This window comes from Myxocyprinus asiaticus, chromosome 41 (genome assembly GCF_019703515.2).
Source record: "Myxocyprinus asiaticus isolate MX2 ecotype Aquarium Trade chromosome 41, UBuf_Myxa_2, whole genome shotgun sequence".
Taxonomy (NCBI): domain Eukaryota; kingdom Metazoa; phylum Chordata; class Actinopteri; order Cypriniformes; family Catostomidae; genus Myxocyprinus; species Myxocyprinus asiaticus.
In genome coordinates, this window is record NC_059384.1 from 15,031,994 (window position 1) to 15,104,082 (window position 72,089).

The 72,089-nt window shown below is 37.2% G+C and overlaps 1 protein-coding gene across 1 annotated transcript; it reads left to right on the top strand.

Moving 5' to 3' along the window:
- The first annotated feature begins 23,112 nt into the window (after nt 1-23,112).
- On the top strand, nt 23,113-54,273 carry LOC127432098 (zinc finger C2HC domain-containing protein 1A-like). Its single transcript, XM_051682901.1, has 10 exons — nt 23,113-23,209; nt 24,719-24,786; nt 31,711-31,827; nt 39,233-39,265; nt 46,417-46,558; nt 46,668-46,816; nt 49,611-49,713; nt 51,779-51,884; nt 51,976-52,086; nt 52,384-54,273. The coding sequence occupies exons 1-10, from the start codon at nt 23,194-23,196 to the stop codon at nt 52,517-52,519; spliced, it is 981 nt and encodes a 326-aa protein (XP_051538861.1). The 5' UTR covers nt 23,113-23,193; the 3' UTR covers nt 52,520-54,273.
- Nucleotides 54,274-72,089: the final 17,816 nt, after the last annotated feature.

Genomic DNA, 72,089 nt, shown 5'->3' on the forward strand with positions numbered 1-72,089 from the left:
AATTCCGTAAACATTAACTAAACTACATCAAATATAACACAGAACACCCCAGTGTATGTAACTGATATTAAAAATAAGAAGTAACAGAACTATTCCCATAAAATATATTGAAATATGATGGATCATGCAGGGAATTGTGGGAACGCCCGATTATTGTTTTTTACTGTAATTTTAACAATAATTTACTGTAAAAAGTGCATGTACTCTCGTTAAACATAATGTACATTTTTACCATTAATTATACAGGAAAATCATACTTTTTACATCTAAAAAAAGTAATTTTTACATTTTAAAATACTGTATTATCTTTTAAAATATATTTAGAAAATGTTGCTGTATATTTTACAGTTAATATTCTTTAATCATTTAACGTTTTATTTCTGTAGTATTTTTACAGTCTTTTACTGTTAAAATTACAGACATTTTAGACAGTGAAAGAACCATTTTATTACGAATCACTGCATCACAAATCATTTTCAGTGTGAATCTGACATCACTAATATTTATTTTATAACTTTAAAATAATGAGGAAAGGCATATTTTTCTGAAATGTAGTGGAGTAAAAAGTAAGATATTATACATTGCAATGTAGTGGAGTAAAAGTAAAAGTTTCCCAAAGTGAAAATACTCTGAAGTACAGATACAGGAATAAATGTACTTAAGTACATTAAAAATACTTAGTTACTGTCCACCATTGCACATGACAACCTCAGTCACCATTCACTTTCACAGCATGGAAAAAAAATAAAAAATATGCAATGAAAGTGAATGGTAACAGGAACTATCATTCTGCCTTACATCTCATGTGTTCCTGAGAAGAAGAAAAAAGTAATGTAGGTTTGAAACAACATGAGGGTGAGCAAATGACAGAATTGTCTGTGTAAGAGTGTTAATGAAGGTGGTAGTACTTAGATTTCACACAGTGCCCATTTAAGATTACTGTAAGCAACAGTATATTGTGTTTGAGGGTATATGTGTGTAAAAGAGAAAGGAGAGAGAGAGAGAGAGAGAGAGAGAGAGAGATTAGAAATGATGGTATGACACTCTCCCATCAGGAAAAAATCTATCACTGTCAGAGGCAGCAGGGTAAAAGCAAGAAAGCTCCCAGACCACAGATTCAGTTTCAGTCCCTTGAGCCATTCAGCCATGCCCACACATACAGACACCTTCCTTCTGAATAATAGCTCTCCTTCTGCATACATTTGAATTTTCTCTCAGCCAGGCCGCTGTCCAAGTATATCTTTAAGAATTTTGTTCTTACACATCCTCCTTTTTTAACAGCCCAACAGCAATATATGAAAATGCAAACAGGTAATTTTCTACAAGGTGTTTGTGATGTTGTGAATGCTGTATTTCTATGTTTTCACAATTGTACAGATTGTTTGGGCACGATGGTTCCAAAAAGTATCTGGACACTTAAGCTACACTTCAAAATTAATGTAATTGCTAGTGGTCGACTGACATAGGGTTTTTTTAAATGGTTGATATAATAAAAAATGTATCTCTAATACTATTTTATGACAGTAAATGAAATGTATGCAAATCTAAAAACTAAAATCTAAAAACAGTAAATTGTTTATATGCAGTTGACAAGTCTGTCAGTAAATTTTGAAAGTTATGCAAGGGATAACTAACATTTCTGTTTATAGGCCACACAGACACTGTTATTGACCAGTGCTGATAATCTCAAATATTGGCCAAATATCGGCCAAATAAATACCCTGACCTAATATATTAGTCTATCATTACTCATTGTATTAGTTAGGTTCAGTCCATCTGTAGTGGTCCAATAATTGTAAAGCTGGTTGCTTGACCATTATTAATTTTCCATATTATTATTATTATTATTTTTATTATTATTATTGGGTGATTATCTCTATGTATTGATATTGCAAAACCACCAGTTTTTAATTTTTTTTTTACTTTGTTTAACCACGGCGGCTATCTTTGTGTCATGGCACATGACAAATTTTGGTTATACAGATGTTTACGGAAACCTCAATATCTCAGCTCAGGTTGGTCCTAACTTCTTGGAATAAAAACTGATCTCTAGAGCACATTGCAAGGTACATGTACATATATAAACATGTTGCACAGTCTTGTAACCAGTGGAATCTCAAACTAAATTTTTATAGCAGAATGCTACCATAGAGGACTTATATCCGTGAAAATTTCAAGTTCCCATCTGGTCCCCCACCAGAGATAATCAACCCAAAAGTGAGAGGAAATGTTCAAAAATTGCAATTTCTCGGCCCCATTAAAAAAAAAAAAAAAAAAAGACCAGCCAAACGGGACGATCCTCTATTTTATGGGATGGGTGGCAACCCTACTTGGGACTGCCACTCTGAAATGATGATGTCCAGAGATTGGATTGCATTAAGACTAGCACGGTAATGCATGGAGCTAGTGCATGCAAAGCTATGTAAAGAGACCTTTTGCAGCATTGATGGATTATTGTAATTGGACAGCTAATAATTCATGTCAGAGAAATGCAGCCTCTAAATTACGGTCGTTTATGTAAACCTGGAGATATTAACAAGATTCGACAATAGAGGTCACTGTTGCCTCAAATATTGCAAATGTACAGTTCTATCCTTGGTAATTTGTACTCATGACAGAAAAGGTACAATGACCCAGGTCGTGACCCAGTGGTTGAGAAACCCTGCTCTAGAGATCAATTTTTATTCCAAGGAGCTAGGACCATCCTGAACTGAGATATTGAGGTTTCTGCAAACATCTGTTTAACCAAAATTTGTTGTGCACCATGACACAAAGATGGCCGCCGTGGTTAAACCAAGTAAAATAACATTAAAAAACTGGTGGTTTTGCAATACCAATACAAAGAGGTAATCACTCCAAAACAAAAATAAGAAAATTAAAAATGCTCAAGCAACCTATGATGGATCACTTGAGATGGATTAACCCATTAGCAATGGGTTAAGTGGCATTTATTTTCAAGAAAGAATTCAACAAAAAGTATTCAGACAATTTCTGGTTGTCAAACGTAGTTGACCCTTTAAAGGGCAAAAACAAAGATATTTAATAAATAAAAATAAAAAATCTTGCTATTTTCCAACACATTAGGGCCCAAATAATGCATTGTCATGTTTTTATTTAAAATGTTGCTTTTATTTTGAATTTTACAGCTTGTATTACTCATGAAAATAACATTGAAAATATACATAGGAACTTTTGCCTCGAGGTCAGTTAACTTTTCATGAAATGCTGCCTACCATGTTTATTTAAGATCAAGATTGTGAGTTGATACAACACTTCAAAACAAGTTTCCAAAAGGGAGGTTTTGCAGCGATGTCATAAAAGAACCATTTTTGAAGAACCTTTCTATAGTCTGATGAACCACTACAAATAACCTTTTTCGCAATGGTAGGTTACATTGATGTTAAAGGTTCTTCATGGAACCATAAAGCCTTTTGCCAACTATAGTCCCGGTACTTTTCCCTTAGTAACTTTCTAGATGAGAACTTTTACAAGGAAACGAACAGGTGACTTTTCCTCTTTTGCATTTGCATTCACAAAAGTAACCCCCCTAGTGACGTCATCTAGTATTGACCATTTTTCTTCTGACGTTGTTTGCACACACGATTCAATAGCAACAGCAACAAAGAAATCAATAACACCGACGGAGGACACCAGGATCGGATCTACACGTTTGTTAACTTTGGCTATACCTGAAAACGTAGGCAGCTGCCTTGCTGCCTAATCAGTTAATGGTTTAAACAACAGCATTTTTGGATGAATGGAACTCTTAAGGAAACTGGTCTCAGAACAGTTTGAAAAGCTCATTTCATTATTATTTCATTATCCTTATTCCATTTTCAGACACAGCCTGTGTCTTCAGGTTACAGTTTACATTAGGCATGTGCAGTGCTGCAGCTGGAATGAGAGGAGAGATGCCTCGTCTTGCTACCATGCAGCACACGCTGAACTCAGCGACAACATGTTATAAATGCACTATAAACCATTTTATCAACACAGTTTTTTACAATAAAGGCTTTTATGTCTCAACATAAATTACTGTACTGAAATACTCAACTTAAAAAAGACGTCTTGATGCAAGTTAACCACGCAGTAACAGGCACACAATACTTCCCTCATGTAAACTAGATTTCATGATGGTTTAGTGTATTATACAGTTCAATTAACCACACTCGATAAACATTTGATTATTTATATTCGTCATCCCAGGAAAAATTTGATGTAGTAATCCAGAAATCACTTTCTTTTCAGAACAGTCACACAGTACAAACAGTATAGTTGCGATGAAAACTCAAAGCGTGTCCCCCGATGAAATCACCCACACATACTGTACACATTTGTGAAACGGGTGATCCTCTTTGGATACTTTGTTTGTTATATGTTATTATGTTAAGGGAATTGTAAAATTAGCACAATCCTCTGAGAAGCAGGCTAGCAGCTAAATGTTTGTTTACAAATGGCAGATGTGGAATCCTTGCATTTCTTAAACGTATTTGTGCATTATAGGTTTTTGATCACAGGATACAGCACCTCCCACAGTCCCTCTATGCCCCAAAAGTACCTACCCTGGAGCAGGAGCTAAAAATGTCCCTCAATAGTTCCTCAGGTGCAAAAGCAACGAAAAGTACCCAAAACAGGCTTTAGTCCCTGCAGTGGGAAAGGACCTATACATGCCGATAAATAACTTTTTTTTTTCTTTTTGGAGTGAAAGTCAGACAACCAAGATTCATGTTTGTAAATATCGCAAACCAATTACAATTTCTAAGTTGTCTGTCTTTAAATACAAACAGATCGCTTTATCGTTCTATGAGAACCATATCCTACTACCATATATAATATAATTAATGCAGGCCCACAACTATGTCCTTTGACCCTGATCCTTGCATGCACCTCTGCTGTTCTGTTTCTAATCAAACACCAACTGCGGCTGGCACCAGATGCCACCTCTATGCAATGTGATTGAGTGGACAGATACACTTGACAGATTTGGAATTACAACTAGAGTGTGCGATAAAAGTTTTCACAACATAATCACATCTAAGTTTAAACCGCCTGAAGTCTCCATTGCTCATGCACAGGGGTCAAAATTACATAAGTGATCTCTCAGAAAAGCCACATGTATTCATTGGTTGTGAAAATTGGCTGAGAAATGTGTGGTGTAAGCTGATTAATGATTAATGTGTGGCTCAGCCACTTAAAAGGCAGAAAAGGTCAGCGGTTCTGGCAGAGGGTTCAGGGTTGAAAATACTTAGTGAGGAATTAAATGGCAAATGACATTCAGAAGGAAAGTGTTGTATTTCAAAAGCAGTTTTGCCACTTGTAATTCATTTCTTTCTGTTATGTTATTTGAATAAGTGAATTTTCATTACATACACATGTCATGAACAGAAATAGAATATTTTAAATCATAATGCGAATATATTGTAGCTATAGAGGTCTAAATAAATAATAGAATTCAATATAACTGACATTTGAAAAGGAAAGAATGTAATAGTCAACCAAAATGGAGGATGTGCATTTGCTTCAATCAATCATAGGTGGAGCAACGCTATATATATGACATTTGTGTGTGAACAGCGCCACCCAGTGGAATATTACAGCAATTATCAATGTCTATGTGTATGCTTTTGGCAGACGTTTTTGTCCAAACAATTCCATGATTTTGGCGTTGCAGAGCAGCAATATCTTTGGTTGTAGGCAAATAATAAATAAAAGCACTAAGTTTTACTTTCTAAACATTGTTAAATGTATTCAAATATTGATGTAACCACAGTATTGAAGAAAATATCATCATTTAAAATGTTCAAATTGAGGAAACACAGCCAAAGACAAAATATGAACAGAGGTTTGGAAAGCAAGCTCTATTGGACACATTTTTGAGCACAGTTTCAAAAGGGTCAAAAGGCAGTGTCAGTAAGGCGTGGAATATAAATCAAGCTAAATTTAATAATACAGCAAGAGTTTTTGTTTTCATAAAACACTCAAAAACTTTGCATCACACACAGCAAATGTTTGAAACAATATTTAGTCCTTTGCCGAGGGATGTGAACATTTACACACATATATTCTGTCAGGAGTAGTGCCATGCAATACCATTCCAGACAGTTTTATCTTTATTAATTTTTTATGTTATTGTTAGTGTTTATCGATTAACAACAGTCCAGCACTTATGCTATGTGAATATCGATTGCTCTCATGTGCACCCGACATAAACATCACAGCACACAATAACCAGCAACTTAAAGTGAAAATTCTCCCATCATTTACTCACCTTCATGTAATCCTAGATGTGCATGACTTTCTTTCTTCTACAGAACACAAACGAAGATTTTTAGAAGAATATCTCAGCTCTGTAAGTCCATACAATGCAAGTTAATGGTGACCAGAACTTTGAGTCTCCAAAAATCACATAAGTCAGCATAAAAGTAATCCATGACTCCAGTGGTTAAATCCATATCTTCAGAAGCGATGTGATAGGTGTGAGTGAGAAACAGATCAATATTTAAATCCTTTTCCAATATAAATCTCCACTTTCCCTTCCACATTCTTCTTCTTTTGTTTTTGCCGATTCGCACTCTTCATGCATATCGCCACCTGCTGGTCAAAGGAGGAGATTTATTGAGAAAAAAAAAAGGACTTAAATATTGATCTGTTTCTCACCCACATCGATCATATCGCTTCTGAAGATATGGATTTAACCAATGGAATCATATGGATTACATTTATTCTGCCTTTATGTGATTTTTGAAGATTCAAAGTTCTAGTCCCCATTCCAAAAGAGCTGAGATATTCTTCTAAAAAGAAAGAAAGAAGAAAGTCATACACATCTGTGATGGCATGATGGTGAGTAAATTATGAGAGAATTGTCTTTTTTTTGGATGAACTATCCCTTTAATATCAAAATGTCTGATAGTACTATTACAGCACTACACCAATAAAATTACTTAATAGTAAGAGTGCACTACTTTGGCAATTCTCTGTCTGTGGATTCAAAACAAAATATGTAGATCCAAGTAATCTCTCTGTTGTCACTTGTAATTATAGAAGACAAGCAGTCCAGTGTCCTCCCCTCTCTAGATTCAAACTTCATTAGCTCTGACCCAAATTCTTACCAGTCGCTCTAAGTAGCTTTTCACAGCTAGAGTGAATTTCTAAGAGATAGTGGTACTTATCGGCTACAGTAGTAAAGTGACAAACCACTGTAGAAAAACAGCAGTTACATAGTTTAGACACTGTTACTTAAGGCCCAGCCTTACACAATAACTTGTACGTGCTGTTTCGTCAAAGCAAAGTCTTCTCTGTGTCTAGATCCTAAGGGAGAGGGATGCTCCAGTGTTTTCAGTGTCAACCCCTCCATACGTGGTTCTAAAATCAGCCACTAGAAGGGGTGTTTCCGGTTCCTCTCATTGAAGTCTGTTATGTGCCTTCCTCTTTGCCCTGTTCCTGCTGCGGTTCATAGTCTGCCAGGCTCTGACTTTTCTCTCCATCATTCCCGTCCTCTGAGAATAAAAAAATTTTTTTTTTTTTTTTTTTGGTGAAAGAAAAGGATAGTTCACCCACAAATGAAAATTCTGTTATCATTTACTCACCTTTGTGTCATTCCAAACCTATTAGTTCTTACATGGAACACAAAAGGAGATTTTAGGCAGAATGACAGCCTCCGTCACCATTCACTTTCATTGTATGGAAAAAATATACAATGAAAGTGAATGGTGACTGAGAGTAACATTCCGCCTAACATCTCCTTTGGTGTTCCACTTAAAGGAATAGTTCACCCAAAAATGAAAATTCTCTCATCATTTACCCACCCTCCTGCCATCTCAGATGTGTTTGTGTTCAGCAGAAGAAAGAAATACTTCTTTTGCTGAACACAAACGAAGATTTTTAGAAGAATATCTCAACTCTTTAGGTCATCATAATGCAAGTAAATGGGTATCATAATTCTGAAGCTCCAAAAGCACATAAAGGCAGCATAAAAGTAATCCATAAGACTCCAGTGGTTTAATCCATATCTTCACATCTTCAAGTGATAAGATAAGTGTGGGTGAGAAACAAATCAATATTTAAGTCCTTTTTTACTATCAATCTCCACTTTCACATTCTTCATGTAGAAGAAAGTCATACACATTGTATGAGGGTGAGTAATTAATGAGAATTTTCATTTCTGGGTGAACTATGTCTTTAAGTATTCTATCAAATTTTACTCACCCGCATGTTGTTCCAAACCCCTATGCCTTTTTGTCTAATACAGAACACAAAAGGACATGTTATGATGTAGTGAATATCTTGGTTTGTCATCTTTTTAACATAATGGCAGCGCAAAGTGCCTCACTTTAAAGCTTAAAAAAGGACCCAAAAATATTATAAGTTATTTTTTTAACAAAGGTTAGTTCTATCAGGAAGACTCGCAGACTTGAGTGAAATTTAAGATGACATTTATTTAATATAAAACAGAAATGTAATGTCGCTCTTTGGCATAAGCCCCGTCTGGCGGTCCGAAGAAGTTGTACTCGGAACCGTCATATCCTGTTGGAGACAGGAGGAAGGGGCGAGAAGCCTACCCCCGTGCAGGACGGGACTCAACTTGTGGTGGTGGGGTGGTGGAGGTTGCCATGTTAGCACACTGAAACAGCTATGTGATAGATTGTGAGCAGACTTATAAAGCATTGGCTTCCATGTGATTGGCTAGGAGTTACTTAGCTAATGGTGCGATGATGTACAGCTGCTAGTCTTCCTGCTAGAGCTATGCTGCGCTTACATATCCTGCCGGAGATAAGAGGCAGGGGCGAGGAGCCTACCCCCGTGCAGGACGGGACTCAACTGGTGGTGGTGGGGTGGTGGAGATTGCCTTGTTAGCACACTGAAACAGCAATGTGATAGATTGTGAGCAGACTTATAAAGCATTGGCTTCCATGTGATTGGCTAGGAGTTACCTAGCTAATGGTGCAATGATGTACAGCTGCTAGTCTTCCCGCTAGAACTACGCTGCGCTTACATTTATGGGTTTTTTTTAGCGCTAAACATCGCTCTCGCGTTCATGAAATTCTAAAAATTGCTGGTTTCTCACCAAAAACCTGTCGTATCCTTTCAAATATGCTGCAGGAGGGGCGTGGACGTCTTTTAGGATACTTTTCAGACTTTTGGGGTTTTTGTAAGCTTTAAGCGTGGCACTATCCACTGCCATTGTCTTGAAAAGCCTGTGATATTCATTAAAACATCTCCACCTGTGTTTCTCATAAGAAAGAAAGTCATACGGATTTGGAACAACATGACGGTGAGTTAATTAGACATCATTTTTATTTTTGGGTGAACTATTCCTTTAGGAAAGAAAATTATAAGGATTTTGAGCTACTAGTGGGTGAGTAAATGATGATAGAATTTTCAAATTTGTGTGAACTACCTTTAAAGAAAATAAAGAACCTGTTGTCCAATGAGAGTAAATACTCAACAGCCTATGGCACAGCATGCTATTTAGTCACCTCTGCTACACATTTTTACAGGGATGCCCTCAGCAAACAGGCTGAGTTTACTTGATAAACCACAACTGTGTCTGTCTTGAGCTAAAAGCTGGTTTGGGAAGCCAAGGACATACCCCTTAAACTCTCTACTTTGCCCAAAGCAGAGTCATCTTGATACATTATTCATGAACAGGCTGCCACATTACATTACAGTACATTACATTACATTACATTACATTACAGTGTTTTGCTGACACTCCATGTTCTATCTGAAAAGGCTCTTTTAGTTCTTTAATTATGTAGAGCTGTCTGTAATGGGGTATTTCACCAAAAAATTACAATTCTGTCCTCATTTGCTTACCCTCATTTTGTTCCAAACCCGTAAAACTAAATTTTTTCCATGGAACACAAAAATAAATATTAGATGACAGCCTAAGTCACCATTCAATTTCATTGCATAATTTTTTCTATACAATTAAAGTGAATGCTGACTGAGACTGTCATTCTGCTTAACACCTCCTTTCGTGTTCCATGGAAGACAGGAAGTCATACAGGTTTGGAACAAAATGAGGTTGAGTAAGTGAATGATGACAGAATTTTAATTTCTGCGTGAACTAGTTTAGTACAAGTTTGAGTTCTTTAAAGGAATAGTTCACCCAAAAATGAAAATTCTCTCATCATTTACTCACCCTAATGCCATCCCAGATGTGTATGACTTTCTTTCTTCTGCAGAACACAAATTAAGATTTTTAGAAGAATATTTCAGCTCTGTAGGTCCTTACAATGCAAGTGAATCGGTGCCAAAAATTTTGACGTTCCAAAAATCACATGGGTCAGCATAAAAGTAGATCATATGACTCCAGTGGTTAAAACAATGTCTTCAGAAGTTACATGCTAGGTGTGGGTGAGAAACAGATAAATATGTATTTCTCCCTGCCCAGTAGTGGAAGTATGCATGAATAATGTGAATTACCAAAAGCATAAGAAGAAGAATGTGAAAGTTAAAGTGGAGACTGACTGAGCAGGGAGGAGAATAATGTAAAAATGTACTAAAATATTGATCTGTTTCTCACCCATACCTATCATATCACTTCTGAAGACATTGATTAAACCACTGGAGTAATATGGATTACTTTTATGCTGACCTATTTGATTTGTGGAGCATCAAAATTTTGGAACCCATTCACTTGCATTGTATGCTGAGAAATTCTTCTCAAAATCTTAATTTGTGTTCTGCTGAAGAAAGAAGTCATACACATCCGGGATGGCATAAGGGTGAGTAAATGATGAGAGAATTTTCATTTTTGGGTGAACTACTCCTTTAAGTTCCCATTTACACCAGGTATTATGATGTGTCTTGGGTGATCCAATCACATGTGATCAGGTGAGACACATCGCTGTTTACACCTGGTCACATAAATGCATCTTCTGTGACAACTTGTATTCAGATTTGGAGGCGAGGGTCTTTGTTTCATGATGGCATACATCAATCACTCTGTCAATGTGTTACTGCATGATATTAAAGTGCAACAAAGTCAGAAAAGACAAAGAAAGCATGAAAAATAACCAATGCACTGTTTCTCCCAGATGCGGTTGAATTTAATATAAGCACAAACTCAACATGTCAAGCAGAATTATCCATTATTTTAGTGCTTTACTTGTATTACAGGAGCTTCAGGTGTTCGTGCTTCTCATCAGGGTTGATATCAGATCTCGTGATTATTTCCTTTTAAAGCCACTCGAAACCGGCAAAGTGTAAACTCTTGTTTTAGTGCAGCGGTTGATTGACAGGTGAAGGGTAGCACTTCACTGCTGCCGGGATGCATACAGGAGAGATTAGCATTTACACCTCAAATGTGATATGGTCACATGCGTTTTTGACCACATTTGTATTTGGTTTTTGTTATCCAATCACAAAGCGTTTTAGACCCTGTTTAGACCTGTATTTAGGGTTGACCACATATGATCGGATCACCTGAAACGCACCTTAATACCAGGTGGAAACGGGGTCTAAGATTAATTCTGTGGGAGGAGAAGGTGACTTTACTTACCTGTTTTGCTGATATTGAGCTCAGACAGAGTTTGGGAGAGTCCGCTTGCAACCAGCCCGCCAGAGGCTCCCAGTATGTCGTGTATAGCATTCCGTCGGCCAGTCCTTCCAGAGGCAATGAAGTCTTCATATGTCACCTCGACATCAGTCATAACTAACGCATTTCAACATAGCAATGCCTATGACAGACAGGGATATACAGTATATTTATTCAGTGAAACACAGTCGTGAATAAACCCACTGTGACATGCAGGTGCCTTGTATGTAATTAAAGCTGATGTACTGTAATACTTTCTCCTATACCAGCTTAATATGCAGAGAGAACTATAAGTTAACCATTTGTAACCAAAAAGGGTAAAGTCTGTGGCTCTGAGGTGCTTTTGAACATTGAACTGTTTGTTGGAGCTACTCATCCAGCCAGACACAACAACACTGACTCACTGACAATGGCATGAGTTGGGGCGGGACTTTCTATTTGTACGACCAATGTATGACCAAGACTGTGGGTGTATTCAAAAAAAAGTTTGAAAACAATTGTTGTGTAACAAATGAGGCTGGTATCCCTTCAGCCGACCACCAGAGGGAGCCCTCTCCCGAATACTGACACTATATCGTTTCTTCTATGGTTACTTCCTGTTTGAATATAAATAGCCATGCTCTTCCATTGTGACTTTGCGAAGTATTGTCAGTTTCACTGCCTTACCAAGCCTTATTTTCATTGCCTGTTTATTTGCCTACTTGTTATGGCCATTGTGCCTGTTTCACTGGATTACCATTACTGGATTACTGTTTTGCTCTGTTTGCCTGGTTGGACTGATTACCTGTGTAACGACTACATTGCCTGCTTCAACGATTACGTCTCTGCCTAGTGTCTTGGATTTGTTTGCTGATTATAATAAACTTCTTGCATATGGATTCTACCTTCGCCTCCATGTCGAGTCCCTTACAGAATACTTTGCCACCAATGAATCCAGCGGAAGTTTCTCAGCTCCAGGCTGCATTTGCTCACCAGAGCGAACTGCTCCAAAGTTTCCAGGAACAATTGGACCACCTAAAAGCTGCACATGAGAACCTCACCCGCTATATCCGCTCTCTTCCATCTCCACAAGCTACACCGGTAAGTTTCGCTCTTCCTGATAAATTTGATGGCTCGCCAGAGAAATGTAAGGGATTTTTACGTCAATGTAAAGTCTATTTCTCCAATCAACAAGAGTCTTTCAGTCAGGAGTCCAAGAAATGTGCATTTATGATGACGTTACTTACCGGTAAAGCGCTAGACTGGGCCTCAGCTGTTTGGGAGGGTGATAATCAGCTTCAAAGTCATTTGATTACTTTGCTTCCCAGATCTGTGAAGTGTTTGAATACCCAGAGGGAGGTAAAGATGTCTCTGTTCAGCTGCTTCATGTATGCCAGCATTCACTTTCTGCAGCTGGCTTTGCCATACACTTCAGGACATTAGCAGCCCAAAGTGGATGTAATGAAATTGCACTCAAGATTGTTTTCAGAGAGGGACTGAACTACAATCTGCAGGCCGAACTCGCATGTAAGTGTGAGGATTCAACTCTTACTGAATTCATTTAATTGGCAGTAAGAATTGATAATTTACTGTGCGATTCACCATGCTCAAAAATTAGCTCCAAGTCATGACCATCAGACCATAGTCAAGTCCAGGCATGCCCCGAAGCTCCTGAACTGATGCAGATCACCTATACCAAAGTTTCTGATGAAGAACGTGATCGTTGTCATTGGGAGCGACTGTGTTATTACTGTGTTGAAGGGAATCATCGAAACTCCATATGCCCTCAAAAAGGCAAGAAATATCAAGACTCCAGAACTATTGTGAGCACCATGAACATTTCATCTCCCACAAACCACAGTTTCTCTCTTATCACTGAGCTCTCCTTTGATGATAAACTGAAATCTGTTTCTGCACTCGTCGACTCAGGGGCTGCTGTGAATTTAATTCACCAAGGTCTAGTACGAGAGCTCCATATCCCTACAGTACCTTGTATACCCACCATTAACATTACTGCTGTAAATAATGTACCTATAGGCACAGGTATCACTCACCAAACTGTTCCAGTGACACTACAGGTTGGATTGTTTCACACAGAGATCATATCTTTCTATATCATCGACTCACCCAAGTATCTTCTCATCCTGGGTCACCCATGGCTGGCTATCCATGATCCCATCATCTCCTGGAACCAGGGTGAGTTAAAAAAAAAATGCTCAGATTATTGTCAGTCTAATTGTCTTCATGTCACAGTCACCATGTCATGTTCGACTACCAGCGTCGAAAGTCCTGAGAACCAAGCTCAAATCCAGGTCCCCAGGGAGTATTCTGAATTCACAGAGGTATTCAGCAAAGTCAAGGCAACCCAACTACCCCCTCATCGTCCATGGGACTGCACTGCTGAGTTACTAGACATGGCACCCCCGAGGAGCAAAGCCTATCCATTGTCAAGACCTGAAACCATGGCCATGGAGACTTACGTCGAGGAGGCTTTAGCTTCAGGGTTCATTCGTCCTTCCACTTTACCATCTGTAGCAGGCTTTATCTTCGTCGAGAAGAATGATGGAGGGCTCCGTCCATGCATAGACTACTGAGGATTGAACACAGTAAAAATCAAGTACAGGAACCCACTCCCTCTTGTTCGTCTTTCCTAGAACAACTGCATGAAGCATGCATCTACACAAAACTGGATTTGAGAAGTGCATACAACCTGATTCGTATCAGAGAGGGAGAAAAGTGGAAAATCACATTTATCACCACTGGGGGCACTATGAATACCAGGTGATGCCTTATGGCCTGGCCAACGCACCAGCTGTGTTCCAGTCATTCATCAATGAGATCTTCAGAGACCTCCTCAACAGATGTATCATTGCCTACATTGACGACATACTCATACTCCCAGGATAAAACACAACACAAAGATGTTAAAATGGTCCTCTCCCACCTGCTGAAACACCAACTCTACGTGAAAGCAGAGAAATGTGAGTTCCATGTTACCCATACAACATTCTTAGGGTATTTCATCAGCCATAGAGGTGTTGAGATGGATGACTCCAAGATCAAGGCAGTCACGGAGTGGCCAAGACCCAACACTGTTAATGAGCTACAACGTTTCCTGGGTTTTGCGAACTTCTACAGGAGGTTTATCCACAACTACATTCTCATCTCTGCCCCCTAACGTCTTTGCTCAAAGGAAAACCTTCCAAGCTACCATGGAGTGACTCCCTCAAAACAAGTTTCATGACCGCCCCCATTCTAAAGCACCCAGATCCTAACCAACCGTTCATTGTGGAAGTGGATGCCTCAGACTGCAGCATAGGGGTGGTTCTCTCTCAGCGCCATGGTAACCCCGGGAAACTTTATACTTGTGCTTTCTTTTCCCGCAAACTGAATGCAGCAGAAAGGAACTATGATGTTGGAAATAAAGAACTACTCTCCATGAAGACTGCGCTAGAAGTGTGGCGCCACTGGCTTGAAGGTTCTGTCCATCCATTCCAAGTAATCACCAACCATAAGAACCTCGAATACATCAAGGGAGCAAATCATCTGAATCCACGACAAGCCCGATGGTCACTCTTCTTCATAATGTTCCAATTCACAGTCACCTACCGCCCTGGCAGTAAGAACTGCAAAGCTGATGGTCTCTCCCGTCATCATGATCCCCTTCACAACATACCTCAAAACGAATCTATACTCCCACCTTCTGTCATCATCGCACCCATAAGCTGGGACATCATGGAAGAGATCCAAAGAGCCCAACAAGCAGACCCAGCACCACCTGAATGCCCTCCAACAAAACATTATGTACCACGCACTCTACGCCAAAGAACAATCCAATGGATTCATACCTCCCTCAGCACTGGACACCCTGGAATCCAGAAAACTATAAGCCTGGTACGTAAATCATTTTGGTGGCCTTCAATCATTAATGATGTCACTGCATACATTAAAGCATGTCAAGTTTGTGCAAAGTCTAAAACCCCCAGGGAACTGCCAGCCGGCCTGCTACAGCCACTGCCTATCCCTCAGAGACCCTGGTCCCATCTGTCTGTCGACTTCATCACCGATCTTCCAAACTCCAACGGGTATACCACCATCTTTGTTATCATTGATTGTTTCTCTAAGTCATGCAGACTAATTCCCATGAAAGGTCTACCCAGGTGAACCGTCTATGGTGCCAGCGGTGTACGACTGGATCAGGCGGAGCGACCAAGTGTGGAACAGTGTGCACGTCAGATTGCAGCGGGTTGTCCGGGCCCATCAGATCCAAGCTGATAGACTCAGTCATCGAGGGGGCCAGATGCAGTACCTGGTGGACTGGAAAGGTTATGGACCAGAGGAGAGATCTTGGGTAGCCGCCAAGGACATTCTGGACCCATCATTGACCATGACTTCCACCAAGCACACCCGAATTGTCCTGCACCATGACCAAGGGGACGACCCAGGAGAAGAATACCGGGAGTTGTTCGTAGAGGGGGGTTCTGTAACGAATGAGGCTGGTATCCCTTCAGCCGACCACCAGAGGGAGCCCTCTCCTGAATACTGACACTGTACCGTTTCTTCTATGGTTACTTCCTGTTTGAACCATATAAATAGCCATGCTCTTCCATTGTGACTTTGCGAAGTATTGTCAGTTTCACTGCCTTACCAAGCCTTATTTTCATTGCCTGTTTATTTGCCTACTTGTTATGACCATTGTGCCTGTTTCACTGGATTACCGTTATTGGATTACTGTTTTGCTCTGTTTGCCTGGTTGGACTGATTACCTGTGTAACGACTACTTTGCCTGCTTCAATGATTACATCTCTGCCTAGTGTCTTTGATTTGTTTGCTGATTATAATAAACTTTTTGCATATAGATTCTACCTTCGCCTCCATGTCGAGCCCCTTATATGTTGTTGTTTTTTGCTAAATGTTTGCTGGCGCTAACGTCACAAAAATTACACATTTCAACTTTAAAACTCTTGTCATTCTAAAACTTTATGCACACTTGACATTGAGTATAAAGTTTACTAAAAAAAAAAAAAAAAAATCAATCAGTGAAGCTGATTTTTACACACTTGTAAAGAAACTAATTCACTGTTTGGCACTTTTAAGAGGAATGTAAAGAAATATGGTAATATTTAATTTATTGTATCAGAGGAAACTGTATAAGCAAACTTAATGATCTTTCAGTAACATTTTTAATTTTTTCTATCTTAAAATACTTACTCTTATCCCAGTTTAATGCACATAGTCAACTATAAGTAATCCAATGGCTGTAACAAGTGTAAACCCTTTGTGGTTATATCAAAACATTGCTTTCTTTGAGTATCCCAACCAGGTGTGCATTTCCCAAAAGCATCGTTAGCCAACTATGGTTGCAAGTTCAGTCATTACCAACACAGTTCAACAATTTGGTATTACCCGAAACCCTAGTTCTAACGAACATTCGTAAAATGCATCGCAAAGTTGTGTGGTTGGAACTACAGCTCTCCACCAGTGGTTAGAAGCATAGTTCCTTTTTAGTTTGCTTTGTGAACATTATTTCTCTTCGTTGAGGCTTCTATATCTTTTATTCCATAAATATCTTATAAATATCATAAACAGTCATCACTAGCTAGTTAATTTCTCCATTGATGCATCGTTTTATGGTGGTTAAGCAGTGAGTTACGAAGCTGTACGGGAAACGCACCCTAGTACAACATATCAATATTGGCTCAACCAATGGTGTAAGTTTGGGATGGGAATATCTGTTTGTCCAACCAATGGAAGACATTGGGAATGTTCGAGAAAACTGTTTGGAAACCATTATTTTTGATATTCCATTGGGTCCCACTAGTGGCGCATAACTTACACACTTCACCTTTAATCAATATTATTCACTGGCTTAATAATATCCATTATTATCCGCCACTTATGTTAATCTGAATTACACATAAAAACAACAACTTAAAACTCAGTTTAATTTGTTGATTTTATTACTGATCAGCATCTGAACAAAGAATCCCAAATAAGGCCTACATAAGAAGCCAAAATCTGGCCTAGAAAAGAAGATGATGGGCAAAAGAGATCAAGAGATCACTCCAAAGTACAAAGCTCTTGATGTGGGCACTCTGAAGACTGTGTGGCACTACAGTTTGAATGTACCCTTCTAAACATCTTGTAAAAGGAACTTTTGTAAAAAAAAAAATAAATAAATAAATAAAAAAAAATTTACTTTCTTACTTTGTATCTTCCCGAAGTGCCCTTCAAGGGCGCAAAAATGCAGTTTGAAAAAAATAAATAAAAATATCTGCGCTTGGGTTAGGAACTGGATAATGTGTCATTGTAGTCTTTGTGATCTCATACCTTTTGCTATCTGGATCTGTTTTCTTTTGTGTGACACAAAGGAATCGAAAGTCCAAAGTCTGAAATTATTTTGTTACAATACATTTTTCAGATTTCTAATGTTCTGACTATGACACATGAGTCAGAAATGCAAGCAAACTGATTAGAATGAACAGATAAACAGGGCAGGGCTTCACCTCTGTACTGAACTGTTGTACCACTCCTTTCTCCCACAGGCTTCCTGACTAAGAACAGTATTGAATTGGAAAGGTGCAAGTAATTCATCTGAAAATATCAGGGGAGATCGTACAACTAAAAAAAGTCACTGCCACTTAGGATTATCCCGAATTTTGTTTAACTAAATATCTCATGAGATGTGAGGATGGTGTCTTCCCTGAACTCAGAGTTATATTTAGTCCATGTTATCATCTCCACATAGCCATTCATAGCTGTTGCTATCAAAATGGTGCCACTGTGTGGTTAAACTACCATAATGAGGTCATCATTGTAGGACTGTTTTATCAGTTACAGTGATAAAAAAAAAAATAATAAAAAAAATAAAATAAATGAATAACTCACTTTACAGCGTTTATATCACACCGTTTCAAAAATGGTCTATGAAGGACCAGATTATTTAAATCACTGTAATCTTCCTACTTTGCATTGGTATTTGCATGAGATGCAGGGCTTTCTTCACCTGTTGCTAAAAACAGCAGTGTTGAAAGTGTGTCTCAAGCTGAATGAACCACTTTTTTTCAGGCTGTAAAAGAAAACATTACATCACATACAACGAAGTGAACCCCACAGGTAATGCCACCAAGCAGCCTCATGATACAGGTTCCCAGTGACTACTAACACATCTTCAAATTCAGTTTTGTTATAAAACTGAGCACTCAAATGTTTGCTGTTTAACATAATATAAGCTCAACAGCCCTATAAATGTTACCTAATAAAGAACAAGACCACTGTAGAAAGGGCATGCATACCGGTGTGTCTCTTGTCTCCATTATTAGTGTGCAAACCACCTGCACAAAGCAATCCATATATGACCTCTGTCATGAACTCTGCAATATGCTGTATAATTTTCTAGAATCTAGGAGCGCTAATGATATAGTTACATTGTAAATACATTGTAATATAAGTGAGAATGTTGAGTCTAAAATTGCTTTCTCGTCATTCATAATTAAACACTTCAAGTGCCCTAAATTGAGAATATAAACCATCTTATTATTTGTAGCCAAGCAGAAGCAACAGCAATGCAATGTAGCCTATATGGCAATAAAACACATCTGGCGAGCTTAAATGCACAAGCAATTTAGGACATCCTAACTTTTGTCGTGAGAATTTTAAATAGATTTGTTAATGATTAGAACGCGGATTGTATTTGTCTACAGTATAATTAGTTTATATAACGAGATGTAAAATACCTGGTCTCGTGCTTGAGTCGACATGTCACATGCGCGCGGTAATAACATAATATCAAAACACCGTATCCAGCATGGCATAGACAGATACGACAGCTTTAAATGCAGCAGTTCTAGTTCATTTACTGCATAGCATACGGCGTTGAGCTTACAGTATATGAATGCGTTACATAAATCGGACAGGCTTGAAAAACGAGCGTGTAAATCATAGCATAGAATAAGAGTCTGCAGGATTATCTATAAGGCACAGCACATCACCAGTCGTACCTGTTTTACACTGGACGTTGTCCTAAATATCAGTGCTGTGTTGTTTTGTCGCTCCGGTTACTTCAGAAAGATGCGACGGAGCGCTGTCAGTGGTGCTGCTGGGTCAGTAAGAGAAGAGAGGGATGACATATGCCTGCTGATGATCTGCGAGGATTATCCAAAACCCTTAGTCTAGTAGTCTGTCTGTCTGTCTGTCTATCTATCTGTCTACTGTGGCAGTACCATGGTGAGGATAATACCATGATATTTTGATATAAGGTGATACTGAATGATTACATTCATGTACCGTGGTATTTAAGGTCTTCAAAGAATAAAATAGTATTACCATGGTACATGTCCACAAAAACTCAATAATAGTATGCCACTTTTTTTGTTATTGTTTTTCAAATATTTGGTAAAAGGTCAGCAGGCATTATATACCCAAAAGTTGTATAATAGAAAGCAGATGAGCGATTGCTGACTTGGGCCCTTTCAAACAGCTAACTATAGAGGTTTTATTTGATAACATCCACAGAATAGTGGATTGACAGACCTTTTTCCCCTCAAAATAACTCATGTAATAGTGATTAAGCAGAACTGTGCTTTCACTAACTGTCCAGTTTCTAGATAGCCCCTTCTTTATAGTGAGCCTGCAGTTTATCTGTTAGTAGCCCAAATCCTTAAAGGGAGAGTTCACCCAAAAATGAAATTCTCTCATCATTTACTCATCCTCATGCCATCCCAGATGTGTATTACTTCCTTTGTTCAGCAGAACACAAACAAAGATTTTAGAAGAATATTTCAGTTCTCTAGTTCCATACAATGAAAGTGAATGGTGACCTTTGTAGCTCAAAAAAGAACCTAAAGGAAACAAAAAAGTAACCCATATGACTCCAGTGGTTAAATCCATATCTTCAGAAGTGATATGACAGCTGTGGGTAAGAAACAGATCAAAATGTAAGTACTTTTTTTTTTTTTTTACTCTAAATCTTTACTTTCACTTTCAGATGTGAACGTGAAAGTGAAACTAAACATGTGGCTTTCAGATGTAGTAAAAGTGGCGATTTAGAGTAAAAAAAATTGAATGATGAGAGAATTTTAATTTTGAGGTGAACTATCCCTTTAAATGTTTGGCTATCACCCACATTAATTCTATGCCCCTATTCAACCAGTCAAAAGAGTTTTGGAAACTCTATGAGAAAATATGTGCCATTTAAAATAAAACATTGCTGTCCATATGATTTCATCAAATACATTCCAAATAGTTCCAGATATTATTTTGTCCTGGATTTTTTTCACCATACAACACAGCAGATGTGCTGTGAAGCTATCCAACATTCAGTTAAATAGTGGCTTTATTGTCTGACCTCTCAGCCCAAACATATGATGACTGTTGCTTCTCTGGACCATGTGAACAAGGTCCTTACAAGAGCTTAAAAGAGAGGAATATGTTGCAATATGGCATTGAATATATATATATATATATATATATATATATATATATATATATATATATATATATAATAAGATACTATGCTAAAAAAATCGATTCAATAATAATAATAATAACTAAATACGAAAATTAATAATAATAAATGTCAGTCCGAATGTGGACAGTCTACTCGCCTCCCATGTCCCAGAGCGGCAATGCACGTCACTTGTCCCTGCAGGGAAAAGACCAATAAAATACATGGACACTAGCATGTGTAGCAGCAACATAATAACATGTGTTCTGGCCTGGGTCTGTTTAAAATAATAAAGGTCAACTGCTCTAAGGGTTATTTTGGAAGAGGTTTCCACTTTCAGATTGACACCCTTAAGTTCCCTCAGTGTCCCACTTTTTTTAAAAAAAATATTTTTTTTATGACTGCTTCAACAATTACATCTCTGCCTAGTGTCTTGGATTTGATTGCTGATTATAATAAACTTATTGCATATGGATTCTACCTTCGCCTCCATGTCGAGTCCCTTACATGTTGTTTTTTGCAAAATGTTTGCTGGCGCTAATGTCACAAAAATTACAACATTTCAACTTTAAAACTCATGTCATTCTAAATATGTATGCACACTTGACATTGAGTATAAAGTTTACAAAAAAAAAACAATCAGTGAAGCTGATTTTTACACACTTGTAAAGAAACAAATACACTGTATGGCACTTTTAAGAGGAATGTAAAGAAATATGGTAATATTTAATTTATTGTACCAGAGGAAACTGTATAAGCAAACTTAATGATCTTTCAGTAAAATTTGTAATTTTTTCTATCTTAAAATACTTACTCTTATACCAGTTTAATGCACATAGTCAACTATAAGTAATCCAATGGCTGTTTTTCCCAACAAGCGTAAACCCTTTGTGGTTATATCAAAACATTGCTTTGTTTGTTTGAGTATCCCAACCAGGTGTGCGTTTCCCAAAGCATAGTTAGCCAACTATGGTTGCAAATTCAGTCAATACCAACACAGTTCAACAATTTGGTGAAATCTAAAGGAAACAAAAAAGTAACCCATATGACTCCAGTGGTTAAATCCATATCTTCAGAAGTGATATGATAGCTGTGGGTGAGAAACAGATCAAAATTTAAGTCCTTTTTTTTTTTTTTAACTCTAAATCTTCACTTTCACTTTCAGATGTGAAAGTGAAAGTGAAACTAAACATGTGGCTTTCAGATGTAGTAAAAGTGGCGATTTAGAGTAAAAAAAAATTACCTGTGTGTGTGTATATATATATATATATACCTGACTTAAATTTTGATCTGTATCTCACCCACATCTATCATATTGCTTCTGAGGATATGGATTTAACCACTGGAGTCATATGGAATAATTTTATGCTGCCTTTATGTGCTTTTTGGAGCTACAAAGGTCTGATCACCATTCACTTGCATTGTATGAACCTACAGAGCTGAGATATTCTTCTAAAATTCTTCATCTGTGTTCTGCTGAAGAAAGAAAGTCATACACATCAGGGATGGCATGAGGGCGAGTAAATGATGAGAAAATTTTAATTTTGAGGTGAACTATCCCTTTAAATGTTTGGCTATCACCCACATTAATTCTATGCCCCTATTCAACCAGTCAAAAGAGTTTTGGAAACTCTATGAGAAAATATGTGCCATTTAAAATAAAACATTGCTGTCCATATGATTTCATCAAATACATTCCAAATAGTTCCAGATATTATTTTGTCCTGGATTTTTTTCACCATACAACACAGCAGATGTGCTGTGAAGCTATCCAACATTCAGTTAAATAGTGGCTTTATTGTCTGACCTCTCAGCCCAAACATATGATGACTGTTGCTTCTCTGGACCATGTGAACAAGGTCCTTACAAGAGCTTAAAAGAGAGGAATATGTTGCAATTTGGCAACTAAGATATATATATAATAAGATACTATGCTAAAAAATCGATTCAATAATAATAATAATAATAATAATAAAAACTAAATACGAATAATAATAATAATAATAATAATAATAATAATAAAAAATAATAATAATAATAATAAATGTCAGTCCGAATGTGGACAGTCTACTCGCCTCCCATGTCCCACAGCGGCAAGCACGTCACTTGTCCCTGCAGGGAAAAGGGAAAAGACCAATCAAATATACGGACACTAGCATGTGTAGCAGCAACCTAGGAAAGCCTAGTTGCTATAGCACCGCTTTTAGCATCTTACCAGGCAAGAAAGATGGAGGAAATAGAAGGTAAGACTTTAAATAGACAACAGATGCGTAAGTAATTGCAAAAGCATTTGACTCTGTTTTTTTGTATAGAAGTGCCGCTTTGATCAGTGCGTGCGTGCGTCTGTTGTTGGGGTTTCACCATGGAAGAGAGTGACGCCCTGCAGGATGATACTGCCAAACTGATGATGGGCTATTAACTGTCAATATAGAGGGTTGATGGGTCGTCCCCCATTTTTGTTCCAGGAAGGCTGCAACTACTATGCCAGCAATGCATTTGCTGTGACATAATTTGAAGTGAAAGGGATGAGCTGCATTAGCAGCAACATAATACCATGTGTTCTGGTCTGGGTCTGTTTAAAATAATAAAGGTCAACTGCTCAAAGGGTCATTTTGGAAGGGGTTTCCCCTTTCAGACTGACACCCTTAAGTTCCCTCAGTGTCCCACTTTTTTTTCCCTTTTTTTTATGACAGTAGTGACCTATTTTCACTTCCTACTGCTTGGTTTGTTCTCATTTGTTAAGCTAATGTAGTGTAAATATGCTTAATATTAGTGAATAGGACACATAGACACACCAAACCACACTGAACTACTGCCTAATCTACTTTTTACCTTCGGGACATTTTTGTCTTTTTCATTTTTGTTCTTTCGAACATTCATTTTGGCTGTGTTAATGCCAATGTCATACATTTTGCCAAAGGTGTGTATTTTTTGGGGAATTTTGATATTTCAACCTCAGTTCCTATAATATATCTATAATACACTGTGTACACAAACTAGTTACATTCAGGACCTTAAGGACAAAAATGTCTCCATTGAAACCCATTAAAATGGCAATATTTGATCCCAGTGCCATTAAAGCATAAAATCATGAATTCTATGATATTATGCTTTCATTCCGGAGCCCTGGCTTCAAAATTGATTTTTAAAAAAATATATTTTCCACCAGATGGCACCGTTTTTCTCATGTTTAGCCTATGGAGCAAATGCATGCTTTTTTCCTATTTTCTGTTTGCTGTATTATAGAGCACTACAGGCCAATTGAATAAATGATATGGCTAAAATTGTGTGGGTGTGTTGGTATGGTTGTCAGAGTATGTTTTGTATTTGTGTATTGAGGCAGTGTCATTGTTTTTCATGTTTTTATTATACTGTATATAACAATAGCTACATCACTCAAATATTCAAATAATATTGTTTGCATTGAGAAGGCATGATTAAAATTCTTTGAAAAAATATTGTTTTTCTCTTGACTTTATTCACATATGCGATTTTGAGGTAATCAAAAAGTAACAAAAAGTAATCTGATTACATTACTTTCTTATTGAGGTAACTTTATTAAGTTACTGAATAAATGTTTTACTTATTAATCTATATTTGTGACAGATTGCATTTTAAAAGTAACCCTCCCAACCCTGGTGTGTGTGTGTGTGTGTGTGTGTGTGTTTGCGTGCGTGTGTATTTTTATTTTTATATGTTATCATGATAATCTGGTACTTGATATATAGTTTTGTTTCGTCTTTCATTTTCAGAATCTCCCTCTCCTGAAGAGCTGGTGCCTTGCAAAATATGTGGAAGAAATTTCTTCCCAAGGGTTCTTGTAAGTACTTTAAATATGAGGAACTAACAACCAGTTGACAGTTATTGATTTTCTTGCCATTTAAATGTTACGGAAGCCCTGAACCGTAATTCTTTTTTTAGGTGTCTTTTTGCCTTTCTGAGCCTATGTCCTAAATTTTTTTTCCTCTCAAATTTTTTCCATTAAAATTTTTTTTCTTTCCAAAAAAATTTTTTTCTCTCAAATTTTGTTTTCTTTCAAAAATGATTATTTTTTCTCTCAAAAATTATGTTATCATTTCTGGACGGATAAAATAATGCATACATTGATGGAACGTTTAACAAAAGTAAAGTCGTGCATCACAATCGAAGCTCGACAATATGAGATCTTGAAATACAGGTGAAATCCAAAGCCTGCATAGAGTTTGCAAAGCAAAATTTGTTAGCTCCAAAAGCCACCTCACAAGAAGTTGTGGGATGAAAATCACCATAAGCAAAGACGCACCAATCACAGGAATATGGAGGTGGAGATTTAATGTTACGTTCTGCCCCAATCTAGGGTTGGGGAGGAGCAGGGGCAGACTGGTCGTCGGGAGCACCGGGCATTTTCCAGGTGGGCCGTGGGGTAATTTAAGACCGGTCTGTTGCTGCTCAAGTAACGGCCTATCCTACAGGCGACATAGGTGGCCGCCATTACAGAGCGATTATTCAGAAGACTCTGTAAGGTTAAACTAATACAATGGCTTTTATTTTGAAAAACTGAAATTACTTTGAATTTGAAATTAATTACACATCAAATCAAATCACTTTTATTGTCACACAGCCATATACACAAGTGCAATGGTGTGTGAAATTCTTGGAAATTGCTATGCTACACATAGTAGCATATTTACGTGTGTGCACATTGACTCCCTACCTCGCCTGAACCTGATTATTTGACATATCACAATAATGGTGACAACCAAAGACAACATATTAAGTATAAGATGAGCTCCTCTGAATAATCACAAAATGACAAATAACTGCAAGTTACAAAAAAATACAATAACAACAGCGTATATAAAATCTGCAAACAGTAAAGCTATGAGCAGTAAATAGTCATTTGCATAATTTATTCATACTGTAGGGAGCTGAAGTGCGGCTGGCTGAATGCCCACGCCTGATAATAATGCAGAAAAGAAGTCATGAAAAATATTACTTTGTGGCTATAAGTCTTTGAGGTTTAATTTGTTTAAAGGATAGCAGAAACAGCACTTGTCAAAGCATTGGGCTTTTCACTTTATCAAGAATAATCTGGGGAAGGAATTAAAACACTGCAGATATAAAAATGCAAAAAACAAACAGAGTAAAAAAATATGAGCAATTAATCTGCAAAATATCTGCAAATATCTACACTTAAAGAGTGTTGGGCCTCATGTATTCAGATAGAAGACAAAGGCAGGCCTAACACAGTCGTAAAAACCTAACTCAAGCCCCCACATTCCAAGTCGTAAATTATACTGATAAAAATCGCGCCAAAATCAAACAAAGGGAGTCCAAACAGACTACAAATCCCATGAAGCCTTGCTCACTAAAGGATCGGACTCTCAACTCCTATTGGATGAGGCACACAACAGAACGTCCCTCAAACATGACATCATCAGGAGTTGAAATACCTCTGAAATGCTTCCGGGATTTGCTTCCAGCAACTTTGTTTGCAGCGTGTAGACGCAGCTCATCGCTGCTCTCAGGTGCAACCTCGTGGCACAAGGAAGTAACGTCCGACTTGTAACTGTGGCCATACAATCTCCATCTTGCTGGACGAGTTGAGATTACTCTGTGTTCAACCGAACACTCTAACAGATCCAAAGGAGACCGCCGAGCAACCCGCAACTTTATCCGTTTGCCTGCAGAAGTGAAGAGATTAAAGATTTCTCTTCCATCTTCAATCAAGTCGACATTTCTTAGTTCTCCGCTAGCCCGCCGAGAATCAACAGCCGTGCCCGCCAACAGAGCGAGGAAACGGCCTCCCGTCATCACCCGAGCCTCAAGGAACTGGGTCGGCGTTAAAGGACGGAGGAAAACACATTCTACCTGTGTCCTCATGTGATTCAAGTAAGAGGTTTACGTCTGGGCAGAGATAGAATATTATAGTGTGTTATTCTTGTGTTTCAAGGTTTTTGCTTGTACAGTTTACGGACCACCATGTCCGCTCATTATTAATACTCATGGTATTAATTATCACGAATTTGTTTTGCTGTATTGTGGTCCAACCAAATTGGACTGTTGTGCAATTTCGCCATCGCGGGTGAGACAGGTAAACTGAGTTCATCCATTAAAGAGTCAAAGTACGCGGGACTGTTTACGAGCCGTCCACTGCGTCTCTGAGCGATGAACTAACAGCTGCTTTCTCTCCCACGATCGCGAAATCGGCTTTAGGGTCGTCACTTCTCTCTCTCTCATACTAACCAAACACACACACGCACGCGACCCCTCACAAACATTCTGGCACACATTTTTGGCTCCTAGATAGCTTAATGCTAAAGCCCAGCTTTGTCCCTAAGCTATCGTACAAGCGGATACATGCGGTAACTGGTAGACGCCATTGACTGGTTTCTCGCCGCCCCCATTCGCAGTCATATTCCCTGGCCGGAAGTCTCGCGTGACATGCTCTCCATGAGAGTAACGTCCACCATTTTGTGCGTGTCCCTCCTTACACACACACACACACACACTGTCACACACACACCTTATGTGTTATAGGATTATTTTGATTCCCATATCTAATCATATCACTGTTTAGTTTGTAGTTGTAAGTCGGAAGTTTATTGACTGCATTGTATTAATTATTAATTGATATTACTGCATAAATAAACTTTGTTTATATTACAAAGAGAAGTGTTTTGGTTTGTTTTGCATACACCTGTGTCATGCTGCTGGGATGTCAGTGCTCGGATTCAAACCTTCATTCATTGTTTTTTTCCTGAAAATCGATATTCTTCGGATGTCGATTTTCCTAAGAAAACAATCTAATATTGAGACTGTTATACTATCTGGTTATTAGTTCCTGATTCCAGGGTTCCCGTCAATGTTAATCCTTATTAATATTCTATTGATTTTTGATAATTGATAATTATATTTGATGATTTTTGAATTTGAATGATCAATAAGCTAGTGTTAATTTTAAGTAATGTTTCATCGATGTTAACAATTAACGATTATCTTTGATAACTGTTGATTTAAAGGATTAAAAAAGCTAACATTGATTCTCATCAATGTTCTATTGATTTTAATAATTAATAATTATCTTTGATAATTATTAATTATTGCTAATAACCAAACCCGCTCCTAAACGTAGCACACTACATTTACTGGAGCCCCATATGAGGTTTTAATGAGTTAGATTCAATTAATTAATTTAAATATTAATTAATAACTAAAAAAATAATTATTAATTATTTCTGATAGTAACACTGATCTAAACAACCAGTAAAGCCTTACAAGAGGTATGTTTATTTTGTTTTACATATATTTATATTTGTTTATATTTATATATGTACATATTCTGGCCAACTTTGTTTTCATTGATTTTTTTTTTTTTTTCAATAAATATTTACACAGTTATGTGAGTAATTGACATTCAATTTTAAGCATTGTCATCAGTGTACTGCTGTGTGACACTTTCTTCATCTAACTATTTTAAACAACATTTTATGACTTGTATAGATCTTGTAGATTTTGTATATACAGTACGTATATAATATATTATTATTATACTTGTTGTTTCCACAACCTCATATTAACTAACACAATAGTTTATTTGCACTTATAGAAAAAAGTTGAAAGGTGATTAAGATCTTTAAATACTTTGAAGAAATGCTGACTTGTCACAGCACCTAAAATACACACTTTCCCTTGTACTTTCATGTACATTTTAACCTAACATCTGTATGTTGGGAAAAAAGTTTTCAGACATGTTATTTGTCTGAGGTATAACCTGCTTCTTTTAGTGCTTTCTCTAAAAAATCCACTTATGACATTTAAAGTGGTTTTATATGTTTTAAAGTTATGACAGTGTTTGTACTGTGGGGCCCATTGTTATGTCTAGCAGTCAACAGTGTTTTTATCAAACACAAAAATTTGGAATTGAAATGAAATCAATGAGCCGGTGTGGTGTGTTGCGGGTCGGGTTTGTTGGGCCACTCTGGGCCAGAAAGTCCAGGGCCACTTTTTAGTTCCAGTCCGCCCCTGAGGAGGAGTAACAAAAATGTATGGGATTTCCCTTCTCCCGTCCCAGCACTCAAGAATTAATCAACTTTAAAAATTAAACAACATTTTTATTTAATCTAAAACAGAAAATGGAAATCTCAAAGGTTTCAGGAGGGGGCAAGGCCAAAATAACAAACAAAATGTCACCAGTTGCTAAAGGGGAGTCAAAACCAACTTGCATACAAAAGAAAATGCAAAAAGTCAATTCAAGTCAAGCCATTTTTGTTTGTATAGCGCCTTTCACAACACACATCGTTTCAAAGCAGCTTTACAGAAGATCATGCATTAACAGAAGATAAAACTGTGTGTAGTTTGATAAAATACGATTGTGAATTGTGTTTAAAAATAAGTAATTAAATAATAATTGTATTTATAACCCCCGTGAGCAAGCCGAAGGTGAATAAACAACATAAATCCACTCTAACTAAAAACAGGAGAAAAGACAAGATTAAACAAAATGGCACCCACCTCCCAACAACTTCCTAATTTTAATTCTACTATTTACAATAGTTACAACAGTTTCTAAATAAAAAAGATTAAGTGTTCAACAACAATGAAAGACTGGAATCACCCACAGTCAAACTGGTTGTAGCAACAGTTACCTGCTAAAACCAACAATCATACACTTAAACAACTAGAGCAATACAACATGTCTGACACAGGAGAGGGGAAAGAGCCAGTGCAGAGAGGTTCTGCTGGGATTTATCATGAAGCTCTTTTCCACACCAACAAAAATTCCCCCAAAAAGTCAACAACATCATCATATATATGCAGAACACTCCAAAAGGTAATGGATATGCACTATTCATACAACTGGTACACATTAAACAAATTTGTTAAAAAACAAACAAAACAGAAAAAAACAGGGTGTATCTTGATAAAACAATAACCATTCAAAGCAGAGACAATGGAATGTTTTTCATATATATGATGATGTCATATATATGATGTTCGGGTGCTATTTTGTCTTTATATTTTATTATGAGGATGTGACTATACGCCACTTTGTGATTAATTGAATGATTGATTAATGATTGAAGCCAATTAAGTATCACTTCAATGAGATAGTCTGCCAATATGCGTTGGCTTTGTAATGTTTTGTTGCCTAAAAAACATTTAAAAAAAAAATAAATTCTGGTGACTTTGAGAAAGCATTTTTTTTTGTCGAGTATGAGTAGTGTTCACGTAACTATTGGCTAAACCATTTCTTCCAGTAACCGTACAGAACAGACGTGTTCTCGTGCTAAAAAAGCAAAACGCACCACAACAAATAGAGCTGTATTCAGTGCTGTTTGTTCTCTGTATTCGTAAATATCCCAATGCTGTTTTACTGTGTGAGAAACCGCTCCAAATGAGAGAGCGGTCCGAATGAATTGTACTGAATCACAAATCGATTCAGACAGTTTTGTATGCCCGTTTGGCCAATTCACTGAAAAGAACCGACTCAAAAGAATTATTCATTTGCAAACTGGTCATCGCTAGTTCTTTTAAACAGCCACGGGACACACTTGCTAGAATATTCTGAGAGTAAATATTTCTCATGTCAGTCAGAGTGCTCATGGTACGCACAGTGCGTACGGCCGTACAGCTGCAGGCACCACTGCCTGTGATTGCTGCGTCTTTGCTTATGGTGATTTTCCTAACCCGACTTCTCGTGAGGTGGCTTTTGGAGTTGTTGTGTTTTAAATCAACAACTTCTTTTATGGGATGTTCGACCACATGCTGCTGAAACACAATATGGAAAATGTGAGCTGGAAGCATTTTAATGGGCACACCATCCTGGTAGCAAGTATCCAAAAGCAACCCACATTATTATACGATTATAAAGATCTAACAATTTGCTTTGCAAACTCTATGCAGTATACCTGTATTTCATGATCTCATATTGTCGAGTTTCGATTGTGAAGTTCCAATGTAAATAAGTCTGCACGACTTTACATTTGTTAAACGTTCTGTCAATGTATGCATTATTTTATTCATCCAGAAATTATAACATTACTTACAAGATTAACATTACCAGTTGTACACACATCACAACAAAAGGACAGGCATTGCCCACGTTGCAATAATGTTCTCAGTGCTTCCTCTCATTTACAGACCAAGGGACAACCAGAAAGCCCGACGAAAAGCTTTCTGAGATTTTTTTTTTTTTTTTGAGAGAGAGAGAGAGAGAGAAAAGCAATTTTTTTGGAAAGAAAAAGATTTTTGAGAGACATTGTTTTTTGGTTTTTTTGGAGATATTTTTTTTTTTTTTTTTTTTAGGACAAAGGCTCAGGAAGGCACAAAAATACCAAAAAAAAACAATTCACCTAGAGAATGTTTTTTTTCTTCACAGTGCGGTTCAGGGCTTCCGTAAAATGTGGCTTGGCAAATAGAGAGATAAATAAGATAAAATAAGAATGAGAAAATGAAGACATTTGTTATATAACACAGCATATAAAAGTGTTATATGCATATATACATTATGTGTATTAAGTACATCCACAATATTACATTATATTACTACATTACCACAAAAAGCATCTGTAATGTGTTACGTGTATGTGCATTATGTGTTGCCTTGCAACATACCATTTCCATTGTGTTGCTTGTTACTAAATTTCAAGCTTAGCAACAAGAAATGGAATACTCGCAGGTCACGAAGAAATCACAAAACATGGTATTATTATTCAGTCAGTGCTTTCACTCAATATTTTGATACGCCTTGTTACTGTTGTAGAAAAAACATATGCCCATCTGTCAGAAGTCAGCAGCAAAGAAAAGGAAGGTGTTTGACTCCAGCAGGCAAAGGGCAGAGGGAACCGATATTTCTACAGTTAAACCCTTAAAACCAAAGGTGAGGAAACCACTGATACCACAACACACTGTAAGGTCCACCTCTTGGTCCAAGGACAGCATCCAGTGGCGTGGCTGAAGGTCTCCTGCGTGTTCTGTCTTATCGTGCGCATTAAATAATACTTTGATTATTTGATTTGCATTCCATGTTTTATTAATCTTATCATTAATTCTTTTCTTTATTTCATCTGACTCCATTTATGAAAAACCTCGTTGATGTATCTATGTTCTGAATTTAAGTTTTGTATCTTATTATTTTTAGTAATTCTCTCTTCTAGACTGCATTTGCTATTTCAATGTTATTTGGGTCCTGTGCCGGCCGGACGCAGATCCTTTAATTCATCAGTTTCAGATATTAGTAAGTTTTAGACTAAGTACTTATAGGTTCTCGGCTTTATCCATTTAGTCTTATTTGGCTAAGTTCAATATAGATTCTCTACTCACCGTTTAGCCCCAGTCAATTAAGTTCTGTTTTACAGACTCTCGGTCCTACTCTTAGTATTCCCGTTTAATTCTACTTGGCTAAGTTGTATTATAGATTTTCGGTTCGCCGTTTAGCCTTTTAGCACATACTTAACTGATGGGATACTTCTGAAGTAGCTTAGTTAAGCCAACTCTGACCATAGATTTGTAGTTAATAAGAAATATACTAGAAAACAGTCCTTCAGAATGAATCATAATAACAATTTATTTTACCAGGTAATAGTAATACATTCAAACAATCCAATTAAAAGAATAAATCAAACTCAAAGCTATCAGTGAATCAAGCATAATAATAATAATTAAAGTTGCATTCCATTCAAGCATTTACCAAACATAAGAAATTCAGATTGCAATTATCTGGTACAGAAAAACGACACACAATGATTTCTGTGTGGGTCTTCTGGCTACAGAGAGACCCTGATTCCTTTGTCATCTCTCCCTAAATAACAAACGATTCTATTGTTATTTCAGATGTGTATGTTTGATGTTATTCAGGATTTGGTTTACCATTTAGGAGGTTGTAAGTAGACCTTGTGATTGAGTAGGTCATTTGATGTTTACAAAGAATGCACCTAATCTGCATACAGCATCTGGTCTCTGTTTGAGATCTGGGAGGGGGGCATGCCCCTGATAGAATACAGTATTGTACTAAGTTCTTAAATGTTACTTGTGATTTGACTTTGCTGAAAGGGAATGAGACCGTTTTACCAGTTGCACTGAGACCTCTTGAATGATACCAAACTTGTATGATCAGAAAACCTTTTACATTACAGAACAGGATAAGTCATAACTTAGTTTTTGGTGTCCTTAAAGAGACCTGAGGTCAGAGAGAGAGCAGATGTGAGTGTGATTTGTGTTTTATGGTCCCTAATCAGTGGGGTGTGTTGTCTCAGGTGGAGATGTCTTCTCAGGGGGTGCCACTTCTGTGCAGCTGTCCCTTTTGTGTGTGAGTTTTATGACGATGTTATCTCACAAGTTCTTAACTTTCCCGGAAGTGATGCAGACAATTTTGTGCCGGTCTTACAACACTAAAGGCTAATTTATATATACTCTGTGAACAGGATTTTTGTAGTTCACCTAAAAATTATGACAAAATTCTTTGTTTTTGTTCAGCTAAGGTGTTTGTTTGGTGATATTTCTCCTATTCACGCACAACACTGTAATTTTTGACCTAGGAGAACTCTGCTGGTCGAAGAGCGTTGATGATTGGTTAAAGGATTAGTTCACCCAAAAATTAAAATTCAGTCATTGTTTACTCACACCTTGTTATAACCTCATTTGACTTTCTTTCTTTTTCTTAACACAAAGGGATTCATTTTGAAAAAAATTATGCTCAGTGATGCCATACAATGGCAATTTATGGTGACCACCTCTTCGAGCTTCAAAAAGACACTAAATTATAATTCAGAAATCTAATAAATTATTGTATGCGACTCATGTCTTGTTCTGAAGGAATACGATAAGGTTTGGTGAGAAAGAAACCAAAATCGAATGTATTATTAAGTGAAACTCTTGACCGACCGTTGATCTCCTGTGCACATTCATGAGTCTGCACGCAAGCTTTAGAGCTCCTTGCACGAGAGCAACAGTAGTTACTCTGATGCTCGCGAGGTGGGGCATTCAAGTGAAAACTCGTTTTGTTTTGCTTCAACAGGACTACCTGCGATATCAACAACAGTAAACACAATATAGCTGCACACAAACCAGAGAACAGAACTTTCAAACATGTCTGAAGAGTTTGTAGTCGAAAAATAGATGCATTTCTATGCCCAGCCTTATTTGTTTGAACCAGAGCCCTCAATGATGGAGGAGGCTGAAAGTAGCTACACATACACACCCAGAGAGAAATGCGGAGGGAGTGGGAGTGTCTGTCACCTCTTCTATATTATGAACCAGTGTGTGTACACTACCAGTCAAAAGTTTTGAAACACTTACTCATTCTTAATTATAATATATACATATATATATATATATATATATATATATATATATATATATATATATATATATATTTTTTTTTTTTTTTTTTTTTTTTTCCACATTTTAGAATAATAGTAAAATCATCAAAACTATGGAATAGCATAAATGGAACTATGGGAATTATGTTGTGACTAAACAAAATCCAAAATAAATCAAAACTGTGTTATATTTTTGAATCTTCAAAGTAGTCACCCTTTGCCTAGAATTTGCAGACATGTACTCTTGACATTTCCTCAACCAACTTCTTGAGGTACCACCCTGGGATGCTTTTTAAACAGTATGAAGGAGTTCTCATCTATGTTGGGCACTTATTGGCTGCTTTTCTTTATTATTTGGTCCAAGTCATCAATTTCAAAAACTTTTTTTTAATTTATTTTTTTAATACATTTTAGTTTTATAATGAAATAAATTAATATGGTGGTACAATTATGATTAGAATTATAGTGTCTACAAAACTAATTTCAAACATTTAAGCATACACCTTCAGATCAAAAAATATTTAAGATCATGAGAACATTTCAGTCAAGTGTTTCAAAAGTTTTGACCAGTAGTGCATGTGTGACAGACCTCCACCTGAAGAGACCTCTGCGAAAACAGTCTGTAGGTGAAACGTCCTCTGTTAAAATCAGGTAGTTTTAACCAGCAAGTGAGATGCTGCTGTCTTCAATATAATGTTATAAGAATTATTTTGGACCGGTGCTAGTTCATAGTGGACGAGGTTACCCGGTGTGATGCCAAATATAGAAAACAAGTGATCGACAAAAATCTCTGATTAAAATAGAAAAGATAACTTTTATCACATGTCGTTTGGTGTCTGGTTAGGAGGTGGTGTGACTGTAGCTACCTTCAGCCCCATATCTCTTGAGGACTCCAGTTCAAACAAATAAGGCTGGCCATAAAAATGCATCTATTTTGTACTACAAACTCTTCCGACATGATTTGTAAGTTTTGTTCTCTAGTTTGTGTGCAGCTATGTTGTATTTTTTGTTGGTATTATCGCTGGTGGTCCTGTTGAAGCACACAAAAAAGCGAAAGGCCGCAATGGACTGCTCTCGTGCAAAGAGCTCTAAAGCTTGTGTGCAGACTCAGGTAGTTGGTCAGGAGATTCACTTAATAAAACATTAGATTTCAGTTTGGTTCTCACCAAACCTTATCATATTCCTTCAGGACAAGACATGAGTCACATTCAATCATTTGTTTGACTTCTGAATAATACTTTTGTGTCCTTTTGAAGCTTGAAGACATGGTCTCCATAAATTGCTATTGTATGACATCACTGAGCACAAAATGTTTTCACAATTTGTCCCCTTGTATTAAGAAAAAGAATGAAAGTCATATAAGGTTATAACAACACAGGGGTGAGTAAACAATGTTTATTTTTGGATGAACTATCCCTTAAAACTAATCGTGGGTGTGGTTTGGACATGATGTTCTTTAAGTATTTTCCACTGGAAACTAATTTTATGATGATGACGCATGTAGTATAAACACAGGCTTTGTTCACTTTGGGTGCTTTAGTTCATTCAGGAAAAAAAAAGTTTGGCTTCTTCCATCGTCACAGGGATTAAAGGTGCTTTCACTAGATGTTTTATTATGTATCTGGATCTAGTTCACCATAAGATTTACACAGAAAGTTAACTCAGATAACCACTCTGTACAATTGTGGTGAGCAGAATAGCATCTCAGAATGCAAAACACGGCAGACTTTGAAGTAAATGTGCTACAATAGCAGAAGACCAAGTCGGGCACTATATTAGGACCATGTATTTTGATGAAACATTTTAGTAGTGACAACAAATATTAACAACATGAGCACAAGGCTAAAAAACATTGTTATTGTCAATTTAGCCCAGCTTTTGAGCCTTGTTGTCTGACAACCAGGTTATGAAGTTAACTTTTTACAGTGCTGGTAAACTGTCTCCAATACTACCCCACGTTGGTGATGAAAGTATTTTGTGAACAGTGATGGGCAGTAGCTTCACTACAAATAGCGAAGCTTAACTACATTTCTAGTAGCGAGATGGTAGCTTTGCTAGTTTTTAAATTAAGTAGCTTTTCAGTAGCTTAGCTATATTTTTTATTAGGTAGCGCGTAGCTTTGACAATAGCTTCACTGCCACTTTATACATCACAACGGTGTTTACTATCGGCAGTTTTGAAAAAGAACTAAAGATGTCCAACTCAAAAATGTATCGCTTATCTGAGTCGGTTCTTTACAATGAATTGGTCACAGATTATAGTAAAGTGGTCTGAACTGGTTCGCGATTCAATCTGAATGACTCAAGCATGTGATGCTGAATCATATGGTGCGTGCTTTCACTTGCCAACACGCTCACAGAATATTTCAAAATATGGAAAATAAAGGTAATACTGGCTGCAGTGGATCTACAATCAATGGAAACCAAACCTGCAAATGTGTCCTATGGTATGCCAGTGCTGAAGAAGGTCTTTATTATGTTCCAACACGTGTATAGCTTGAATGGCTCTGCAGGTAATGTTTACTGCCAAAGGAGTTTCAAAAGATTTTGTAGCCTACATGAAAACACATAAAATGTACCATGTTTTTGGACATGTACCATTACCTGGGAGCACCATGTTAATACGGTGGTATACGAAAAGTTAGTCACATAGTGAAGTACCATAGTAGTACCATGGTATTCTTCGAATTACCTTGAAGCACCATGTACATTCAATTTAATATGAATATGGTAATTGTATCTCAAAGTACCATGGTATTACAATCTGATACCATCAGATATCACATTTTTAGATGTGATCACACACACACAAGAAATTTGGCCTCTGATCAGAACCTTCCAGTTCATACAGAAATACAACAGCAAGACACAGAATTACAAGATAAGATGAATAAGGTATGTACAGAGTTTTTATACAGGAATGTGCAAAGGAAATTATGTTCAAATGGGTATGGGTTTGTAGAGGTAGTAGTATAAATATGAAAAATAAAATGTAAAATTTTTTATTTTTCATTTTGAACACATGGGTTTGTATAGGTAGCATGCATAAATATGAATTTACATGTTTTTTACATTTATATTATATTGCACCATACTGTATACTTGTATACTGTATTGCACAATACTGTACTATGCTGTACCATGGCTTTGATAAACATTATGTGAATAAGTCTTTAGATGCTTTGTCTATGACAGTATGCTCTGTGCATCTGGTTGGAAATAAAAATGAAGTAGCTTAAAGGAATTGTTCACCCACAAATTAAAATTCTCTCATTATTCACTTACCCTGACGCCATCCCAGATGTGTACATTAGTTGGTCGACTAGAGTCGCATGGATTACTTTTATGCTGCCTAAATATGACGTTTGGACCGTCAAAGTGCTGGCACCTGTGTACTTCTATTATAAGGACTTGACAGAGCTCTATCTTCTTCTAAATATCTTCATTTGGGTTCTGCTGAAAAAAGACAATCATACACTTATGGGATGGCATCAGGGTAAGTGAATAATGAGAGAATTTTCATTTTTGGTTGAGCTATTCCTTTAAATTTGGCAAGCTACTTTTGGTGTGTAGCTTGTGTTGTAACTTGCTACATTCTCTGAACTGTAGATTTTAGCTTAGATTAACACATTTTTCTGTTGAGTAGTTGGTAGCTTAGCTTGCTACATTTTTGAGGAGCTGCCAAACACTGTGAACATTCCATTTAAATTAAGAATTTCAAATTAGTAAACAAACTCCATCTCAAACAGAGCTCCTGTTCAGAAACTTTTCCTCCCTGGCTGCCCTCATATTTTACCCAGTGCCAGTCCTGCCCCATTTAGCACACTATTTGAGAAAAGTTGACCAATATTATTAATAACAATGTTTGGTAGATGTATGCAAAGTGCATGTTATGGATTTATAAATAGGCATCATAAATAGACATAAAGAAATTAACTTAATGTAAAGTTTATGTAAACCAAAACTAGTACAAAGCTGTTAAAAAAGATCAAAAGATGATGATGATGATAAAAAGAATGCATTCTGAGGAACTATGAACATTAAACTGTATATGTTACAACACAGCAGGTGCATTTGTAGACTTTGATGATTACTGGGACACAGGCCCCCATTATGTACAATTGCTATTTTTTTACTTGATGTTGTACAGGTATTTTACATTTTCTTGAGTATATTGTGCAACATTACTGTAACTATGAACTAAAACAACTCTAGACTTCTTCACATTACACAGCATTAGTTGAAGTTTATCAAAATGTGCCTGCTTTGGCAGTACCATGTGATGGTAACAGATGGTAATTCCATGGAACTTTGATATTCTGTATACCATGGTGTTTACGTGGAACTCCAAGGTACATGTCCCAAAAAATGGTAATGCCATGGTAATTTTTTGTACTTTTAAAAGCTTTTGTGGAATGTTAGTATTTTGATACACTTTTGGTTGGAAAATGTCTTTACCTGCAGTACACGCACATGCACGTGGCCTTCATCACTGGCAAAAGATAGAACGCATGGTTTTGTTTCAATGGATTGTAGGTAAATATACACTTCATCCTGCACTTTTTCTGCTCTCTGTATTCTGATATCGCATTACTATGTGAGAAACGGCTCCAAACAATTCAGTCCATGCGTGAACTGTCCAAATGATTCAGACTGAATCAGGCCATTCTGCTTGCACGTTAAACCAATTCATTGAAAAGAACCGACTCAAAAGAGTGACTCATTCGCGAATCGCTAGTTCTGATTCTACAGCCAATTCTACACATTTGACACAGCCTGTCTTAGTGAGTCTTATCAGTGTTCTGGGTTAGGCACCACCACGTTATTGGAGCGCATTGTTTGTCCGACACATGCTGACAGTTTTTGGTTGGTTGGCCAAAGATATGGCGCGACTAATGGGTTGACCGGCTCTGATTTTACCCCAGTGTCCAGAAATATTCTGAAACCCCTTTTAATTATGTTTCAGTTACACAGTTCCAGCAGCTCTAAGTCTGATAAAGTAAGTGCAATGTTTTATTTATTTATTTTTTTTCAATACCAATGAATATCACTTCTAACATAATTATCTCAGTTTTATTTTTGTGGTAATTGGAAGATATGTCTTAGATGCATAAACTAAAGCACAGAGAATTGAGGTTTGTTGGTCTGGAAAAACAACTAGATTTTAATATGAGAACATTAAAAATAAAATTTTACATTTAACATAGTTGAAGTCAGAAGTTTACATACACCTTAGCCAAATATATTTAAACTCAGTTTTCCACAATTCCCGTCATTTAATCGTATAAAACATTCCCTGTCATAGGTCAGTTAAGATCACTACTTTAAGAATGTGAAATGTCAGAATAATAGTAGAGAGAATTATTTCATCTTATATTTCTTTAATCACATTCCCAGTGGGTCAGAAGTTTACATACACTGTTAGTATTTGGTAGCAAATCAAATCAAATCAAATCAAATCACTTTATTGTTACACAGCCATATACACAAGTGCAATGGTGTGTGAAATTCTTGGGTGCAGTTCCGATCAACATAGCAGTCGTGACAGTGATGAGACATAGGTGAGACATATACCAATTTACAATAACATAAAATTAACACAACACAATTTAAACATCTGTTATACACATAATTACACTCAACAGTATATAAATAATAACATACACTGTACAGTATACAATACGCACTATATAGATACACATTATTCAATAAAAATAAAAATATATAAAAAAGTATATATATATATATATAGAATGTACAGTGTTGTACTGTATTGACATTCAGGCTGTCGGTTGATAGTCAGTTGTTAAGAGAGAACATAATATAATAATAATAATATAATTTATGACAGTCCGATGTGAGATATAAAGTAAGGGTAATAAAGTGCAGTGCTGATGTATTTTGATCGTGGGAGATCAAGAGTTCAAAAGTCTGATTGCTTGGGGGAAGAAGCTATCATGGAGTCGGCTGGTACGGGTCCTGATGCTGCGATATCGCCTGCCTGATGGTAGCAGTGAGAACAGCCCATGGCTCGGGTGGCTGGAGTCTCTGATGATCCTCCGAGCTTTTTTCACACACCACCTTGTATATATATGTCCTGGAGGGAGGGAAGCTCACTTCCGATGATGTGTCTGGCAGTTCGCACCACCCTTTGCAGTGCTTTGCGGTTGTGGGCGGTGCTATTGCCATACCAGGCGGAGATGCAGCCAGTCAGGATGCTCTCCACAGTGCAGGTGTAGAACCGTGTGAGGATGTGGCGGTTCATTCCAAACTTCCTCAGCCGTCTCAGGAAGAAGAGGCGCTGATGAGCCTTCTTCACAATGACTTCAGTGTGGATGGACCATGTGAGTTCCTCAGTGATGTGGACACCCAGTAACTTGAAGCTGCTGACTCTCTCCACTGGTGCTCCATTGATGGTGATGGGACTGTGTTCTCTGTCTTTTCTTCTGAAGTCCACCACAAGCTCCTTTGTCTTACTGACGTTGAGGGAGAGGTTGTGCTCCTGACACCAGTGTGTCAGAGTGTGCACCTCCTCTCTGTAGGCTGTTTCATCATTGTCAGTGATCAAACCTACCACCGTCGTGTCATCAGCAAACTTAATGATGGCATTGGAGCTATGTGTTGCCACACAGTCATGTGTGTACAAGGAATACAGTAGTGGGCTGTGAACACAGCCCTGTGGGGCTCCAGTGTTGAGGGTCAGTGATGAGGAGATGTTGCTGCCTATTCTAACCACCTGGCGTCTGCTTGACAGGAAGTCCAGGATCCAGCTGCACAGCGAGCTGTTTAAGCCCAGAGCCCGGAGTTTCTCATCTAGCTTGGAGGGCACTATGGTGTTGAATGCTGAGCTGTAGTCTACAAACAGCATTCTCACATAAGCGTTCTTTTTTTCCAGGTGGGAGAGAGCAGTGTGTATTGTAGATGCAATGGCATCATCAGTGGAGCAGTTGTTGCGGTAAGCAAACTGCAACGGGTCAAGAGAGAGAGGCAGCACAGAGCAGATATAATCTCTGATTAGTCTCTCAAAACATTTGCTGATGATGGGGGTCAGAGCAACAGGACGCCAGTCATTTAAACAAGTTATTTTTGATTGTTTTGGAACAGGCACAATGGTGGATGTTTTAAAGCATGTGGGGACTACAGACAAAGAGAGGGAAAGGTTGAAAATGTCCGTAAAAACACCAGCCAGCTGGTTCGCGCACGCTCTGATGACGCGGCCCGGAATGCCGTCTGGGCCCGCGGCTTTGCAGATATTCACCCGTCGGAAGGATCATGTTACATCCGCTACAGAGACGGAGAGTGAACTAACCTCTGTAGCTTCAGCCGTGAGAGCTCTCTCCGCAAGGGCGGTGTTATTTCCCTCGAAACGAGCATAAAAATATTTAGCTCATCCGGTAGAGAGGCAGCGGTGTTCATGGCGGAGTTTTTATTCCCTTTAAAGTCCGTGATGATGTTAATTCCCTGCCACATGCTTCTAGAGTTGGTGGTGTTAAACTGTCCTTCAATCTTACTCCTGTACTGGGGTTTTGCGGTTCTGATAGTTTTTCGGAGGGCATAACTGGCTTGTTTATGCTCCTCCACGTTCCCGGAATTAAAAGCGGAGGTCCCCACATTAAGTGCCGCGCGAACATCGCTATTGATCCAAGGTTTCTGATTCGGATAGATTCGTACAGTTCTGGTCGGAACGACGTCCTCTATGCACGTTCTGATGAAACACATTACGCTATCAGCGTAAAGCTTGATGTCATCATCAGAGGTGGACCGGAACATCTCCCAGTCCGTGTGATCAAAACAGTCTTGTAGCGTAGAATCTGATTGGTCTGACCAGCACTGGATCGTTCTGAGGGTGGGTGCTTCCTGTTTCAATTTCTGCCTGTAAGCGGGCAGAAGCAGAATGGAAGAGTGGTCCGATTTGCCAAATGGTGGGCGGGGGAGGGATTTGTAGCCATCCCGGAACGGAGAGTAGCAATGGTCCAAAACCCGGTCCCCTCGTGTGTTGAAACTAATGTGCTGGTGATATTTTGGTGTGACTGAATTTAAACTGGCTTTATTAAAGTCCCCGGTCACAATGAACGTGGCCTCAGGGTGCGCGGTTTCCTGCTCACTTATTCTCCCATACAGTTCCTTGAGTGCCCGTTCTGTGTCGGCTTGTTGGGGGATGTACACAGCTGTAATAATAAACGCTGTGAATTCCCTCGGTAGCCAGAATGGTCGACACAGAAGCATGAGAAATTCCAGATCAGGAGAGCAGAAAGACTTGATAGAATGTACGTTCCTCTGATCACACCAGGATTTGTTGATCATAAAACATACACCACCACCTCTACTTTTACCTGAGAGGTCTTTCGCTCTGTCCGCTCGGTGCACGGAGAACCCTGCGGGTTCAATGGCTGAGTCTGGAATCTCCGCAGACATCCAAGTTTCTGTTAGGCAGATAATGCAGCAGTCCCTTGTATCTCGTTGGAAAGAGATCCGCGCTTTCAGCTCGCAGAGCTTGTTATCCAGAAACTGAACATTTGCCAGTAGAATAGTGGGTAGCGGGGGTCGATTTGCGCGGCGTCTTACTCTGATGAGAACGCCGGCTCTGTTTCCCCTTTTCCTCCTGCGTTTCCTCGGCCGTGCTGCCCAGACAAAGGGCTCCGCTTGCGTGTTTGTAAACAGCGGGTCGGCATTGAGGAATGTGAAGTCCGGTTTACGGTGTGAGATTGCTGAACCAATGTCCAAAAGTGTTTGTCTGTCGTAGACAATAAGGCAGACAACATCCAAGACAAAAAACATAAGAATTGTGAACAAAACAAACAAAACATTACTATGTTGTGTCGGAGCTCGCAATGCAGCAGCCATACTCGGTGCCATCTTGAGTCCAAAAAGCATTTACTGCATTGCCTTCAAATAGTTTAACTTGGGTCAAACTTTTTGGGTAGCCTTCCACAAACTTCTCACAATAAGTTGATGGAATTTTGGCCCATTCCTTTTTGTTTCATCAGACCAGAGGACATTTCTCCAAAAAGAAAGATCTTTGTCTCCATGTGCACTTGCAAAATGTAGTCTGGCTTTTTTATGGTGGCTTTGGAGCAGTGGCTTCTTCCTTGCTGAGCAGCCTTTCAGGTTATGTCGATATAGGACTCGTTTTACTGTGGATATAGATACTTGTCTACCTGTTTCCTCCAGCACAAGGTCCTTTGCTGTTGTTCTGGGATTGATTTGCACTTTTCGCACCAAACTATATTCATCTCTAGGAGACAGAATGCGTCCCCTTCCAGAGTGGTATGATGGCTGCATGGTCCCATAGTGTTTATACTTGCATACTATTGTTTGTACAGATGAATGTGGTACCTCCAGGCATTTGGAAATTGCTCTCAAGTATGAACCAGACTTGTGGAGGTCCACACATTTCTTTTTTGTTTTTTTGAGGTCTTGGCTGATTTCTTTTGATTTTCACATGATGTCAAGCAAAGAGGCACTGAGTTTGAAGGTCTTAAAATACATCCACAAGTACACCTCCAATTGACTCCAATTAGACAATTAGCCTATCAGAAGCTAATTGGCTAATTGCCTAAAGGCTTGGCATAATTTTCTGGAATTTTCCAAGCTGCTTAAAGGCACAGTTAACTTAGTGTATCTAAACTTCTGACCCATTGGAATTGTGATATAGTCAATTAAAAGTGAAACAATCTGTCTGTAAACAATTGTTGGAAAAATTACTTGTGTCATGCACAAAGTAGATGTACTAAACGACTGCCAAAACTATAGTTTGCTAATATGAAATCTGTGGAGTGGTTAAAAATTAGTTTTAATGATTTCAACCTAAGTGTATGTAAACTTCTGACTTCAATTGTATAATGTTGGCCAAGAGCATCAGAGGAAACCCATGTTAAATCTAGCTATTACAGTGATCTGAGCAGTGAAACCTCAGAATGCTGTGATGCATGCATAAAGTTTCCAAAAAATGTCATATCAGGAAAAAAAACTGGCCATTACAAAAAGCAGCTACTACTACTTTCTGTACTATTTCTGTTAGTCCTATTCATCTTCAAAGAGAAGCTATGCCAGAGGCATTAGTCCTGATTTTGTGTCCCTGGGTGTAATGTATTTTATTATGCTGATGAATATCCTGACCTTACACTCTATCAATGTATCTTGACATGTACAATTCTCAATTTATTGTGTAGTGTACTAAATGTGTAAACTGTTCATTGGAATATCCAGTCATTAAAGGTGCTGAAAGCGATGTAGAGACAACCCCTCTTTCCAAAACCCCACCCTACAAAGACACACCCACACACAGCTTCTCAGTGTCACAGGTGAGAAAAATAAAGTTAACGTGCTATTTGATGTCAGCAAACCTAAACAGTTAGGGGCTTCCACATGACTCCCATCAGCGCTGCCCAATACATTGCAGTCTGTGGAGTGAAGCGTCAGCTTCAACATTTACCCCGGCACCGCATTGTGCTGACCTTTTGAAGGGCAGTTTGCTTATACGCAAAGTATGTCTTTACAATTTAATGTCCAACTTAAAAACCTAGTGATTTTCACACACATATTTAGAGTACAAAGCAGCAAGAACTGTTTTAAAACTGGCTAACTTTATGAAAAGATATTGAATGTTTCATCATTTCTTCTATTTATTTTTTATAAATATTTACCTTATTGTTTTCGAGCATCCAAAGACATCAGTTCTAATTTGAATTCACCAAAAACATCTTAAGACCTCAATGTAAATGAGTCCTCTTATTACTTTCTGCATTCTCTCCTTCAAATACCTGTTTTCAGTGTTTACTGTGCAGACCTACTTCTTTTTTGCCTGACAAACTCATAAATTCGCTCTTCCGTGATGCTATCTACAACACTTGTTATGTGGAGTTAAGTGTTGCTTGACCCTGGTGTTGAGAGGTGTGTTGATGCCCCTATGCAAGTTATGAGGAAGCCCCTATACATTGACCTTGTATACTCTCTTAAATTTAAAGGTTCTAATTAGAACCAAAAAGGATTCTTCAGCCTGATGCCATAAGAGACACTTTTTCAGTTCCACAGGACCGTTTTTGATCAGAGTTCTCTAAAAAACCCTTAAACAATTGGTGCTTTTTAAGAATGGTTCTTAAGAGTGATGCCATAGGAGAGCCCTTTTCAGTTCCACAAAGAACCATTTTATCAAAAGTTTTCAAAAAACAAAACAAAACAAAAAAACACTGAAACTACTGGTGCTTTAAAGAACCATTGGATGGTTCCAATGAAAAATGAAAATTCTCTCATTATGCACTTACCCTGATGCCATCCCAGATGTGTAGGGCTGTCTTTCTTCAGCAGAACATAAATGAAGATTTTTAGAAGAAGATAGAGCTCTGTCAGGTCCTTATAATGGAAGTGCACGGGTGCCAGCACTTTGACGGTCCAAAAGTCACATTTAGGCAGCATAAATGTAATCCATGGGACCCCAGTCGATTAATGAATGTCTTCTGAAGTGAATCAATAGGTTTATGTAAGAAACAAGTTGATAATTAAAACGTTTTTAACTTTAAATCGGTGCTTCCTTCCAGACCTCTGACACTGTTAGAAATGGCCGAATTCTCGCGTGATGTTCATTCTTCTGTTGTAAATAAGCGCCGCTTCCGAATTCTTGTGTGAACTCGCCGATGCGCTTCGCGTTAGCTGCTGGTAGCTTTTTAAAAGTTAATAACATATCGATTTGCTTCAGAAGACATTCATTGATCAAATGGAGTCGTGTGGATTACTTTTATGCTGCCTAAATATGACTTTTGGACCATCAAACAGCCAGCAGCATCATGGCACCCATTTGCTTTCATTGTATGGACAAACAGAGCTGAAATGTGCTTATAAAAATATTAATTTAGCTTCTGCTGAAGAAGGAAAGATGAACACATCTGGGATGACTTAAAGGTGAGTAAATCATGAGAGAATTATCATTTTTGGGTGAATTAATCCTTTAAGAGTGTAGGTACTACAGTATGTACTGCATATTTCATTGCACCTATTTCAGTGATATCTGACAGATATTTTATTAAAAAAAAAAATTTAAAAAAATGTTTACAACACCTTTAATTTTCCTGCAGGTAGTTTAGCAGTTTTTACTTTTTCTTGTCCCTGTTCAATATGCCTCTGTTATTGAACTGCATGTTTGCTTTCAAACAGCCTGAACCACCCAAGAAGCAGTCTAATTGGCGACGAAAACATGAAGATTTCATTGCCACTATTCGTGCTGCCAAAGGCTTAAATCAAGTTATGAAAGATGGCGGACCCCTTCCTCCACCCCCTCCTCCGTCCTATGATCCAGGTAAAGAAACACACACATACCAGGTATCACACGATAAGAATCTAATGAAATAGGAAATCACTGGAATGTCTTGTGCAAACATTCAAAGATTTATGTATGACTATTTCAGATTATATCCAGTGCCCGTATTGCCAGCGGCGCTTCGGTGAGAATGCAGCAGATCGTCATATTAAGTTCTGTAAGGAACAAGCATCCCGAATCTCCAACAAGGGCAAGTTTCCTGGAAATGATAAAGCCAAGACCCCAGCCAGGACTCTGGTAAGACTTTACTTCACTTAGAATCAGCCAGGGGTGTGTCTCTTCAAGTATTACATTTGGTTGTTAGATAATCTCATTTAAATGATTGCTCACCTTATTATTTATTTTTTTACTAAAAATCATTTGCACAAAGCTTTACATTTATATTAACTACACTTTTAAAGTTGACATTCCCACTTTCCTGCTATTCATGAATAAAATATTTTTATATATACACTCACTTTATTAGGAACACTATGATTGCAATAAAGTGCCCGACATGGTCTTCTGCTGTTGTAGCCCATCCACCTCAAGGTTCGAGGTGTTGTGCATTCTGAGATGCTACAGAGTGGTTATCTGAGTTACTGTAGCCTTTCTGTCAGCTCAAACCAGTCTGGCCATTCTCCGTTGACCTCTCTCATCAACAAGGTGTTTCCGTCCGCGGAACTGCCGCTCACATTAAGTTTTTTGCTTTTGGCATCATTCTAGTAAATTCTAGAGACTGTTGTGCGTGAAAATTCCAGGAGATCAGCAGTTACAGAAATACTCAAACCAGCCCGTCAGGCACCAACAATCATGCCAAGGTCGAAATCATTTTTCACCATTCTGAATGTTGATGTGAACATTAAATGAAGCTCCTGATCCATATCTACATGATTTTATGCATTGCACTGCTGCCACATGATTGGCTGATTAGATAATCACATGAATAAGTAGATGTACAGGTGTTCATAATAAAGTGCTCAGTGAGTGTATATGTATAATTATTTTTTTAAATAAAAGTATAAAAATTACTGTACATTTAAAATAAATGGCTATACTAAATCAATTTTAAATTATTTACAGTAATTGATTTAATTGGCAGCAAACTGGATGGCAGATTAAATTAATCCAATTTAAACAATCACTTTCCATGCCAAATGAATGTGTTATTCGTATTTTTAAAGTGTTTAATGATATTTTGATGATGTTTAACATCATATTTTAATTTGTGCTCTTTCTCCTTTGATCCCATGAGAGTGAATCCAGGCTCTGTTAGTGACATCTAATATAAAGATGAATGAAGCTGGATTCTGCACAGATGTACAGCCAAATCTTATTTCATTAGAGCAAGTGTTTGACTTGTACTTTCCAAAATGGGAGTAAGCACTTGCTTATGAAAGAAATATGTGTAACACTGGTAAAAGTGCACCACTGTTTGAAGAGTAAACCTTCTCTGAACTCTTTTCAATTTTGACCAGCTGACACTTGACAAAAAACAGAACTGTTTAAGTGGATGGCACTGAAGAGTGTGTGTGTGGTAATCAGGGTTCCCACAGTCATGGAAAACCTGGAAATACTGGGGAAATTTTAAATTGTTGTTTCTCAATATCAGCTAGGTGTTGCTCCTTGTGTGGAGTAAAACTTGCTTGCAAGCCATAGTGATTCATGATTTCTGATTTGAAGGTCATAGAATTGCATTGGTCAATACACTGTAAAAAATGGAATTACATTTTATGTAGCATATAAGGTTTTTTTTCTTTTTTTGGGTCACCGATACTACAAAATTTGAATTACTTAATCTACTTAATGTACATAAATACACATTAGACCAACAATGTTCCCCCAAATGTCCAAATGTTGTTAACTGATTTTTGTGTGGTGATGTTTAGAGCTCATGTTTTTATGTAATGAAGTTTGTTGATTGCCACTGTTATTGAGGTTTGTGAGTTAAGGGTTGATGTCTATGAGTGTGTGTATCAAACTGTTGACAAGTCAGTCCTTTCTTCTGAGCCAAAGGTTACAGTTAACTTCATATAAAAGTCATATAAAACGATATATATAAGAATACATTTTCTTGTATTGCTAATTGATAATTTGCTGAGCAAGATATCTGTAGTTGCCTCGACAAAACTTTATTAGCTGAACAAAGTATTTAGTGAATAAATTCAAACTGACTTAAAAGGAATAGTTCACCCAAAAATGAAAATTCTCTAATCATTTACTCACTCATGCCATCCCAGATGTTTATGACATTATTTATTCTTCAGAACACAAATGAAGATTTTATAAGAATATGTCACAATGTCCTCACGATGCAAGTGAATGGGTGCCCAATTTTTTTATGCTCCAAAAAGCACATAAAGGCAACATAAAAGTAATCTATAAAACTCCAGTTGTTTAATCCATATCTTCAGAAGGGATATGATAGGTGTGGGTGAGAAACGGATCAATATATAAGTACATTTTTGTTAGAAATTCTTCTTCCTGCCCAGTAAGGTGCATATGCATGAAAAATGTGAATCACCAAAAACACAAGAAGAAGAATGTGAAAGTTAAAGTGGAGATTGACAGAGCAGGGAGGAGAATTTATAGAATTCTGTAGACATGGATTTAACCACTGGGGTAATATGGTTTACTTTTATGCTGACTTATGTGATTTTTGGAGATTCACAATTTTGGCACCAATTCACTTGCATTGTATAGTTAAAGAGATATTCTTCTGAAGAAAGAAAGTCATACACATCTGAGATGTCATGAGGATAAATTATTTTCATTTTTGGGTGAACTATTTCTTTAACAAAGAAATGCTACTGAGAACAATTGTTAAGACAGTTGTTGAGAGAACTCAATAATTGTAACGCATCAAGTTGCCTTATTTTATTTTTTTAATTTGCTCAGTTCCTTTACAGTGAAGGTGAGTCCTGAGTAATTTAAATGTTGGTATGCTGAATGCATATAAATGAAATCCACTTCCTCACTACAGTTAGACCAGCAACTTTTTACAGTGCAGTAAATGGATTGGTTTAAACAATGCATATCCATATGTCTTCAGTACAAACCTCCTCAACCAATAAAGGCAAACTCTCCTGCAGTATCCACTGTGTCCTCATCTCGTCTACCTCAGCGCTTAGCCTATGGGCAGGGTGCTGGCACAGGTATGGAATAATGCTATTTTTAAACTGTAGTATCTTACACATATCAACCTTAATGGAGCAGAGAGCAGTTTAGAGATTCCCTGCAACAAGTCACCTTTTTCCTTATTTTTGACCTGACGAGGACCCTATTTGGGATAAAATGTTGTCAATAAACTGGAATGTTTAGCAGTGTGCCAGCATCTCTACTAAATTGTATGAACTTTAACTTGTAGCTGTGTACCTGCATCCTTCTAGATGTGCGTATACTACCTCTAAACTTATTCAGAGTAGTGCCATATTTCATTTTTTTTAAAGGAACGAAAACAAGGCTGTGAGGAATAGACAGTGTTTTCAATGCAAGTGAGATACGGATCAACATTTAAGTCAATTTTTGCTAGAAATTCTTCTCCCTGCCCAGTAAGGAGCATATGCATGAAAAATGTGAATCACCAAAAACACAAGAAGAAGAATGTGAAAGATGTGTTGATCATTCAGCTGACGAAACATTGAAAAAACATCTTTCCAAAAACTTTTCAGAAGACAAAATACTCCAGAAAATACAAATTGTGAAAATTAGATGTGATCTAGGACCTTAACTTTGTGCGACCCCCGCGTCCACATGCATGGACGTAGTATTTTGGCTTTGCTATACGCAACACATAATTGAAATTAATTTAAGCCGACTGAATACTGTTCACAAGACTCTAGACTGTAATTTAAGGGTTAAAATTCTGCCGCACCGAGTCACGTTACACAACAGCATGATGTCGATTTCCATGAAGTGCTTCTACGGGCGCAGAGCCAACAAAAGTACGTATGGTAAGAAACCTCTAAGTTTTTTCATTGAAACCTGTTTAGCTGTAAAGAGTATTGTCTCTAGTTTAATTTGACACGGCGGCTTAAATGTATTCATTTTTAGTTCGTCAGCGCACCGATAAACATGATGGCCACATATGTGGATTTTGGGACATCATTCCCTCAAAAGTTGAAAAAACATGTTAGTTATTTTAAATACCTTTCAACATTAACACATCTGTTGGTCATTTCACTCATTTTAATAAAAATTGTATTTTGTTATTACTGTACAATACGATTCTATTCATTAACATTTGTAAATGCATTCCTATATTTACTGTGCGATTTCACATTGAGAATCAATGGGTTCATCCAAAAGCTGAAAAATGTTTTCAGATGCTTTATATGGAGTGGGGATGAAAATAAGTTGCATTTCGAACTGTTCTGAAACCAGTGCATACAGACAGCACACTGGAGGTTAAGTCTTTCATTAAATAGGGAGCAAGGGAGCATCCTATATCTCTCGATGCAGCTAAGTGCATTCACTCCTAAAATCTGACCAAATATTCAGTTTCAGGCTGCAGATGATATTTGGTCCACTCAACATGGGATGATGGTAATCAGTACATAGATTCAAGTGCTGGCCATTACTTTGAATCAGAATGAATTATGCTCATTTCTGATGTAATGTCTGTAAGGTTTCAAAAACATGAATAACCAACATAATAAACAATTTAATATAGTTTGGTATTATTTAAAATTTCACAACTTAGTCCCACTGTCCACATATGTGGACATCCATTTTCAGGAAAACAGTTTGCTCTAGAATTATTTATTTATTTTTGCTTGTGCTACTTGTTACAAATCAAAAGGGAAATGGAAGATGCAAACAGCAGTCATGCTCGGGTCTCAGGGCAGCTTTATACAGTGCATGTCATTGTAAGATAGACTGTAAGTCTCACAGCCTTGTTTTCATTCCTGTCAAAAATCAAATATGGCACTATTCTGAATCATCACATCTTAGTTATCGTTAAAATTAAAAATACTCCAACAAACATTTTCATCAGTAATTTCATTGACGAGATTAACAGTGGTCACAGGATGAATCATATTCTAAGAGAAAGTATTTTGGTCGTAACTCTATTTACTTGACAAGCATCCATAAGAATATATATTAAGTCATGTTCCTAGAAACAATAAGTGCCCTTCACATTCATATTGAAATACTGAGTGTGACAAGAATAGCAATTAAAACTGTCCTTAAAAATCTCTTTTCCTCGTACATCTTCAGGGATTCCTAGCAGTAAAACCTCATCCACTGGCTCAGTGAGAAGCGTGTCGTCCGGATATTCTCCTTTACGGAACACCTCCTCTGGCCTGACCAGCCCTCCTTCTGAGTTAGGCACCAATTAACTGACTAACCCTGATTTTGACATTTTTCCCAGCTTAAAGGCCTAATTTACATCATTATTATGGTTGTGTTTGCAGAGTGAACATGAAACCCAAAGTCTTGGTTTCTCAAAGCTCCATGAAAAGTCCCTCCTCAAGAATAGGGATGAATAAGAAGAAGGTCCAAAATGCAGACAACTATAATTCAAGGTATGACCTTGCAAAAAACTTTATTATTTCTTGTACTGCATTGCTTCACTGTATTACACTCTGTTTACATCTGAGTCCTTGTGACTTGTGGGACTGAATGTCAATGAAATGGACAAAGAGGTGTGTCAGCTCCTTTATGACCCTAAATGAAAAGCTTCAGTTTTTGTTTTGTTTTTTTGTTTTTTTTGCAGAGAAGCGCCTTTTTAAGCATGTTTTTACTACTAGGCCTTGAATACAGTTGTTTTAAATAGTCCACTTTGGGTCATTGACATCTTGATTAAATTCCTCTTTTGTTAGGAATGATGTGAAAAACGAGAATGAAATCAATTACCCCACAACAGGCACCAAGTTCTGCCATGAGTGTGGGACCAAGTACCCAGTGGACTGGGCCAAGTTCTGCTGTGAGTGTGGGGTAAAAAGGATGTGCATTTAAAATTGACAGAAAGACTGACTGTATGCTTAATGCTGAGAATTTGCAAAGTGCAATATGATTGGTTACTGTTATAAAAGGAGTATTATTTTATTATTTATTATTTTTGAAATTTATTATTTTTTGTATGTTATTTAGGAATGATAAAAATAATTTGATGGTAAATTGACTTCAATCGATCTTAAGGGGGGCCTTTAAAGGGGGGTCAGATCATAACGTGACTATTCGAATGGTTTAACGGCAATATCTTAATGTAATATTTCTATGTGAGGGACTGAAGAATTTAAGTGCTATCATTTAATGAAAAATAAATTAATTTTTTTCTAGGTTGAAAAGGTTTCTAGGGTTCTAGAATAAATAGGATAAAAAAAACAATTATTACACTGAGCAATCTGCTATTTCATTTCATTTTTTATATGTTCTTGATTGTTTATTTGTTTTGTGTGTTTTTAACAGTATAAAATTTTTTTATAAAGACATTGCCATGTACATATAGTAGACATATACAATCCATCACAATATATTTTCAGTCTGTCCAACATATTCACACATAAACCTTACATAAACAACATTCAAAACTTGAAGGCAACTGAATTGTAATTTCATATACTTCTGAACCATCATACTACAACATTGCAAAACGTAGCTTTACGACAATATTCTGTTGCTACAGAGCCTTTAAGCTTTATCACTGCTGTCAAGAGTAAGAAAGTTATGCATTAAGGCTGTGTCTCGTTTGGAAGGCTGCATGCTAGGTAGGACGCGTCCTTTGAAGGCTGCAGTATACCGAGTGTCCTCCTTTAAACAAGCCTCGTTTAAACGAGACGGCCTTCGTAGGACAAACGGAAACAGAACGTAACATGGTTACTATGACAGCACACCACTCTTTAACAAGCGCGAGCACTTTGAGTGAGAAGGGAAAAATTGCCCTTTAGAAGGGAATGTATGAGGTAAATTTTAGGAGAGTTATAAAGATGTAAAGAGAAAATAGATTTTACATGTGTACTTTTAGTCTAATACTTTATTTTAATTATATATTAATATAATTATACATATTATATACTCTGCACCCATCTACTGAGGTGCTTCAACTTGGGAATTAACATTCCTTGCATTTGAACATCATATTTACGGGCAAATTGGCGTCATTTTTTTTAGACATTTCTGTTGAAGCAAAGAATTGTGGGTTGTGAGTGCTCACGAAGGATACACCTCATGCATCCTCCGAACTGCTGTGAAAGAAGGTCGCATTCAAAGTGCCTTACTTGCTTTTCTGAAACGAGACAGCCTTGATGACGTCTGCGGCCGACAAATGCAACCTCTGGAGGACGCATCCTTCCAAATGAGACACAGCCTTAGAGTAGGGCTGCAACAACTAATCGATAAAATCGATAATTATCGATAATGGAAATCATCGACAACAAATATCATTATCGATTAGTTGGATGTTTGCAAGTGAAAAATGTGTTGCATGATGAAACTCATTTGAAAAACAACAGAGAAAAGTTGAAGCGGAAAAAAATATGACCCAAGTTGTCCATCAAACGAGAGCACTTTATAAACACTTCAAAGAAGATCATAATAAGCATAGAGGTTAATGTGGAGCAGTTGCTGCATCAGGTGCGTTAACAGAGTAGGCCTACTTGTGCTGTTTGATCCGCGAAAGTTGTTTCTCTCAAGCGCATCACTTACACGATACTGCTATTTTCTATTTTTCATAATGTAAACATGTTATGAATTCAAAATCAGCCATGTATTTCACAAAAATCTTTGTTCCTAATCCTACCACAAGCGAGTCTCCGTTAAACTCTATTGAGCAAGCAAGCACACGCATCCGCGTCAATCAAACCGATCGCAATGGAGAAAGGGAGCGCAATCATTTTGATTAAACTGTCCATCATCATACCACAATTTCAGTTTCAATGTAATCAATTGTGCAGCTTTCAAGGATATCAGACTGAAGTGTGATTTTTTTTTTTTTTTTCTCCTGCTCATGTAAGTGCATGTAATACAGGATTAGTCTTTTCAGCACGAGAGTGAATTTGCACAGGGTTTACAGATGATTGTAATTTATTAAACTGTATGTAATGCTGAATGTAATGTATAATAATGCTAAGGGTCCTGATATTTAAAAGTCCTCCTGATAATGCCAAATGTAATGTCTGATTTCACTAGTAAATGTATACTAATGGCAAACATTATTTTACTGGATAAACCTGGTATTTTAAAAAAAAATATTATTTTTTTTATTTTTATTTTATTTTTATTTTTTTAAAGAATAGTTTAGAAACATGTAATCAGTGAAAATACTATTTTAAAAACTATAATATTAAAATACTTAAATGTATGTAATCAGTGCAAGCATATGAACACATTTACCAGGGTTTCTGTAGCTCAACTGGTAGAGCATGGCACAAGCAACACCAAGGTCATGGGTTTGATTTCCAGAGAACACCCAAACTGATAAAATCTGTACCTTGAATACATTGTAAATTACTTTGGACAAAAGTGTCTGCCAAATGCATAAATATAAATGAAACAGATCAGAAAGTTTTTGTAGGCCTGGAGAATGAATATGGGCCTTGAAACATAAACTTAATGTGTTACAGCATCTCAAAACAATCTGCAATTAAATTCATACAAGTTCTAAACTTTTGTCCAAACATAATGTTTTATTTTCTGCACCCTCAGAAGTCATTTGGTATTCTGTGGCTAATATAACATAGTGTGTTGTTATATAAAAAATGGATATAAAAGATGTAAAAGTTTCAAAATCCTCTTCATTAGGTTTTGTTAAAATATATTTTTATGTTTGTGGAAGGTAAAGATTTGATTATTCAGGGCATATATTTTGTCCATGAAAAGTCATTGGCAGAAATGTAGCAGATAATTTTTTGGTTCTTCATTATAGATGTAGAGCATGAATGTTAAACAGTGCGCCCAGTTATTTCTTCATATCATGTTCATTCAGATGTTGTAGAAGAGCAACTGTTTGAGATGGACAGAAGCCAGGTTTTACATATATGCTTCCTCCGAAGTCTCTTGTAAAAGTCTTCCCACACTTTGGAGGTTCTGTGATGAGTGACTAAGAAGCATTGTACCGTTCAAAGTAGGTTTGTAATGTGGCAAGAATGCGTTTCACTTTGCAAAGCCTCCATTTTAGCTGTGAACTCTCTCCCTGTTCATCCTAAAATTAAGTAAACAAAATGTCAGCATCAATGAATTAAAGATATAAGCAAACTGAATGTGTGAATAATTAAGAGAGATTTCACGTGAAGCCATGTCTAATGGCAAATAGTTTGTGTCATTTAAGAGTGATTGACTTTGTCTTACCTGTTTATGGCACCAACATCTCAAGGACTCGCTTATGTTTTCCACAAGATTATTTAAATCATGTTTCAGTTGTTCATTTAAATGCTTTGATTGCTTCTCAATTCTCCGGCTCAGTTGTCTGTTAACACTGCAGATTTTGTGAATTGAGTTCTGTGTCTGTGAGCAAATCAGGAAAATATCAACATGTGAGGCCACTCAGAATAAGCTGTTATATCATCAAACAGAGTCTTCAACTATCAAGCTTCTTGGGTGTAAGCTGTGTCTTTCTTGAGAGCCCATGTGCTACAATGTACTTCAGCTGCTGACCCTCAACCTGGGTGTGCCTCATAGTTTTGGGATGAGTGGAAAGGGCAGGTCATAACATTTAGAAACACTTAAGTGAAAGAAACACATCAGAATCACATTTTAGTGGAGATGCCATTACTGCCACATATAAGAGGCACGTGTGAGAAACTAGTTATGGCTGATCTCTTTCAATTGGGGAAAATAATTTAAGATGCACACAAGAGGATGCTCTTAAATAGAGATGGAACGTATTTAATATAAAAAAAATATACAGGCATATTTCCTTACATTGTTTGGCTCCTGTGACATGTTGATTTTTATTGGTGTGCAGTTTTTCAGTTGATCAATACTGGTGTCCTGAAAAGGAAAATGATCTATGTATTTAAATATAGGAATGAATATGTGTGACATGCTATACTTAAAAAAACAACAATTGTAAACAGCATTTTACTCATACGTATTATTAAAGGTGCTGTAAGTGAATTTAGATGTTCTAACTTCCACAAGACTGAGCCATTGAATTAGCCACACCTCCTCTTTCCAAAACCCTGCCCATCAAAGATACTGTTGAGACTAACACAGAGCAGAAGAGCAGCATTTGTGCGTGTTCCCATGGTTGACAAATGGTGCATTCAAGTCATGTCGGAATGATCATATTTACAAGTTGAGCACACATGAACGGCACCACAAAGTCGAAATTACAAGTGGGGAAACTCCGGATTTTCTTCAAAACCCAGACTTTCCAAGTTGGGGGCGTGTCAATTTAAGAATCATGGCTGATGCAAATTGTTATTGGTAATAATTGAGTTGTACTTGAGGATTTTGACAGTGCAGTTCAGTTCAGTTTGTATGCATTTTTTTTTGTACTGTTAATGAAGAATAACAATGAAACTTGGCAGAAAATAAGCCTTACTTAGCTTGTTAATGCAGCGGCATACATTTGCAACAAAGCTACATTCCCCATCATTATTAGTGGTCGTACAAGAATAATACAATAGACATATAAAGCACTAGTTACACACTTAATTCATGGCTTTGCTCTTCATTTTGTTGCATTGGTGCTAAAAAAGCTTTCTACCTTCGCTAGTAAGTGAAAAAGAGAGAAAGAAATGTAATAAATTGCAAAACAGGTCCGTTCTTTTCAAATAAAATCACTTGAACGCACTAATGATTTCTGACCTCGCAAGTATGAACTTCCCAGGAGGACATGCCCTTCAAATGGAGTCGAAATATCGTAATTATGAGTTCCAAGCACAAATGATTGACTCAGTGAAGTCATATTTACAAGTGAGAAAGTCGGAATTCTAGATGATTCATGAGTTTCCGAGTTGGTACTTTGTAAGGGGTGTATCTACATGAAAGGTAATGGAAACCAATGATTTTGCAAAGTTATTTTAACTTCTGTCATTTATTTCAAAAATAGATATTTCGTAGGGCCTGGGTAGCTCAGCGAGAATTGACGCTGACTACCACCCCTGGAGTCACGAGTTCGAATCCAGGGCATGCTGAGTGACTCCAGCCAGGTCTCGTAATCAACCAAATTGGCCCGGTTGCTAGGGAGGGTAGAGTCACATGGGGTAACCTCCTCGTGGTCACGATGAGTGGTTCTCGCTCTCAATGGGGCACGTGGTAAGTTGTGCGTGGATCGCGGAGAATAGCATGAGCCTCCCATGTTGTGAGTCTCCACGGTGTCATGCACAACGAGCCACGTGATAAGATGCGCAGATTGACTGTTTCAGAAGCGGAGGCAACTGAGACTTGTCCTCTGCCTCCCGGATTGAGATGAGTAACCGCACCACCACGAGGACCTACAAAGTAGTGGGAATTGGGCATTCCAAATTGGGAGAAAAAGGGGATAAAAAAATAAATAAAAAAATGTGTTCTTTGTTATATACATCTAATGACTCACACTTTGTGGTTTGTTAAACAAAATAAATAATTTGTTAGATACCATACATTAATAAAGGATATATGTTGTGTGTATAAGTGATGCAGGTTTATCCACTTACACCGATCAGCAACATTAAAACCACCTGCCTAATATTCTGTAGGTCCCCCTTGTGCCACCAAAACAATGCCAACCCGCATCTCAGAATAGCATTCTGAGATGCTATTCTTCTCACCACAATTGTACAGAGCGGTTATCTGAGTTACCGTAGACTCTGTCAGTTGGAACCACTCTGGCCATTCTCTGTTGACCTCTCTCATCAACAAGGCATTTCCATCCACAAAACTGCCACTCACTTGATGTTTTTTGTTTTTGGCACCATTCGGAGTACATTTTAGAGACTGTTGTGTGTGAAAATACCAGGAGATCGGCAGTTACAGAAATACTCAAACCAGCCCATCTGGCACCAACAATCATGCCACAGACCAAATCACTGAGATCACATTATTTCCGCATTCTGATGGATGATGTGAACATTAACCGAAGCTCCTGGCCCATATCTGCATGATTTTATGCACTACACTGCTGCCACACGATTGGCTGATTAGATAATCACATTGATGACTGTTGGTGCCAGAAGGGCCGGTTTGAGTATTTCTGTAACTGCTGATCTCCTGGGATTTCCACACACAACAGTCTCTAGAATTTACTCTGAATGATACCAAAAACAAAAAACATCCAGTGAGCGGCAGTTCTGTGGTTGGAAACGCCTTGTTGATGAGAGAGGTCAACAGAGAACATTTGTTTGAATTTGGCTTCTTCCGTATTTTGTTCCCCACTTAAATGCATGACATATCATAGTAACGAAGGAATAATCATTGGAATAATTAACTAGCTAATCACGACTGTTTCCCGAAACCATAGTAACTATTTTGCACATCCATAGTTTGAACCACGTTGGTTCAACAACATAGCTGTCGTTAATGACGTTGCGCAGGGGGTGGAGTAATAACTTCCGCGAATAATAAATTATAAAAGCTCATTTACACGTACACCAGAAAGTCATTTAATGCGAGAAAGCACTGATGAAAGAAAAGCTGCATGCACTATGTAGATAAAAATGCTGCAGTAGATGGGTTTCCTTCTACATCAAACTTCAGGATATAGCTACAGGCATTGCTCCAAAAATGGGTGGGAGCTCCAAACTGCCATTAAAGATATAAGGAGCCCATAACTTTGCCCTTCTCTAACCTTAACCATGAGTGGAAGTGATACCTCCTTTTGGAGTTGGCGCAACCTTCTGTTGGAGTAACCATGCCTCCATCTGGTGTAACTCTGCCCTCTTTTGGAGATTCTGGCCCCATTTGGAGGTCTATGGTGTTATGAAATTTTCGGTTTCTGAGATTTTCGGTTGCACTGGGCAAGATTAAGGAATGGGCAATGCATACATGAATATTCACGAGTTTCCTGTTTCATGTTAAAGCAACACTGAAAATATTAGTGCCTGCTCCCCAGATTACAATTCATCTAAACTATATTTCGGAAAGGTAATTGCATTAAACAAAATTAGGCTTATACTATAATGCTTGATCTTTTCACAACAATTTATAGATTGTGATGTGTGTTTTGTTCAGAATGATTACAGCCATTGATTTGCTTCTGGTAACATAAGGATACCACTCCAAGTAAATTAATTAACCAACAGCCATTAAGTATTTTTGTTATATTCTTCTGTTTTCCCTTGTGAAGCTTTCAAACTGTATTGTTGGATAATTTGTCACAAATGTATTTGTTGTGGCATAATAAAGTTTCTGTTGTAATTATTCTGTGCTATTCCTTAATCTCTTGCTTTTTTGGTAAATAACTTCAAACAGGCTTCAGTTAAAAAGATGATGCAAGAATGAGAACCGTTTTCTATTACTCTTCTTTGTTGACCTGGATTGAAAATATATATATATACACTATATTCCCAAAAGTATTCGCTCACCCATTAATTCAGGTGTTCCAATCACTTCCATGGCCACAGGTGTATAAAATGAAGCACCTAGGCATGCAGACTGCTTCTACAAACATTTGTGAAAGAATGGGCCGCTCTCAGGAGCTCAGTGAATTCCAGCGTGGTACTGTGATAGGATGCCACCTGTGCAACAAGTCCAGTCGTGAAATTTCCTCGCTACTAAATATTCCACAGTCAACTGTCAGTAGTATTATAACAAAGTGGAAACGATTGGGAATGACAGCAACTCAGCCACGAAGTGGTAGGCCATGTAAACTGACAGAGCGGCGTCAGCGGATGCTGAGATGCATAGTGCGCAGAGGTCGCCAACTTTCTGCAGAGTCAATCGCTAAAGACCTCCAAAGTTCATGTGGCCTTCAGATTAGCTCAAGAACAGTGCGTAGAGAGCTACATGGAATGGGTTTCCATGGCCGAGCAGCTGCATCCAAGCCATACATCACCAAGTGCAATGCAAAGCGTCAGATGCAGTGGTATAAAGCACGCCGCCACTGGACTCTAGAGCAGTGGAGACGCGTTCTCTGGAGTGACAAATCACGCTTCTCCTTCTGGCAATCTGATGGACGAGTCTGGGTTTGGCGGTTGCCAGGAGAACGGTACTTGTCTGATTGCATTGTGCCAACTGTGAAGTTTGGTGGAGGGGGGATTATGGTGTGGGGTTGTTTTTCAGGAGCTGGGCCCCTTAGTTCCAGTGAAAGGAACTCTGAATGCTTCAGCATACCAAGAGATTTTGGACAATTCCATGCTCCCAACTTTGTGGGAACAGTTTGGGGATGGCCCCTTCCTGTTCCAACATGACTACGCACCAGTGCACAAAGCAAGGTCCATAAAGACATGGATGAGCGAGTTTGGTGTGGAAGAACTTGACTGGCCTGCACAGAGTCCTGACCTCAACCCAATAGAGCACCTTTGGGATGAATTAGAGCGAAGACTGCGAGCCAGGCCTTCTCGTCCAACATCAGTGTCTGACCTCACAAATGCGCTTCTGGAAGAATGGTCAAAAATTCCCATAAACACACTCCTAAACCTTGTGGAAAGCCTTCCCAGAAGAGTTGAAGCTGTTATAGCTGCAAAGGGTGGGCCGACGTCATATTAAACCCTATGGATTAAGAATGGGATGTCACTTAAGTTCATATGCATCTAAAGGCAGGTGAGCGAATACTTTTGGCAATATAGTGTATATATATATATATATATATATATATATATATATATATATATATATATATATATATATATATAAAAACACAACTTTCATTCAAAATTATGTAAAGGTCATCATAAGATAAATGGCATTTATAGTTTTAAAGGAATAGTTCACCCAAAAATGAAAAGTTCCTCATCATTTACTCACACTCATGCCATCCCACGTCTATGACTTTCTTTCTTCTGCAGAACACAAATTAAGACTTTTCTAAGAATATTTCAGCTCTGTAGGTCCTCACCATGCAAGTGAATGGGTGCCAAAATGTTGATGCTCCAAAAAGCACATAAAGGCAGCATAAAAGTAATCCATAAGACTCCAGTGGTTAAATCCATATATTCAGAAGTGATCATATAGGTGTGGGTGAGAAACAGATCAATATTTAAGTCCATTTTTGCTAGAAATTCTTCTCCCTGCCCAGTAGGGGTGTATATATGAATAATGTGAATCACCAAAAACCCAAAAAGAAGAATGTGAAAGTTAAAGTGGAGATTGACTGAGCAGGGAGAAGAATTTATAGAACAAAATTGACAAAAATATTCATCTATTTCTCACCCACACCTATCATAACACTTCAGAAGACCTGCATTAAACCACTAGAGTCATATTGATTACTTTTATGCTGACTTATGTGCTTTTTGGAGCTTAAAATGTTTGGCACCCATTCACTTGCATTGTATGGACCAAAAGCTTATATATTCTTCTAAAAATCTTCATTTGTGTTCTGCTGAAGAAAGAAAATCATACACATCTGGGATGGCATAAGGGTGAGTAATGATGAGAGAACTTTCATTTTTGGGTGAACTTCCTTTAAGAACACAAGTAAAATACTGATCCTAACATGAATATATTTTAATGTGAGTCAGCAAGCCTTGTCAATTATATTTAAATGTGTCATATGAAGACATCCTAATGTAACATGCACTTAATAGTGAAAACAAATAGCCTAGGATTGTGAAGTTGGCCAAATTGAGAGTGAGTAAGATCAGCTGTAATGTTGCTATTCAGAAAACTCCAACACATGTTTCGAAAATAAATTTGGTACCATGGTTACTGATACCTAAATCACATGAAGGTTCAACAGACAAATATAATGTCTATTTTTACCTTGATTCCTTTACACAGAAGTCCTTTTCACAGCCAAGTTAAGGCTGCTCTGTGCCTGCTTAAAATTCTGTGTACTGAAGCAATGCCACATAAAAGCCAGATTAAATTATGCCTGCTCTGACCCTCCTCAGCTCCTAGTATCAAAGGCAGTGTAACATCTCACATAAATGGGTCATTGTTTCCAAGTGTTGCAAAGTAGTGGGAACCATGTGATCCATGTTTGGGTTGGCTGCAGTTATTCTGCTGGGGTTACAGAGAGTAAGACCAATCCTACACTTCTGATAATTGGGTTTAATTGAATATTCAGGTTCAAAACAAGTTAAGCTCGATCGACAGCATTTTTTACATAATGATGATTACCACAAAGTATTTTGACTCATCCCTCCTTTTCTTTAGACAAAGGCAAAAATCAAGGTTAAAATAAAAGTGAGGGTGGCAGAAATTAAAAGCTTATAATTTAATAAAAGCACTTACATTCATTTTTTTTCTCTTCAAACTTTTGTATTATTTGAGCTGTAAATTTAAATTTAAAATAAAACAAATATATTGTCATGGCAATACAGTTGTACAATTGGATATAACTTTACACAGAAAAGGTTAGTAACCAATTTTACCACACTAAAATCATGTTAATACACATTTATGTCCTGTGGCTATACTTTTGAAACTAAGTATGTTTATGTATTGGCCCCATTCACTTCCATTGTAACCCATTTATTTAATGTTTTTAAAGAAAAGAAGGGGTGAGTCAAAACTATTATTTGTGGTAATCAAGATTATGCCACAAATGCTGTTTATTGAGCTCATGGTCTAGAACAGAAACCTTGACACCTGTCACTATCCAGCCAAAGTTCTAATGGCTTATGATTTATTTAAATTGGACAAAATGCATACAAAGAAGGCAGTATTGACCATAATCTAATTACTATAAACTCTCTTGACTTGTCACTTCTCAAGCTTTAAAGAAGGACTAATTAAACTTTCATACTGTATAGCTCCAGAAACTAAAGAACAGAGATCCTTGTGCCTCTAACAACTTGACAGGATGTGCCACCGAATTTAGTGTCATGTCTGGTTGTTAATGGCACAAATCTGTCTGTTCTTTTAGTTCCTAGAGCCAGCCAAGCAGACTGAAAAATTGTGGCACATGCCACTGAATTTAATGGCATGTCCATTGTTAATTTGTTCTTTTTGTTTCTGGATCCATACAGTTTGAAAGTTTTATTAGTCCTTCTTTAAAACTCAACTAGTGACTATTCGAGAGAGTTCATAGTTAAGAGATCTTGGTCAATGCAGCATTCTTTGCATGCATTTGTGTTTCAATTGTTTAAAAAGTACATATGCCAATTTTCAGTAGCTTGTGCAAATGGCAGCAGGATGAAAGATGCCATGCCACTAAATGCTTCAGTGGTTTTAACATTAAACTATATGGCAGCTTGCGCTCTGGTGCCGCTTTATCTTGTGGCATTTCAGGTCACTAGTGGCATGTGTCACTGTAAGTGCCACTGTAAATGCCACTAAAATTTGTGGCATGTCTGGTGCTATTGGCTAAATGGGTAAGAGTCTCAATGCAGGACTACAAGTTCATTATAAATACAGATCAATCAATGATAATTAATATGTACGATATTATTTCACATTGGTGGCTTTGATATATTTGAGTTATGTATGAGATATAACTGTTTATTTCTGTTTTGCATAAGTGAAATGTATGCATTGATTTTAATAAATTTAGTAGACGTGTTAATGAATGGATATGAATGTTTTTGGCATCCTGCTGTACAGTACATTCACATAATAATGGGAAACCTTTTGGTTTTAGATGGCATCTCTAGACCTACTGTACTGTGCAAAAGTCTTAGGGACATAAGATGTTTCACAAAAAATTATTTGTCTTAAGATGGTTATTTATATCAACTACTTTAGTGTGTCAATAGGAAATATACATTTTATACTCCCAAACATTACTTTTGCGAATAGAATAGAACAGAAGAACAGGGAGCCCTGCAACAGATGGCATGTTCCTCACAGAGCCCCCCACTGAACATCGGGTCAGTTTGGGATTACCCGAAGAGACAGAAGTCATTGAGACAACCTAAATAAATAAAAGAACCGTGGCGAATTCTCCAAGAAGCTTGGGACATCCTATCTGCCAACAACCAAGAAAAACTGTGTCCAGGTGTAAGTAGGAGAATTGGTAAAATTGTTCACACCAAATATTGATTTAGCTCTTTTTTCTGTTTACTGCACTTTGTATGATGTTAATTGATTAATGAAAACTATTTGTCAATTTTTTTTAAGAAATCCTCACTTTGAAAGTTTTTCACAAGTGCCGAAAACTTTTGCACAGTACTGTATATATACACTGAATTGTGAGGTACCAGTTCATAGATACACAGGACACTTGTAATTTCTAATGTACAGTAGGTACCTTTCATATATCATTCCAGACAAAGGATGATACGTGTCACTGTATAATCATGCATGACATTCCCACACTGCAAGATGTTTGTAATGGTCTAAGCCAATCCTGATTGTAAATTCTTTGTAAATTCTTGGTGGCACATTACCTTTTTTACTTCTAAATTGTACACCTGTAGCCACCATTCCACATGGACTCTGAAAAATACATTTAGCCTACATATTGGTGATAACAATGACATATTAACCATGCAAATATGAGACATGAGGCTGTTAAAACAGTTAAGCTGTCAGTGAATTGACAATGACAATAGGTGTGTTAAACTTTTCAAAATAAAACAAAATATGTTTTTTAAGCAAAGTATTAAAAGACCAACATGTTGATGACAGAATGGCTTTATTAAATGAAAAGAAAAAAAATGTGCATACGTGTATTACAACACGAAACACCTAAGCTACAGCGTAAAACAATCCTTTTTGGATGTTCAATACAATTTAAGTATGGTTAGCATGATAAAAGCTAATGACTGGAAATTACCATGCTTAACAGCCTATGTCTACGTTAAGTAAAGCGCTCCGTGTCGCTGACAGCACCTACAATATGCCTCAAAATACAGTGGCATGTATCAGTCTACCAGATGTGCCACAGCATGCCACTAACAACCGGATATACCACCGGATGTGCCACAACTTCGAACGGCATGTGCCAGTGGCACCAAAATGTAAGATGCCATACCACTAAATGTTAATACCGCTACTGAAATGTTGATGTCCACAAGTGAAATAATGTCCACAAAACAAACTAACGAGGAAAAATCCTTCTAAACACAAGGAAAGACCTGTAGTTCCAACCACACAACTTTGTGATGCTGTTTGCGAATGTTCGTCGGAACTACGGTTTCGGGAAAACACCAAATCGATTAACTATGTTGGTAACGATGGAACTTGCAACCATATTGGCTAATGATGCCCCCCCCCCCACACCCACACCCACACCCACACCCACACCCACACACACACACACACACACACACACACACATTTTGCAGAAAGGATCAAAGACCGCAGGCCGGACACATTTTTATTTGTCACAGAGCAGTGAGATCTCAGAAAAATCTTTCAGGAAGTAGGAACATTTTCTGCATAGTCCTACCATTCCATAAAAAATTGCTTACAGCACCTTTAATATGCATGTAGCATTTATGACCACATTATTCCTCTACATGAAAAAACCCAGGACTTTAAACAACAAACTAGTCAAGGCAAACAGTTCATTAATAATAATAATAATAATAATAATAATAATAATAATAATAATATAGGCTAGTATTTAATCAATATTTATCAACCTTTAAAAATTAATATGTTAAACACTTGTTATTACACATACTGTATGTTTTAATTTTACATTTTGTAATACTTACAACATGATTTAACTGTCTCCTAATGATATTGCTGTATTCCTCGGCGATCTTACTTTTGTAGTTGGCACTTTCACAGGAAAACGAAAGAGGTAGTATAATAAGCGTCAAAACAGAAGTACCAAGAAGATGCTGGAAATAGAAACATACTGTAAACATGGGTGATTTAAAAAAAAAAGTTAAGCTCTATTGACAGCATTTGTGGCATAATGTTGATTACCACAAAATAAATTTAATAAAATAAATTCGGATAAAACTCGTTTAAAAAATAAATAAATAAATAAAAGCATAAATCGCAGGTGGCCTATATTAAGGCACAATGGTAGTGCATGGGGCCAGTCCACAGACGTTTAAAAATTTTTTTTTTTTAAAACACTGTTTCAAATGTATAGCCGCAAGATGTAAACATTATGTGTTGACATGAATTTAGTGTGAGAAAATGAAGGATTTACCGCCGTTTCGTCGTCATGACAACGACGTTGTAATATTGCATATAACTTCGGAAACTGGAGTTTGACCTTATAAAGCTAGACGGGCCCCATTCACTTCCATTGTGACTTAACTGTATCTGCAGTTTCTTTCTTCCTTCATTTGTTTGTTTGTTTCTTTTTTTTTTTTAAACAAAGAAGAATTGATACGAACTTATTTTGTTAGGCCTATTTTGTGATAAATAATTTCGAGTCCATTTTTTTTTTGTTTGTTTGTTTTTTTTTTTTTTTTGTTATCAACATTATGCCACAAATGCTGTCAACGGACCTTAACTTGAATCCCGGAACATTCCGTTTATAAAATGACAGTGCTATGGCATTTTCTCCACAATTTCCTTAAGCCCTCGGCAAAGAACATTCACTTTCACATAAAGCTTTCTTGTAAATCGTCTCCGAGTTTCATTTTGACAATTGGTTATAAACACCGGGATTCCCCATGTAATGATAGCTATATATACAACTTGTTCATGCAGTCAGGCTCAAACTACCACCGCAAACACACTGTGCTCGTGAAGGTAAGAGTAATCCCATTATTATTAAGTTATTTTCCTTGTGCTGTAAAACCAGAGACTGTAACACGTAGCCTACAGTATAGTGCGTAAAAACATTTTTATTTTTATTTAATTTTTTTTATTTATTTATTTAGGCTATTTATTTTTTATTTTTTATTCATGAACTTACCATTTGTCATATTTGGGTCATTTTCACATGCAGACCGAACCAGTCACTGCATACTCGTCTCCAAGTGGCTAGATGGAAATCCATGTTTTTTATTTATTATTATTGTTGATTTTCACGTGTAAGCAAGCAATCTGGTGATAATTTCTTTAATTAACCAGGAAGGTTTCTTCGGATTCGCCTTTTAGTCATTAAAATGTTCATAGTCCGTCGCTGGTGGATCGCATCGCTTTCGTTTTCCCTCTGCATGATTTGGCTATATTGCTTCAAGCCATGCTCTGTGTATGGAGCGAGCAGAGAGCGCAACGCACCAAAAGGAGGGGCCTTCCCAGTTCCCACATGACGACTTTTAATGACAACTCATTGACATTTTGCTTAGATTGCATTCATTTTCGGAACACGCTGAGTACGTGACTGAAGAAGTGTAACTTTATGGTAAGGGGCCGTTCAGACGAACACGTTCTTTTCTAAAAAGCTAGACGGTGCACAACGAATAGTAGCCTAAAGAAAACAATGGTGACTAAAGATGCGTTTTACCAGTTGAATTTCTTTTTATCCTGATGCCTGATACGGCGTCTAAACGCTGAAAACGCTGAGAACAGCGCAGACGGTGGAAAAACGCGTTTGGTGTTCTGTATCGTAATTATGCAGCGATGTTAATGAAACCAAGAGTTTGTTTCAAGGAAAGAGATTCATTTCAGAAATTCCAAACATATCAGTTATTGTAATCTACGATGCTCTGCGTAGCCTACCTTGGTGCAACATGTAGGTTTACGTTCACTGTTGTTTATCTAGTTCCCGCCACCTCCCTATCTCCATTTTTATATTTTATAACGCCTATATAATTTATTAATTTCAAAATTCTCTTTCTATTCCTTGCTTAAACCCACTCCCATGTTTGGCCCCTATGTAATGAACAGCACGTCAAATCTGTTTACCATAATAAGCTTCAGGGTTACACCAGCTATAGGTACATCACAACTTAGACTAGTTGTGGTGTAAATGGGCACTAAGTCACAATTTACAGTGACTACACATTACTTTATGGAAAGGGTTGGGGAGTAACGAAATACATGTAACGGGATTACGTATTTAAAATACAAAATATAAGTAACTGTATTCCACTACAGTTACAATTTAAATCATTGGTAATTAGAATATAGTTACATTCAAAAAGTATTTTGATAACTGAAGAGATTACTTTGCATTTTACTGTCATTTATTTCATTTAATATTAAGTCCTTTCAGATGGAAAACATTTATACATATAAATGATGCGATCCAAAGTGCATTTGAACAGCAGTGAAACACTTTCTTATGATGTGTTACATTCATACGAGCAGACAGAGAAGTGAGTTTGAAGTAAGTTTGGTGCAGAAGAAATAGAAATAAACCTTGTGTAAATTGTCAGCTTTATGCTAAGCTAAAATGCTATTTCTAGACATTTTACCTTTGATATTAGGGCAAAAATCATATTCTTGATAATAATTTCTGTATTGTTTTCCTGTAAAAATATCTAAAAATCCTTAAAACAAGATCAATTTAATTTATCTTGTTTTAGAAACAACACTGCATAAGATATTTAGGTTTTTCAGAGAATGTATTTTTAACATGAGTATTTTGTGTTATTGTACTGGCAGAGTTTTTATAGTCAAAACAAGTGAAAAAATCTACCAGTGCTGAAGAAATAATCCAAAGTATTTAGAATACATTACTGCCCTTGAGTAATCTAATGAAATACGTTACAAATTACATTTTACAGCATGTATTCTGTAATCTGTAGTGGAATACATTTCAAAAGTAACCCTCCCAATCCTGTTTACAGAGAGCTTACGACCTACTAGTTAAGTCTTGCCTTAAGAACAGGTTGTGTAACCAAAATAAGCACTGACTTAGTTACAAACTAACTAGTAGTTTCTAAGCCCATAGGGTGAACTTTACGTCCCAACTTACGTGAGACCTTACGCACAGCTGGTGTAACCCTACCCAGGACTACAGCTGCAATCAAAATTAATCAACCCCCCTGACGTTCTGGTGATGTGAATTAAAACACATCAACTAAAATCTCAGTTAACAGTCAAAGTAAGTTTTTAATACACATTTGAGTGATTTTGAGAACAAAGAGTTCAGTTTACCCAAATTTTAAAATAAAAAATAACTCATTCTCTCCACAAATGTCATGTCAAAAAATTCAACCCCCAAAGTCAATCATTTGTGGAGCATCCTTTATCCTTAATAACAGCAAATAAATGTTTCAGGTAAGTGTTCTCAGGCTTCGGACACCTCTCTATTAGAATTTTTACACATTTCTCATGAGCAAAAGCTTCCAGCTCATTGACATTCTTTGGTTTCTTTGCTGCCACTGCTTCCTTGAAATCCCAACAAAGGTTTGCAATGGGATTTTAATGATGGACTAAAAGGGCCATTTAAGGACATTCCACAACCTATCCCTGAACCAGATTATGGAATACTTGGATGTATCCTTGGTGTTATTGTCTTGCTGGAAAGTCCAGTGATCACCGAGCTTCAATTTACACACTGAAGGCATCACATTTTTCATGCCAAAATGGCCTGATACCTGAAAGAATCCATGGTGTCAGTCACATAGTCAGGATAGCCATTTCCTGCTGGTGCAAAACACCCCCATAACAGGACGGACCCATCTCCATGCTTGACTGTGGGGATGGTGTTGTTCTTGTCATCACCTTGTCATCTTACTCCAGACGTACTGCTGACCCATTTTCAGTTTAGTGTCATACGTCCATAAAAACTTCTTCCAGGACTACACAGGTCTTTCCTAATTACTTCTTGAATATTCAGTCAGCTGGAGTCAACATTTCCCTTGGTGAAGTTTTGCTTTCTTCCACACCCAATAAGGTTGCTGTTGTACCATATTTAAATAAATGTATGAATGGTGCTGCCAACTTTGTCTATTGGAAATTGAAGTGCCTTGGAAATGTACTTTTAGCCATGACCTTTTTTGTGTAATGAAATAATCTCCTCTATTAGCTTTTGAGACAGCTTAATTTTAATTGCATTAAAAAGTTTAAATGCTAAACTTAAATTTTAAAACTTAAATAAGTGCCATTGCAGATTGATGACTTAATTTTGTTTTAAAACAATTACTTGTGTAGCCTTACATATTTAAGAAACAGCTACATGCAGTAGGGGTTGAATAATTATGACATGGCTGTATTTTTTAAAAATCCTGCTATTTAGAAATATTAGGTTATATATTCACACTATGATTTTGAATGTGTCACTCAACTGATATAGATGTAAAGTTTAAAAATTCTGGGTCATCAGAAAAGCTTACCTTTGTAAATCCTTACTTTTTTGGGGGGGTTGAATAATTTCGATTGCAACTGTATATAAATGAGTTAACTTGTGAACTTATGGTGTGTGTGCGTAATACGCATATTAAAATAGAAAACCCCTAGTTAGTCTTGAAGCTTATTTAGATAATTAGATTTGATGTGTTGTTTATAACAAAAGGGCTCAACAGGACTGGGATTATGCTCTAATATACGCCAAAATGTTTGATATAGGGATGATTGTGGCTACAGCATTTCATAATTTAAAAGCATGTTTAAAAGCACAAACTCAATAATAATAAGCTTGTAGATTGTTAGGCCTGGAGCCCTATACTGTTCTCTCAGCATCATGAAGGATCATCAAAGATTTACTTACAGCATAATATTCAAATACGTTCAGATAATTTTTAGCATTGTATAATAAAGATGATATTTTATATTTGACTCAGTTAAACAATATTTTCCTCCTTGGTTGCGGGATAAAAATGAACCCTCAACTTTCGGTACAGGATCAGTTCTAAGATTAATAAGAGCAGAAGAACTCATAATATAAATAGTCTGCATTTATACTCTTATAAATTACATTGTGAAATTCATAAATATTGCTTCTATAGACTTGAAAATTTTGCATTCTGAGCATTGTTTATCAGGAAAATTCATTTAAACGTGCTATATTCATTTATATTTTCATTTATTAACTTATATATATAGACATTTAAAATTATATATAATCATTTGAAAGATTTTGACATTAAAATTAAGCTATAACCTACAGTAAATAAAAGAAAATGCAGTAAAACACAGAGCATGAAGTGGATCAGCACTAGTGTCTGCAAAGTGTCATGTGAACGAAAACGTGAGCCTCACAAGCGGGAAATAAAGATGCTACGTTATTAAAGACATCCATCAAGCGTTGTCTGCTTACACCTGGATACTTTACCAGACAGGATTGTACTTGCTTCTGCAACACAATATGATTCACTTACCAACTATTTCTCCACCTTGAAACAATGCTGTTTCTTTTAGATTGCACGCAAAACAAGAAGAAGAAAAAAATTCAAAGAGGAAGCACAAATTTGTAGATGCAGAAAATGCCACATGCCCAAGGTTTTTCATTTATTTTTATTGCATATTTATAAAAATTAAACATTATTAAGTCAACAAAAGAGGAGAATCAAATTGATACATTATTGTCAGGATCACATAAGTAATTCTTTGAATACTGATTGTAATGTGCACCTGAAAGAACACATTTAACATCATTTAAAAAAAGGAACATTTGTTCAGCAGTTTATTCAACCCGATCTCATGAAAAGCCGTACATAATTTACGAGTTGGCTATTTTGTATGGTCTCACATGATGTTGTTCGTATAAACTCGTACGACTTCTTAACCTGCAAATTCCCGGATGCCTAATGAA

What these genes read in the sequence shown, in the direction of transcription:
- LOC127432098 (XM_051682901.1), top strand. An exon ending in AGACCCCAGCCAGGACTCTG is followed by an intron (nt 46,817 to 49,610) that starts GTAAGACTTTAC and finishes ATATGTCTTCAG; the next exon opens with TACAAACCTCCTCAACCAAT. An exon ending in GCAGACAACTATAATTCAAG is followed by an intron (nt 52,087 to 52,383) that starts GTATGACCTTGC and finishes CTCTTTTGTTAG; the next exon opens with GAATGATGTGAAAAACGAGA.